This window comes from Lactuca sativa, chromosome 2 (genome assembly GCF_002870075.4).
Source record: "Lactuca sativa cultivar Salinas chromosome 2, Lsat_Salinas_v11, whole genome shotgun sequence".
NCBI lineage: Eukaryota > Viridiplantae > Streptophyta > Magnoliopsida > Asterales > Asteraceae > Lactuca > Lactuca sativa.
The window spans coordinates 92,886,822-92,958,910 of NC_056624.2; positions in this window are offsets into that span (position 1 = coordinate 92,886,822).

Here is a 72,089-nt window from a genome sequence, read left to right on the forward strand (position 1 = left end):
CGAGAATCAACTGGGTGTGTGTCAGGTAGTATCCCGGTCAGGGACTGCAGGTAGATTTCAATAAATGCTCATCAGTTTGAAAGTCAGTTCTTCGAGGAGAATATGAGTCGTCGTTTTGGAGGGGACTTCTGGTGGAAAGTTGCGTTGGGAATCTCAAGTGTATACATGCAAGGTCGGTATTCTGGGAGTCTGCGAAGTAAGTGGATAATGTTTGGGTTTGTGGTGCGAGTCGCGAGTTCCAGGCGTAAGGTGTAATGTCATCATCGATGGTGTAATCGAAAATTGTTGGGATTAGGATGTCTCTGTCTTTATATCCAGGTATAGTGAGGGGTTGCGATGAATCATAAGATTTTGGGCAAAATTCAAGGGTAGGTCCTTGGATTTCAATTTTTGAGTTTAGACCCGAGTTATGTATATATTGGTATTCCAATCTAGGGTATTCCATCCTAAGGATGGCCAGACCCTATGATCGATTGGACCTGACAAGTTTGGTATTCTAACTCGAGGGTTGATTGGGCCAAACATGTGCATGATACGAGGCTGATTGGATCAGGTATGAGGGTCTATGCTTGGCCCAATCAACCCTCGAGGGTTGATTGGACCTGACAAGTTTGGTATTCTACCTCGTATCATGCACATGTTTGGCCCAATCAACCCTCGAGTTAGAATACCAAACTTGTCAGGTCCAATCGATCATAGGGTCTGGCCATCCTCGGGATGGAATACCCTAGATTGGAATACCAATATATACATAACTCGGGTCGATTGGACCTGTTGTAGGCATGCCTGGTATTCTAGCCCGAGGCTGATTGGGTCAGGTATGAGGGTCTGTGCTTATTAGCTGGTTGTTATATGTATGTTGGATCGGGAGCTAAAGGAAGCATTGTAACGTCTGGTTCCTAGTACGCATTTAATCATAATTTATTCAATTTTATAGAAAAATTTGATGAGTTGGGAGCCCCAAACTCGTCGAGTAGGAACCAGATTTGACGCAGGATTTTAAGTCACCTACTCGACGAGTTGAGAGCCTCGACTCGACGAGTAGAGCTGCCAGGAAGAAACCCTAATTTTAGGGTTTTGCACCCTATGTAAGCATCCTAATCCCCACTTGTTGGCCTCATTTCCAGCCTCCAAGTCCCAAACCCTAAATCATTTGTGAGCTTGTGAGCCTTTTTTGAGTGAACTTTGTGTGTTTTGAAGTTTGTGGAAGAAGAAGGAGCTTGAGGATTCAAGGAAAAGATAGTAGATCCATAGACTTCCTTTCATCATCATCATTTTCTGGTAATCAAGTCTCTAACTTGCTTAGTAGTTTCTTATATCTCCTTATTTCCACTTTATTGGGTTTTTGTTCCAAGAAGCTTGATCTTTGGGATATGGACGTCCTAAGTAAGCATATCTTAAGATCTGGGGTTATAGAGGGTTGTTATGGCATAAAGGTGCAAACGTTATGGCCATTGGAGCCCCCATGCAAGCTCTAAGATGTCATTTTGGCCTTTTAAACCCCAAAAATCCAAGCATGGAGGTAAAGGCAGAAACTTTAAATACTCAAGGGATGTCTAGGGACTAGATCTCTGTTTGGAGTATGGATGACTTATGGACCAAGATCTAAGTCCTTAGGATTTAGGGTTTGCGTGAAACGCGTCAAATAAGTGTAGTTGTGACAACCCGAAATTTCCATTCTGTACAAACCATTTGAAGCCAATAGAAGTAGAACAGTTACAGTGAAATTCCAAACTTCGAGTATAAGTTTGGCAGTTTTTCAGGATTTACATTTAATGAGATATCAGGAGAGTGGATGCACTAGGGTTTTGTGCAACACTGTTATTCCAATACTATAGGATAGTAGAGTTCATTCCGGGAATAAAAATATTTTCTGCCAAAATATCTCAGGACTATAAATAGTATTCTGAACCAAATTATGTCATTAGTTACATTTTCAACTAGAGAAAAGCCATTTTCTCTCTCACGGATCTTCGGGTTTTTATCCCAAATCATGAGTACACTTCTCTAGTTGTCTTATAATGCTTATAATGTGCTTAATAACTTAGATTACATAGCAAATCTGTGAGATTCGGGAGTTTACCGCCCAAGAACGTTCTTGGAGAGTAAACTCCTATATGTGGCTTAAATGCTACCTAGTCTTTTCCCCATGTTAGGTAACTACCTTAGGCTTGTATGCTAGTGTGTATATGACTAGAAAACATAAAAATCGGATTGAGACCCCAAGATTTGGGAGTTTACCGCCAAAGAACACGCGGAGAGTAAACTCTATTTTAAGGGCCAAAAGTGTCCCAATGCCCCTCAAAGCCTTAGAACTCAACATAGGGACTACCATTACATGTTTAGACCACTAAAACAATTAAGAATCAAGGGTGAAAGAGAGTTCACGGCCAAGGAGGTTCTTGGGCCGTGAACTCCATTTTTATGTGCCAAAATGCCTTAAAAACCCTCCTTAAGCTAAGAGACTAATTTGGGCATGTACCTAAATGATTTTAGGACTAGCTAACAGACTTAGAGCACCAAGAGTAAGGTGTTCACGGCCCAAAAGGTTCTAGGGCCGTGAACTCCATGAAATGGTGCCAAATGGTGCCATAAACTCTTCTAAAGCCAAGTACAAAAGCCTAGTTTAGTTCCTAGTTAATTTAGAGACTTGAAAACACCATAAACACCCTCCCAAGGGAGTTTAAGGCCGTAAACTCCAAGGGACTATGGTCCCAGGGCCGTAAACTCCTAAAAGGAGTTATATTATGCCCTAAAATCTTCCATAGACCAAGCCATTAAGTAGAAATGCTTATTAGGGCCTTATAGAGCATCAAACATCAAATGGACACATAAGTATGAGTTCACGGCCGTAAACTCATGAGTTCACGGCCGTAAACTCATGAGTTCATGGCCGTAAACTCATTTGGTAGTGTTTTTAGGGTCGTGAACTCCCTTATGGAGTTTTCCTTGAGCCCTACACACAATAGCTTCCCCTACAAACACTTAGATGCAATCCTAGAGGCTAATAACACTTGATAAAGGTGTTTAGCATGTCCTAGGGTGTCTTGACTTGTTTATTAGTTGTTTATAGACTAATTTGTTACATATATGTGAAATTATATGTTAACTAGGATCATAAGTGTGTTCAAGACTTCACTTGACACCTAGCGGTCCTACCTCTCCAGTTCATCCGTATCACCCGCAACAGGTGAGTTCATACCCCATAATCAATGTTTTAACTATTTTTAAATGTTTTATGGGGGGGATACAAGTAGAATCATGCTACTTATTATATCAATCACATGTGATTTATAAGCAACATTCAAATGATTTACTACTCATTAGCCGTTTTATCAAACAGTTTCCTTCAAATGATTTTCATAAACACTTTAAATGTTTAAAACTCCTTATTACACTATACATTTTACTCTGTATATTACATTTCAAACTTATTTACAATTGTGTTTCAAACAAATGTTTCTTTATACTAAACCGTTTTATCAAACCCATGCCTTCAAAACCCTTTTATAGATCGACATCAAGTTGATCTTTTCTTAGAAAATATTTATGTTCAAAGGTTTTTACAAAACTTATTTTATGCTTTTATTATAAATTGCATGCCTCTATATGTATGGTTATATAAGAAATGTTTAAAAGACTTAGGAAGGCTATCCACCCTATTTCATTTTCGCGCTTGAGATGTGGTCTGGTGGGATATCGGGTACCGTCCGAAGGTCGTTTAAATATTAGTTATATATCATGTGTACATATATAGTCATAAAAGGTCTTTCCAGTTCATCCAATGCCTTTGGATAGCAAGGGTATACATCCATGTTCATACGTACCAGTTATATTACTAGTAAGCTACCATATGGGTAGTTTAGGAAGATACTAGAACTATAACTAGAACACGATATCACACAATGAGTCAGTTCATTCATGAGTCAATACTTGCTAGATAGAGAGAACATACATTACAGCTAGAACATTACAGTACATTATTATAAAATTACATAATTACGTTTAAATAGAGATCCTGTTATAATCATGCCTATATATGTATAATTATATAAGAAATGTTTAAAGGACTTAGGAAGGCTATCCAACCTATTTCCTTTTCGCGCTTGAGATGTGGTCTGGTGGGATATCGGGTACCGTCCGAAGGTCGTTTAAACATTAGTTATATATCATGTATACATATATGGACATAATAGTTCCTTTCAGTCAGTTCAGTGCCTTTGGGTAGCAAAGGCATACGTTCATATACTTTTATATGATTATGCTTACATAAGTACAATTACATGATCACACTTACATGAGTACACTTACATATACATAGAACAGATGTCACTAGGTGCTATAGCATGGAACCAGTTGAGGATCTAACTATACCGATGAATCACAACGCAATTGTGATCGTTTCATCGAGTATACATGATCATGGTAATGTGGATGCTCATGGATTGCATACATGCAGGGGTCGTGGGTAGGTCCCAAAATCCCTTTGATAGGGGAGCGTATAGTCTGGGATCTAGACATCACATTATACCTTATCCCTCAAATAAGGCAGTTCAGTACCGATGTAGTTATTTATATCAAATACTACAGTACTTAGAAGAATTACCCTAGACTTTAGGTAATTGGTATGGTTGTAGTTCAACGCTACACCATAGTACTATTTCTTTTTACCATTACATTCACTTCGTGAACATTAACACGACACACGGTAATGTAGAAACTATCTTTTTGATTAATGGTATTCAGACTTGGGAAAATACACACTCTTACAAGAGACACACACAGACACTAGATGCCTTGGTAGAAGGCTACATAGTGATCAGTTAAGTCTTGGTAGAAGACTCCTTGTTATAATAGTAGGAATCATAGGGATTTCTAGGGTTTTTCAAACGTTTATAGTTGTTTTACAAACATTTTCATACTTACAGTTCATCTACATTTTTCCATACTTACAATTCATTTACAAAAAATTTCTTACATACAAATTAAGACACTAAAATACTTATGATCTCACCAACTTCAAAGTTGATACTCGCTTTCAAAATTACTTGTATCCTCGGGTCTTCATAGACAGGTACCGATGCAAGGATTAGGGAAGATGGGGCTCGTTGAAGACTCATCTTTCATTTTGATTTATGCTTTAGTGTTTATCAAAATTTGACAGAACACACTTGTATAATAATTATATTATTAATGCAATGGATGATGTTGTTGCTTGTTTACTACTTTTCATTGTTGTGATACTATACATGACGTCCTCCGCCCCAGAACGTTTCTGCCATTCTTGGTTTTGGGGCGTGACAGATTGGTATCAGAGCATTGTTTATAGTGAATTAAGTATATCAACCCATAAAGGATATACTAACTATAAATACACAAGGGATTAAAAATACTCTGACCAAGAGTTTATACTTTAAATAATAAAATATTTAATAAAGTATACGTGCCTGCATTCATACTAAAATCAGTGTCACTAGGACAATACAAAAGAATTACGATTGTTGGACAACACAAGTGGGCTTAGAGACATATGGTCAAAACTGGGAAGATATAGCCTGATCACCTATATTATCCGAAGGTCGACTAGCATGTGCCTAAGTGTAGTTGTGTGGTTGCAACAAAACCAAAATCTTACCAACCCTACCACAACGAGAACAATAGAACATAACATTCAACTTAAAATACTATAGGAGTATTTGGTGTTACTATAAGTACTTTATACTTGAGAACTAAAACGGGATCTTCATTACTAAGTTGGTAGTTGCTAAGTGGATACACTAAGGATATATATAATTAGGATGTTATAGACTTAGAATCTGTGAAATTTTACTTTACCCCGATTATGTGTGAATTTGGAGTTAAGGTTACATATTCGAAGGCCTATCCTGTTTCAATTACATATAACTGGTATGCACTTCACAAATAGCGATGTAACTGATGAAGATTTTCTAAATAATTATCTAGATAATTCGTCTAATAATTATTTTCTTACCCTAATTCTCGCATAGATAACACGGCTGGACTCCATCCCCACGACAACCAATACCTTCCGAATGAGGTCATAGCTGGTTGGTTTGGAGAAGAACCAGAGAATGATCATCCTATCTCTTTGAATGATCACCATGATGAAAACCTTTCAGACGATGCTAATTCCAAACCAGAGGTTGAGAACCTACCCCAGGCAGCTCCCGTTCCAATTCCTAACCCTCGTCCGACTTTTCATGGCCTGACCCCTGAGTGAGTGGAATGCTTGGAAACATGGAGCCAAGGACAAGATCAGCCCATTCCATTTAATGGCGACCGAAGCTTTTACGACCTGGGCAATGGGGGCTCAGCAGATAGAATCTTGCCAATCTTGGTCCGCAGAGTGGCCCGAAATGAAATACAAGGCAGGACAACCCTACATCAGATTTCCGAAGTTGTCGCCGATGCGAGAATGCATACCCTCCGCACCATTTGTCTAGAAGATGCTCGCGAGAGATCTGAGAGAAACCATGAGACCCAGCTGCAAGCACTGGCTGAATCACGAGCCGAAGTCATAGAGCTCCGAGTATGCCAGAGGGTGTACGAAAGACACCTACTTGATGTGGAATGTCAACTGGCTGAACTGAGAGTTCACCAGAGGGATGACCGTCGCTAGTAGTAGACGCTTTACTTTATTTTCCTTATTAAAAGGAATCGTTTTTCTGTCTTTGCCCGATGTGGCATTTTCTATGAAATTACCTTGTATTGTAAGTACTTTAGGTTAGGTCCTTATGCTGTCAAGAACTATCTTCTGTGAATATGATGTAAGACCTTTACAAGGTCATTTCCCCGAATCTTTACGTCATGAATATCAAAGATTTTGACAGTCAACTAACTTCTGTGTCATTTCCTTTATTCAAGTACTCTCATCATCCTTTCATTGGAGTCTATCTGAAACTTGCTTTAGTCAAGTCATTGGACTATAGTAATTTAGCTCCGGAGACATTTCGAAGTCTCTTTTAGTGGTTGGATCTTGTTATTCACCAACCCACGATACCTCGGCTTGAACGACAAACGTCTTGAGACCATTCTACAAACTCACTTCCATTTTGTACTAGGACTGCATCATAGGGATGTAGGTCAACCTTTCGAGAACATACTCTTACTCTTTTCTTGAGCAATCGAAGTACATCTAGGGTCAACCAGAATCGCTCATAAAATCCTTATCATTCGTGCTAACAGAATCATGTCGTCATCAAGAAACAATCAGCTTCATACATACATCTCTTTCTTCTAGATCGCTTTTCCAGCGAAGCCGTTATATCAGAACACCAAAGTACTCATGCATGGAGTACCTCATAGTTCTTTTCTTTTTCCAAAGAAACCCCTGAAGTACCACTCGTGCAGTATGTCAAGTTCAATCCAAGGATTCATACGATTGATCTGTCACTGAGGAATGTATGCATAAGAGTGATATATAATCAAGGTTCTATAGGTTTAGAATTGATGATTCCACTTTAACTTCTTTTTCCTGGATGGGATGTGAGCTTAAAGAAGAATCAGTTATTCGACTACCTTTTCAATCTTAATTATATACGACTCGTATACACGAGACTGTGATTGTGAAACCATGTGTGAATTCTAATACGAACTTCAGGATGGAGAACTGCCTAAGTATACGAGTAATCGCATCGTCACGTGAACAAACTTAGAACCCAGTATGACTCCCGTAAACGGATCGCCCTACAGTCTAAACACTTCGGAGATACAAGAACAGTACAGTCAACTTAGCGAACCACACATAAATAGAATTAGAAGACTAGGCTTCTCACCCTAGAGAACCCCGATCATATTCTTCCAGAGATTGACGGATCGCATCGTATGTACCTCCGCTATCGAGTACTCCGTCAAGATTTTTCATTAGAAATCGTTATCTCTGCCTCGCATAGATGAAGCGGTTGAGCTAACACAAGGAACGGGTACTTTTCAGGATTGGAACGGGATCCGAATATCACCAGTTTGAGTGTGAGGGAAGGAAGTCTGAAAGACTACCTTCTGAACTCGATGCGGACAATTTGAGTCCGTAGTGATACCCTTCAGATAGGACCAATACGCCCATAGTTTTCATGAGCTATATGAGTAGGGTACGTCTTTCTTACTTGGATCAGTTCGTCATTTCTCCATGTAATGACGTACTTATCTACCCTTGTAGTAAGAAGGAACCCATGGAAACATTACCTTCAAAGGAACTTTTCGCGAAGTTCTCTAGGCACGAGTTTTGAAATTGAAGAGTCGAATTTCTATGACACACTGTTGGTAATGTGGGAAATTTTGAGTACTTTTTCAATTTGTAAAAACCGTTGAGCATTTGTCGGCACCGGAGACGCCGACAGTCATTCGCCAAATTCTAGGTCTTACCGACCTACTGTCATAGTTCATTCAGAACTCCTCGCAAATTACAGAAACCCGTACGACTTTGACCCAGCAAGGGGTGGCCTTTGACTGGGAAGTTAAGCAAGAAAAGGAACCTTTGGAATTCCAAGTGAGTGACCAAGTTCTTTAGGAGAATTCACTCTGGGAATGGCTTAATATGCTTCGTATCACGTGGAAAGCTAAATCCAATATAGTTAGGACCTCCGAGATTCTTATCAGAATCGGTCCTGTGCCTTGCACAAACTAGACCTACTCCGCGAACTCAGTAAGACAGTAACATACATTTACTCTTCGCATCTCGATCATGAAACCATACCTTTCCGTTAAGACTCTTGTAAGTCCACTCGTCGAGATCCTCGCCTTCGTATTAGAACCGTCGTGACCCTCGACCGAGAGGTCAAGCGGACAAAGCAACGCCGTAACCCATTAGTGAAGGTTCGTTGGGATACCAACCGAGAACCCGATTTCACTTAGGAGCCCTAGAACTCATCGATTAGGAAGTTTCCACCTCATGAATCGATCATTCATACCTACTTCCTTACCTAAATTCTAATTTCGGGACGAAATTCCCTTCAACGGGGGGATGATGTGACAACCCGAAATTTCCATTCTGTACAAACCATTTGAAGCCAATAGAAGTAGAACAGTTACAGTGAAGTTCCAGACTTCGAGTATAAGTTTGGCAGTTTTTCAGGATTTACATTTAAGGAGATATCAGGAGAGTGGATGCACTAGGGTTTTGTGCAACACTTTTATTCCAATACCACAAGATAGTAGAGTTCATTCCGGGAATAAAAATATTTTCTGCCAAAATATCTCAGGACTATAAATAGTATTCTGAACCAAATTATGTCATTAGTTACATTTCCAACTAGAGAAAAGCCATTTTCTCTCTCACGGATCTTCGGGTTTTTATCCCAAATCGTGAGTACACTTCTCTAGTTGTCTTATAATGCTTATAATGTGCTTAATAACTTAGATTACATAGCAAATCTGTGAGATTCGGGAGTTTACCGCCCAAGAACGTTCTTGGAGAGTAAACTCCTATATGTGGCTTAAATGCTACCTAGTCTTTTCCCCATGTTAGGTAACTACCTTAGGCTTGTATGCTAGTGTGTATATGACTAGAAAACATAAAAATCGGATTGAGACCCCAAGATTTGGGAGTTTATCGCCAAAGAACACGCGGAGAGTAAACTCCATTTTAAGGGCCAAAAGTGTCCCAATGCCCTCAAAGCCTTAGAACTCAACATAGGGACTACCATTACATGTTTAGACCACTAAAACAATTAAGAATCAAGGGTGAAAGAGAGTTCACGGCCAAGGAGGTTCTTGGGCCGTGAACTCCATTTTTATGTGCCAAAATGCCTTAAAAACCCTCCTTAAGCTAAGAGACTAATTTGGGCATGTACCTAAATGATTTTAGGACTAGCTAACACACTTAGAGCACCAAGAGTAAGGTGTTCACAGCCCAAAAGGTTCTAGGGCCGTGAACTCCATGAAATGGTGCCAAATGGTGCCATAAACTCTTCTAAAGCCAAGTACAAAAGCCTAGTTTAGTTCCTAGTTAATTTAGAGACTTGAAAACACCATAAACACCCTCCCAAGGGAGTTTACGGCCATAAAATTCAAGGGAATATGGTCCCAGGGCTGTAAACTCCTAAAAAGGAGTTATATTATGCCCTAAACTCTTCCATAGACCAAGCCATTAAGTAGAAATGCATATTAGGGCCTTATAGAGCATCAAACATCAAATGGACACATAAGTATGAGTTCACGGCCGTAAACTCATGATTTCATGGCCGTAAACTCATTTGGTAGTGTTGTTAGGGTCGTGAACTCCCTTATGGAGTTTTCCTTGAGCCCTACACACAATAGCTTCCCCTACAAACACTTAGATGCAATCCTAGAGGCTAATAACACTTGATAAAGGTGTTTAGCATGTCCTAGGGTGTCTTGACTTGTTTATTAGTTGTTTATAGACTAATTTGTTACATATATGTGAAATTATATGTTAACTAGGATCATAAGTGTGTTCAAGACTTCACTTGACACCTAGCGGTCCTACCTCTCCAGTTCATCCGTATCACCCACAACAGGTGAGTTCATACCCCTTAATCAATGTTTTATCTATTTTTAAATGTTTTATGGGGGATACAAGTAGAATCATGCTACTTATTATATCAATCACATGTGATTTATAAGCAACATTCAAATGATTTACTACTCATTAACCGTTTTATCAAACAGTTTCCTTCAAATGATTTTCATAAACACTTTATATGTTTAAAACTCCTTATTACACTGTACATTTTACTCTGTATATTACATTTCAAACTTATTGACAATTGTGTTTCAAACAAATGTTTCTTTATACTAAACCGTTTTATCAAACCCATGCCTTCAAAACCCTTTTATAGATCGACATCAAGTTGATCTTTTCTTAGAAAATATTTATGTTCAAAGGTTTTTACAAAACTTATTTTATGCTTTTATTATAAATTGCATGCCTCTATATGTATGTTTATATAAGAAATGTTTAAAAGACTTAGGAAGGCTATCCACCCTATTTCCTTTTCGCGCTTGAGATGTGGTCTGGTGGGATATCGGGTACCGTCCGAAGGTCGTTTAAATATTAGTTATATATCATGTGTACATATATAGTCATAAAAGGTCTTTCCAGTTCATCCAATGCCCTTGGATAGCAAGGGTATACATCCATGTTCATACGTACCAGTTATATTACTAGTAAGCTACCATATGGGTGGTTTAGGAAGATACTAGAACTATTACTAGAACGCGATATCACACAATGAGTCAGTTCATTCATGAGTCAATACTTGCTAGATAGAGAGAACATACATTACAGCTAGAACATTACAGTACATTACTATAAAATTACATAATTACGTTTAAATAGAGATCCTGTTATAATCATGCCTATATATGTATAATTATATAAGCAATGTTTAAAGGACTTAGGAAGGCTATCCACCCTATTTACTTTTCGCGCTTGAGATGTGGTCTGGTGGGATATCGGGTACCGTCCGAAGGTCGTTTAAACATTAGTTATATACCATGTATACATATATGGACATAATAGTTCCTTTCAGTCAGTTCAGTGCCTTTGGGTAGCAAAGGCATACGTTCATATACTTTTACATGATTACGCTTACATAAGTACAATTACATGATCACACTTACATGAGTACACTTACATATACATAGAACAGACGTCACTAGGTGCTATAGCATGGAACCAGTTCAGGATCTAACTATACCGATGAATCACAACGCAATTGTGATCGTTTTATCGAGTATATATGATCATAGTAATGTGGATGCTCATGTCTTGCATACATGCAGGGGTCGTGGGTAGGTCCCAAAATCCCTTTGATAGGGGAGCGTATAGTCTGGGAACTAGACATCACATTATACCTTATCGCTCAAATAAGGCAGTTCAATACCGATGTAGTTATTTATATCAAATACTACAGTACTTAGAAGAATTACCCTAGACTTTAGGTAATTGGTACGGTTGTAGTTCAACGCTACACCATACTACTATTTCTTTTTCCCATTACATTCACTTCGTGAACATTTACACGACGCACGGTAATGTAGAAACTATCTTTTTGATTAATGGTAGTCAGACTTAGGAAAATACACACTCTTACAAGAGACACACACAGACACTAGATGCCTTGGTAGAAGGCTACATAGAGATCAGTTAAGTCTTGGTAGAAGACTCCCTGTTATAATAGTAGGAATCATAGGGATTTCTAGGGTTTTTCAAACGTTTACAGTTGTTTTACAAACATTTTCATACTTATAGTTCATCTACATTTTTCCATACTTACAATTCATTTACAAACAATTTCTTACATACAAATTAAGACACTAAAATACTTATGATCTCACCAGCTTCAAAGCTGATACTCGCTTTCAAAATTACTTGTATCCTCGGGTCTTCATAGACAGGTACCGATGCAAGGATTAGGGAAGATGGAGCTCGTTGAAGACTCATCTTTCATTTTGATTTATGCTTTAGTGTTTATCAAAATTTGACAGAACACACTTGTATAATAATTATATTATTAATGCAATGGATGATGTTGTTGCTTGTTTACTACTTTTCATTGTTGTGATACTGTACATGACGTCCTCCGCCCCAGAACGTTTCCGCCGTTCTTGGTTTTGGGGTGTGACAGTAGTAGTTGGTAAAGTTTTTAACTTTACCCTTAAAAGGACATTTTCAGTGTATATGAGAAACAACAAGATTAGATCTGAAGAGTATGGGCTTAATCCTTTAAGATGGCCCAAACAAACTGAGGAAATCGGCTAGTCCAGAGAAGGACTCGACGAGTTGTGTCGTCATGTCAAAGGATCATAAAGCTCAACAATAATAAGAAGTTAGAGTTGTTAGATAGTTAGATGATTAGATGCGGAAATGTAATTGCAAAAATTTAAGGAAATATAAATGACAACAAGTTATATATCAAGTAGACACTAAATTGATTCTTAACAAGGTTTGTAATCAAACACTAGTTAGTAGATGCGATCAGTTTAAAGTTATTCAAGTCACAAGGACTTGATCCGAAGGAGAGTTTGAAAGAGATCTTGAATATATGATTATAAGTTCAGAAAGATTTTGAGGATAAGAGAGAATTCTGATGGAGTGTAAGTAGTGAGAGAAGAGATATGTGATAAGAGATGTGTTTTTCATTAGAAGCAAAACACTCTATTTAAAGAGTTCCGAGAACATACAACACAAATAAACAAAGACTTCATTTAAAAGAAGTGTCCATGCAAGGCTGTGACAACCCGAAATTTCCATTCTGAACAAACCATATCAATTCAATAGATGATATAACAGTCACAGTTAATTTTCAGACTTTTCCGTTTAAGTTTGAATACGTCAGGGTTTATACTTCAGGAGATATTAGGAGAGTGGATGCACTAGGGTTTTGTGCAACATTGTTATTCCAACACTCTATTATATAAGAGATCATTTCGGGAATAAAAATATTTTCTGCCAAAAATCTCTCAGGACTATAAATAGAATTCTGAACCAAATTCATTCATTATTCGCATTTCCAACTAGAGAAAAGCCATGTTCTCTCTCACGAATCTTCGGGTTTTTATCCCAAATCATGAGTACCTCTTTCTAAGTAGTGTTAGAAAGCTTTATATGTGTTAATAACATGATTTAGAAGGCTAAATCACTAGATTTAGGAGTTTACTCCCCAAGGTGTTCTTGGGCGGTAAACTCCCGAAACGAAGCCTAGACCGACCCTTGTGTTATGCAAATGCCTTAGACTCATTTATAAGTGTATTAGGGACATGAAAACAAGCTAGAAACACCCAAGTTTGAGAGTTTATGGCCCAAGAGTAACTAAGGCCGTGAACTCCAATTTCAAACTCAAAATGGTGCTTTTAAGGCACCTAAGGCCTTAGACTTTTACCTAGACTTGTTCCAAATAAATCAAGGGCCTTAAACACATAAGAATCACATTTCAAAGTGATTTTACGGCCATGACATGGTTCATGGGCCATAAACTCATTAAAGGGGCACCAAAGTGTGTCAATGGTCTTCATATGCTTGGAATAAAAGTCTAGAACCAATACCACTTGTGCATGAGGCTTGAAAACAACAAAAACAACATTCCAAGGGAGTTTATAACCGTAAAATCCAAGGGAAATGGCCTTGGGGCCGTAAACTCCTCTAAGGAGTGTTTCTAGGCCTTAAACCCTTCCAAGAATTTAACCACCAAATTGGAATAATTCTAGGAATCATTTGGAACTTCAAAACACACAATACACCCATGGTTGGGAGTTTACGGCCGTAAAATCAAGAGTTTACAACCGTAAACTCCATGTGTGATAGTATATGAGTAGTAAACTCATATATGGGGTGCTTTGGAACCCTAAACACAAGTGCCTTGTCCCACAATAGCTTAGATGCAATCCTGAGGGCTTAAAACACTTATATAAAGTGTTTATTATGTCTAGGATGTATTAACATTATCAATTAGTAATTTGAGACTAATTGAGTGCATATATGTATGATTATATGTTCATTAGGATCGTAGTGTGTGTACAAGTCCTCGCTTGACATCTAGCAATCCTATACCGTTCAGTTCATCCCAATCACCAACTACAGGCGAGTTCATACCCCGTAATCAATGTTTTAAATGATTTTAAATGATTTAATGGGGGGGGGGGGAATACAAGTAGAAAACAGTATGTTATTAAATCAATCTTATGTATTTTATAACTGTGTTTTCACTCAGTAGATTTCACAAACGTCAAAAGGTGATACATGAAATGGTTTCCTATCATAAAAACACATTGTATTCAAAAGTATTACTTTGAAATATTTATTTAAAATGACATCAAGTCACTCTTTATTAAAATTTCAAAACTCTTAGATATCTTACAAAACCATTTCTTTTACCTACTTGATCAAAATTATACTTACACACATATGTTCATATAAATGTTTTGAGATTATAGTTTCATCTTTCATCCGGTTTTTCCCACACTCTTGTATAGTAAGGGTGTATAAAACTACTTGAACAACCAATTACCTTTCAATTAATTATCATAGGGATAGTTAGAAGATACAAAGCATTATTCCTCTTACAAGGAATCACACAAGAGTCAGTTCATCCATGAGTCTATACTAGTACATTACCTGATACATGAGTACATCTACATATGCCTACATGATACATGAATACGCTTACATGAACACAGTACCTGAATACCTTTACGTAGATACAATTACCTATGTATACTTACATGAATACTTGAACCTCGGTTCATTAGGATGAATTATTAGTACCTTCAATAAATCGTCCTGCCTATCCCTGGTCAACGGGAGTCAATTACGGGACTAACCATTCCTGGAACCTACTGTTCGCTACAGAGGCTAATTGGAAAATCTTCGGATGTTCATTAGGTTGTTATTACTATTATTAGGGGCCAATTACGGGACTAACCATTCCTGGAACCTACTGTTCGCTACAGAGGTTAATCGAACAATCTTCGGATGTTCAGTAGGTTGTTTATTTCGCTTACCGCGATGTATTGTTAGCACTAGTACCTCCGGCTAACACTTACATTATTACATATTTCCTATTACTTTATTTTGTGATATCTTCACATAAACGAGTAGTTAGACTAAGTACTTGTTAGCACCAGTACCTCCGGCTAACACTTACATGATTATACTTTTTCCTGTTTACTTTATTTTGTGATACTTTCACATAAACGAGGAGTTAGACTAAGTACTTTACTACTAGTCAATAGAAAGGAAAAACTATCATTTTACTTACAGAACATTTGGGTCTTGGTAGAAGACTAGCTTTCATACTTGTAGGAAATAAGGGATTTTCTAGGACATTTCATACTTATATCAACTGTTCTACTTAAAGATTTATACGACATTCTTAACAGCATTCCAAAACAGGACAACAACACCTAAATACTTATGAATTCACCAGCTTTAAATCTGATACTCTTTTTCAAAATAACTTGTATTCTCAGGTCAACAATAGACAGGTACGATGGCCAGGCTTTGAGAAGATGGAGCAGACAAGTCTCGTCTTTTATTTTGATTGTATATTTTTGGTGTCTTACTACAATGAAAGAACACACATGTATTAAAACTTTACTTATAATGCAATGGATGATGTTGTTGCTTGTTTATTATATTACACTGTTGTGATACTATACATGACGTCCTCCACCCCTGAACGTTTCCGCTGTTCATGGTTTTGGGGTGTGACAGATTGGTATCAGAGCATTGTTTATAGTGAATTAAGTATATCAACCCATAAAAGACATACTAACTATAAATACATAGGGATTAAAACACTCTGTCTAAGAGTTTATACTTTTAAATAATAAAATAATTAACAAAGTATACGTGCCTGCATTCATACTAAAATCAGTGTCACAATGACAAGAACAAAAGTATTACGATTGTTGAATATCACAGGTAAGCTCGGGGATGTATGGTCAGTCTTAGGAGTGGCATAGCCTGATCAACTATGCTGTTCCAAAGAGTGATTAACACATGCCCAAGAATGGTTGTGATATGGCAACAAGTCTAAAAACTTACCAACATCACCACAATGAGAACATTATAACAGAACCTAAGCCTAAAATACCATAGGGGTGTTTTGTGTTACTATAATTACTATATACTTGAGAACTAAAATGAAATCTTCATTCCTAAGTTGATAATTGCTAAGTGGATACGCGAAAGTTATATGTAACTAGGATGTTATAGGCTTAGAATCGGTGAAATTTTTGCTTTACCCCTATTCCTTGTGAATTTGGAGTTGAGGTCACTTATTCGAAGGCCTATCCTATGTTGATTACATATAACTGGTATGCACTTTACAAATAGCGATGGAACTAATGAAGATTTCCTATATAATTATCTAGATAGTTTGTCTAATAATTATTTTCTTACCCCAAATTCTCGCGTATATAACATGGCTGGATTCCATCCCCACGACGACCTGTTCCTTCCGAACGCGGTTATTGTTGGATGGTTTGGAGAAGAACCAGTTATTGATCATCAAATCCCTCTGAATGATCACCATGCTGAAGACCTTTCAGACGATGCCATCTCCGAACCCGAGGTTGAGGACCTACCCAGGCAGCTCCCTTTCCGATTCCTAACCCTCGTCCGACTTTTCATGGCCCGACACCTGAGTAGGTGGAATGTTTGGAAACATGGAGCCAAGGACAAGATCAGCCCATGCCATTTAATGGTGACCAAAGCTTCTATGACCTGAGCAATGGGGGCTCAGCAGACAGAAGCATGCCAATCCTGATCCGAAGAGTTGCCCGAAACAAAATTCAGGGCAGGACAGCTCTACAACGTATCGCAGAATTTGATACAAATGAAGGAATGCATATGCTTCACACCAGCCGCCTTGAACATGCTCGTGAGAGGTCTGAGAGAGACCATGAAACCCTGCTGCAAGCACTGGCTGAATCACGAGCCGAAGTCATGGAACTTCGGGTACGCCAGAGAGTGTACAAAAGACACCTACTTGATGTGGAACGCCAACTGGCTGAACTGAGAGATCACCAGAGGGATGATCGTCGCCAGTAGTAGATGCTTTACTTTATATTCCTTGTTAGAAAGGAATCGTGTTCCTGTCTATGCCCGATGTGGCATTTTCTATGAAACTATCTTGTACTGTAAGTACTTTAGTTAGGTCGTTATGTTGTCAAGAACTATCTTCTCTGAATATGATGTAAGACCTTTTTACAAGGTCATTTTCCCGAACTTGTACGTCATGGATATCAAAGATATTGACAGTCGGCTAACTTCTGTGTCGTTCTTTATTCGAATACTCTTATCATACTTTCATTAGAGACTATTTGAAACATGCTCTAGTCAAGTCATTGGACTATAGCAATTTAACTCCGGAGACATCCCCAAGTCTCTGGTAATGGTTGGATCACGTTATTAGCCAACCAGCGATACCTCGGCTAGAACGACAAACATCTTGAGACCATTGCATGAACTTACTTCCGATCTTTGCTAGGACTGCATCATAGGGATGTAGGTCAAACCTTTGTGAACATACTTCAATTCCATACTAGGACTGCATCATAGGGATGTAGGTCGAACCTTAGAGAACATACTTATATTCTTTACATGAGCGATCGAACTACGTTTAGATTCAACCATTTTCGCTCACAAACTCATTTTTCTTTCGGTGTAACAGAATCATGAATCCCAAGAAAAATGATCAGCCCATCAACCCAACACCAACTCTTCAGATTGATGCAACTACCTTTCAAACTGCAGTCTCGGCTGCCGTGTCAGCTTTTCTGACCCACCTGAACGCTAACAACGCAAGTGTTAGCGGGTTTGTTAACGACATTTCCAACCCAAGTAACAAGCCAGCACCTCAGCAAGCAGCAAACTACCACGATACCCTGAGTCCTAAGACCAAGGGTAACAAACGAAAGTCTTGGACTAACTCTAAGGACAAGTCGCTTCGAAGGGCGAACAGGAAACAACCACCAGTAACAACCTCCACAGCTACGACGTTTGCACCTCCTACGACCATTCCTTCTGGTGTCCCAATGGTCCCCACACCAGCTAAACTTTATGCTGGGAGTCTCCTAAAATGCATTAAATGTAGTTTTCACCACCGTGGACCTTGTAGGGAGAAGCAGTGCTCACACTGCAACAGGAAGGGGCATACAACCCGTGTCTGCAGGACGCCAACAGCTCAGGACACTCAAGTGCCAAAACACTCGGGTGAACCAGGTTTGCTATGGTTGTGGCAAAGTAGGTCACAACAAAAGGAACTGCCCAGGGGCAGCAATTGCTGGCACAAAAGAAAGGCTACTACCAACCGCCGCCGCAAGAGAGTCTACTCCGAACCTACGTTAATGTAAATTTAGGCGTTTCGTTGTAACAGACTTATAAACTATCCAAAACTATTGCAACTAGAGTCTTATCTTTTGCGAGATCCCGCCCGTTTAGGGATGCTCGTGCTGCGTATACTTGTCTTTTGTAGTATACCTTGTTCGCAACAACAATCTTGTAGTAAATCTAAAAGTACTGTAACTCCGTTCATGGTTGCACAGTTGTTTTGTCTGTAAATGTTTTATGTTCAAATCTAATGTCTTTAAGTTTATGTATGATTTCGACATTATCATACGACTCGATTCCATTCGATCCTCGCAATACCAGCTTCATAAGTACATATCTTTCTTAGTAAACGTCTTTTAGCGAAGCCGTCGTATCAGAACCCCGAGGTACTCGTGTAGGAAGTACCTTATAGTTCCTTTCCTTTCCGAAGGAATCCCCACAGTATTACGCATGCAGTACGTCAAGTTCAACTCCAGGATTCATACGGTTGACCTATCACTGAAGAACGTATACATGAGAGTGATATATAATCAATGTTCTACAGATTTAGAATTGATGATTTCACTATAACTTCTTTTCCCTCGATGGGATGTGAGGTTAAGGAAGAATCAGTTATTCGACTACCTTTTCAACATTAGTTATATACGACTCGTATACACGAAATTGTGATCATTGAACCATGTATGAATTCTAATATGAACTTCAGGACGGAGACTGCCCAAGACTACGAGTAATTGCATTTGGCCTGTGAACAAACTTAGAAACCAGTACGACTCTTATAACCAGATCGCCTTACAGTCTAAACATCTACGGAAGATACAAGGACAACCCGGACAACACAGCGAACTACTCAATAATAGAATTAGAAGACCAGGTTTCTCACCCTCGAGAGCTTGGGTCTTATTCTTACCAGAAGTCGACGGAGTGCATCATATGTACCTCGACAACCGGAGACTTCATTTAGATTTCCTTTAGAAATCGTTGTCTCTGCCTCGCTAGACGAGTTGATTGGGCAAACACATGGAAAGAGTTACTTTCAAAAATGGACCTGAGATCCGAATATCACCAGTTCGAGTGATAGGGAAGGATGTCCTGAAGACTATCCTCCGAACTCGATGCGGACATTTCAAGTCCGTAGTGATAGCCCTCGGATAGGACCAATACGCCCACAGTATTCATGAGCTAAATGAGTGGAGTACATCTTTCTTAGTGGGATCAGTTTGTCATTTCTCCATGAAATGACTTACTTATCTACCCTCATAGTAAGAAAGAACCCATGGGAACATTACCCTCGGAGATACTTCTCGCAAAGTTCTCTAATCAAGAGTTTTGGAATTTAGAGTCAAATTTCCTGAGGCACACTATTAGTGTTGTGGAAATTCTTGAGTACTCTGCCAAATTATCCGAAACCGTTGGGAATTTGTCGGCACCGTAGTCACCGATGGAAAATTTGCCAAATTCTAGGTCTTGCAGACCTACTATCATAGTCCATTCGGAACTCCCCGCAAATTTCAGAAACCCTTTCGACTTTGACCCAGCAAGGGATGGCCCTTGACTGGGAAGTAAGCGAGAGAAAGAACATTTGGAATTCCAAGTAAGAGACCAAATTCTTTAGGAAACCTCACACTGGGAACGGCTTAATACGCTTCGTAAAGCGTGGAAAGCTAAATCCAATATAGTTAGGACCTCCGAGATTCTTACCAGAATCGGTCCTGCATTTCACAAACTAGACCTACTCTGCGAACTCAATAACGTACATTTTCTCCTTCGCGTCTCGAACTTGAAACAACATCTTTCCGTTAGGACTTTCGTAATTCCTCTCGACGAGATCGAGGTTTACGAGATCCTTGCCTTCGTATTAGAACCATAGTGACCCTCGAGCGAGTGGCCAAGCGGACGAAGCAACGCCGTCGCCCATTAGTGAAGGTTCGTTGGAATACCAACTGAGAAACCAATTTCACTTGGGAGCGCGAGAGCAAATCGATTAGGAAGTTTTCACCTAACGACTCGATCATTTATACCTACTTCCTTATCTAAATTCTAATTTCAGGACGAAATTCCCTTTAACAGGGGGATGATTTGACAACCCAAAATTTCCATTCTGAACAAACCATATCAATTCAATAGATGATATAACAGTCACAGTTAATTTTCAGACTTTTCCGTTTAAGTTTGAATACGTCAGGGTTTATACTTCAGGAGATATTAGGAGAGTGGATGCACTAGGGTTTTGTGCAACACTGTTATTCCAACGCTCTATTATATAAGAGATTATTTCGGGAATAAAAATATTTTCTGCCAAAAATGTCTCAGGACTATAAATAGAATTCTAAACCAAATTCATTCATTATTCGCATTTCCAATTAGAGAAAAGCCATTTTCTCTCTCACGGATCTTCGGGTTTTTATCCCAAATCGTGAGTACCTCTTTCTAAGTAGTCTTAGAAAGCTTTATATGTGTTAATAACATGATTTAGAAGGCTAAATCACTAGATTTAGGAGTTTACTCCCCAAGGTGTTCTTGGGCGGTAAACTCCCGAAACGAAGCCTAGACCGACCCTTGTGTTGTGCTACTTCCTTAGACTCATTTATAAGTGTATTAGGGACATGAAAACAAGCTAGAAACACCCAAGTTTGAGAGTTTACGACCCAAGAGTAACTTAGGCCGTGAACTCCAATTTCAAACTCAAAATGGTGCTTTTAAGGCACCTAAGGCCTTAGACTTTTACCTAGACTTGTTCCCAATAAATCAAGGGCCTTAAACACATAAGAATCACATTTCAAAGTGATTTTACGGCCATGACATGGTTCATGGGCCGTAAACTCATTAAAGGGGTACCAAAGTGTGTCAATGGTCTTCATATGCTTGGAATAAAAGTCTAGAACCAATACCACTTGTGCATGAGGCTTGAAAACAACAAAAACAACATTCCAAGGGAGTTTACAATCGTAAAATCCAAGGGAAATGGCCTTGGGGCCGTAAACTCCTCTAAGGAGTGTTTCTAGGCCTTAAACCCTTCCAAGAATTTAACCACCAAGTTGGAATAATTCTAGGAATCATTTGGAACTTCAAAACACACAATACACTCATGGTTGGGAGTTTACGACCATAAACTCAAGAGTTTACAACCGTAAACTCCATGTGTGATGGTATATGGGGAGTAAACTCATATATGGGGTCCTTTGGAACCCTAAACACAAGTGCCTTGTCCCACAATAGCTTAGATGCAATCCTGAGGGCTTAAAACACTTATATAAAGTGTTCATTATGTCTTGGATGTCTTAACATTATCAATTAGTAATTTGAGACTAATTGAGTGCATATATGTATGATTATATGTTCATTAGGATCGTAGTGTGTGTACAAGTCCTCGCTTGACATCTAGCAATCCTATACCGTTCAGTTCATCCCAATCACCAACTACAGGCGAGTTCATACCCCGTAATCAATGTTTTAAATGATTTTAAATGATTTAATGGGGGGGGGGGAATACAAGTAGAAAACAGTATGTTATTAAATCAATCTTATGTATTTTATAACTGTGTTTTCACTCAGTAGATTTCACAAACGTCAAAAGGTGATACATGAAATGGTTCCCTATCTTAAAAACACGTTGTATTCAAAAGTATTACTTTGAAATATTTATTTAAAATGACATCAAGTCACTCTTTATTAATATTTCAAAACTCTTAGATATCTTACAAAACCATTTCTTTTACCTACTTGATCAAAGTTATACTTACACACATATGTTCATATAAATGTTTTGTGATTATAGTTTCATCTTTCATCCGGTTTTTCCCACACTCTTGTATAGTAAGGGTGTATAAAACTACTTGAACAACCAATTACCTTTCAATTAATTATCATAGGGATAGTTAGAAGATACAAAGCATTATTCCTCTTACAAGGAATCACACAAGAGTCAGTTCATCCATGAGTCTATACTAGTACATTACCTGATACATGAGTACATCTACATATGCCTACATGATACATGAATACGCTTACATGAACACAGTACCTGAATACCTTTACGTAGATACAATTACCTATGTATACTTACATGAATACTTGAACCTCGGTTCATTAGGATGAATTATTAGTACCTTCAATAAATCGTCCTGCCTATCCCTGGTCAACGGGAGTCAATTACGGGACTAACCATTCCTGGAACCTACTGTTCGCTACAGAGGCTAATTGGAAAATCTTCGGATGTTCATTAGGTTGTTATTACTATTATTAGGGGCCAATTACGGGACTAACCATTCCTGGAACCTACTGTTCGCTACAGAGGTTAATCGAACAATCTTCGGATGTTCAGTAGGTTGTTTATTTCGCTTACCGCGATGTATTGTTAGCACTAGTACCTCCGGCTAACACTTACATTATTACATATTTCCTATTACTTTATTTTGTGATATCTTCACATAAACGAGTAGTTAGACTAAGTACTTGTTAGCACCAGTACCTCCGGCTAACACTTACATGATTATACTTTTTCCTGTTTACTTTATTTTGTGATACTTTCACATAAACGAGGAGTTAGACTAAGTACTTTACTACTAGTCAATAGAAAGGAAAAACTATCATTTTACTTACAGAACATTTGGGTCTTGGTAGAAGACTAGCTTTCATACTTGTAGGAAATAAGGGATTTTCTAGGACATTTCATACTTATATCAACTGTTCTACTTAAAGATTTATACGACATTCTTAACAGCATTCCAAAACAGGACAACAACACCTAAATACTTATGAATTCACCAGCTTTAAAGCTGATACTCTTTTTCAAAATAACTTGTATTCTCAGGTCAACAATAGACAGGTACGATGGCCAGGCTTTGAGAAGATGGAGCAGACAAGTCTCGTCTTTTATTTTGATTGTATATTTTTCGTGTCTTACTACAATGAAAGAACACACATGTATTAAAACTTTACTTATAATGCAATGGATGATGTTGTTGCTTGTTTATTATATTACACTGTTGTGATATTGTACATGACGTCCTCCACCCCTGAACGTTTCCGCCGTTCGTGGTTTTGGGGTGTGACAAAGGCACGCTAGACAATACATTGTAAATACATAAGTTAAAAACTAACTCTCTGTTCCAGATGAGGTTGTTGCGGATGGCTTCAACATTTCTCATTGCGATAGAAAAAACATCATTGCGGTAGTGAGGAGGACCTTAGATTGAGGTTTAAGAGCGTCACTTTCTTGATTAAACAATTTCCCCCTAAGTGACCTCTTTAACCTTTTCACTTCCTCAAGTTGAGTGCTAGGGTTTGAAGTTCCTTCACCGCTTGACTCTTGAATTTCTTCAAGATCAACTTGCCTCCCACTGTTTCCTTGGCTTATGAACTCTCTCTCTCTAAAGAAAGCCCTCCTATCTACAAAGACCACATTTTCACTAGGTCTATAGAAGAGGTAACCAAAGGATTGCTGTGGGTAGCCGATGAAAATACACCTCTCGCTTCGAGGTTCGAGCTTATCATAAGTCTCGCGTCTCACGAAAGCCTCGCAACCCCAAAATTTTCTTACTTCACCCAGCCAGGTGTTCCTTCTTGTGATCTTGAATTTTACTTCATCAGTCGTGTGCTTCGACCTCTGCACCGATGTCAGGGTGACTTCCAGTTGTTTGCGGGTTAGCCGGTGCATAGCTGTGCTAGGGACGAAGTACTTAACGTTGTTGTTGACTCTCTTGAACACAACTCCTAGTTCTGGAAAGTTGGTTGCACCTAAGGATTGATCTTGATATCCTTCAGTAAAGACAGGTGCGGGTTCAAGTGCAAGAAGGTTGAATTTTTGAACAAGGGCTGGATGAATATCCGCATCTCTCTTGGCAAAATCACACACTGTGGATCTCAAGTACTCACAAACGTTTTCGTACGCAGTCTTCATTTTGGGATGTTTCTCCGACTTTATCTGAAACACCCTGGCAATTAAGAATACCTCTTCCGGATTCATACAGGGAAAGTCAGCTTGAGTTTTGATATAATCAGAGTCTCTTCGCGTTAGAGTATACCGGATGAAATCTGATTTCATGAATTTTCTGATTTTGTAGTTCTTGTCTCCGGAAGGTCTGTCGTTGGACCATATTTTTTTCAAAGGTTGATCCGTGCTTGTTATGAAACTTGCTTAACCTTTCAAACTCAAGTGGAAGCCTCTGGTCATCTTGGAGACTGTGGTCAAAGGGTTCAAAGTCCGTGAAGAATTTAGCATTTGGAGAGATGGGAATGTCCCATTAACCATCTTCAGGAGGTTCGACATAAGTCAGGAATGGCATGTAGTCTTCGTCCAGAAGCCTTCTTGATGGACTAACCCAATAGTTGATGAGGGTTTCATCCATTGTTGTATCAAATCCATGATCTCTCCGAATTTGTTCAGCAGCCTTTGCTGCTCTCCAGCCTGCTTTACGTTGTTTGGTTATGGGAGAGTCATTGGAATGATCAGATGACATGGTTGGCTCCAGATTTCTGATTAGTGATAGAGTTTCTTGATCAGAAGTTAAAATTGGGGAGGATTGATGAGTTTCAATCCTTAACTAATCAGATGCAAATTGAGATGGACTGTAGTTTGGTATGGGGATTGCTGTATGAGATTGATGGAGCTGCGGATCTGAGTGTTCACTTCCCTCTTTTGAGAAAGAAACTTGTTGCTCCTCAAACCATTCTCTGAGACCATCAATCCTGGAAAAGAAATCATTGAATTGAGTGTTTAGAAGATCAGAGAGTTGTTAATTATTCGAGATCTTGGTGTTGAACAGAAGTTGATGTATGTCTTTGTTGAGCTTTAGGAGTTCTTGACCATGCAAGCTTGCTACCAGGGAGCGTCGAAGGTTGTTGATAGTGGATTGAAGCACTGTAATGCTGGATTCATAAGCATTGTGAGTTTTCTCAACAAGCTTCTTAGATTGAACAACTTGATCTGCAGTCCTTGATTGAAGTTCTGTTTTGATTGTAGAGACTTCTTGAATTAGACGTTCAGCAGTGGCTAGGAATGCTTTGTGGTCTACAGTTCTATTGTTGTCCAGGGCTCTAATATCCATTTCAACGTTGACTGAGATTCTTTCAGCAGACAGTCTTTCCCTTGTCTTTAGACGTTCAACTCGCTCAATAATGGGCAACAGACCAACAACTTCAGTTTGTTGCGGGGTTGTGACTGCGGCTAAAATCTTGTCCACTTTCTCTTGGAGACTTAGAAATTCCTTACGAGTGACAACCATCTTCTTCTTCTTTTTCTTCTCCTTGGGCTTATAAGTGGAGTGTTGAGAACCACTTGAGTCTTCATCATCGAATATCATCATAAAATTATCTGATTGATCTGATTGATCTGGTCCGGAGCTAACGTCGATTGTAGTACCATCATCATTTGATTCACAGATTTCAGCAGTTGGAGGGGGCTTGGAAGGATCTGCACCACCTTGAATATCCTGAGCTTTTTGAATTGTTTCGGCCATGGAGGTCATCCATTCTTGTACTTTGAGAATGGTGGCAACAGTGTTGGCATTGTTTATCGCATCTGCCCAATATTTTGCAACAATTTGTATCTCCTGCTCCTTCTGTTGTTGCTGTTTTATTTGTTGATCCTTGCGGGCCTGGAATGCCTTGCGGAAAGCTTCATACTTTTTGACTTTGGATTCAATGCTTGGTCGATACTGAATCCAGGATTCATCAGAGTCATATTTGTCAAAACCTTGAGGTCGCACCGGGGTGTCCCCCGGGTTCGTGGATCCTTACACATTTGTACTCACCATGCCTAAACCACCTGATTGTAATGTAAGCAGAGTAGGATTTCCTAAGCTTCCTTGGTCTCCTTGACTCGTAGTCAAGTTGTAACACCATGTTTACTGTTGGATAAGGTGTCTAAGTCCATAACTATTTCTGGTCAGTACTTGACCCGACCCGACATGGCCCATCTGGGTTGCATGGCACCATGCAATTGGATAGACCAATCAAAAAACCTAATATTTAATATTTCGGTTTTCGTGGTGGAAATTGGTGAATCGTCATTCACCTACCTTTCAAATATGTTATAGCTTGGATTACGACATACCTCTTCTAAGTTATAATATATTGTGATTGGGTCCTAGCCTTAATATTACATTTGGGTGTTTTATTAAGGACTCTCTTAATATCTAAACTAATCTTGTCCTTTTCTTTCAGATGTATTCAAACAATGCTGCTTCTGGCTCTAATCCCAATGGCTCCTTTACCCTTATGAACTTGTGTGGGAAAGTCACTTTTGATGGATCCAACTTCAATGAGTGGATCAGAAACATCAGGATGATTACCCGCTACGAGGACAAAGAATATGTCCTTGACAAGGAGCTTAAGGAGATTGATGAGACCACTGCAACTCCCCACGAGATCGCTGAATTTCAGGCACATGAAAGGGATGCTACGAAAGTGGCATGCATCATGATGGCCACGATGACAGCGGAACTCCAAAAGTCTTATGAGGATTTCTACCCTTATGAAATGCACCAAGATCTGATGGAAAGATACCATCAAAGTACACGACAAGAGAGGTATGAAATCATCTACTCCATGATAACAGCCATGATGAAGGATGGGGAATCCGTCACGAGCCACATGCAGAAAATGCAAAGGTATGTGGATCGATTGTTGAAGCTTAATGTGAACTTCCCTGAGGAGCTTGCAATAGATATCATTTTTCACTCCTTACCATCGTGCTATGATCAATTCCGCATGACATATCACATGAATAAGGAAGAGGTCACACTCAGCAAACTTCAGGGACTTCTCAAGACCGCAGAAACAGGTCTTAAGGGGAAGTCGGTTGTTAACACTCCTACTCCAAACTCTACTCCGGTTTTGGCAATCGGGAAAAGTCGAGGGAAGAAGAGAAAGAGCTCTTCTAAGGGTACCAAGGCTCGGACCCTTGATGGATCTTCTTCAAGTGGAACCAAGAAAGGTTTCGTCACTCCTTCTTCTGACCCAAAAGAGGTTGAATGCTTCTATTGCCATGAAAAATCACATTGGAAGCGGAACTGCCCAAAATACCAGCAAGATGTGAAGGATGGGAAAGTTAAACCCAACCATGCAGGTATTTACACTATCATTTCTAATAACTCACCCCATTCTAAATCTTGGGTCCTTGATACCGGTTGTGGTATTCATATTTGTTGTGACTTGCAGGGACTAAGAAGAAGTGAGAATATGGAGCAAGGAAGAATAAACTTAATCATGGGGAATAGGAAAGCTTTACCTGTCACCAAGATTGGAGTTTATACTTTATCGCTAAGTAGTGGGTTTAGTTTAGATTTGAATAAGTGTTGTTATTCGCCAGAAATGGCAAGAAATATTATTTCCTTTCATGCATTGTATAAAAAAGGTTTCACCTTTTCATTTGTTAATGAAGTTGGTTCGATTAATGCTTTCTTTAATAATGTTCTTTATTTTAAAGCATTACCTTGTGATGGCGTGTATGAAACAGTATCTGTGGTTGATAACTTAGGAAATAATGTATTGTGTATTGATTCTGTTAATAATAATAACTTGGATAAAGCGTCATTATGGCATTGTCGTCTTGGACATATAAGCAAGAAACGCATAGGCCAACTCCAAAAGGATGGAGTCTTGGAGTCATTTGACCTAAAGTCAGATGATAGTTGCGAATCATATTACTTGGAAAAATGACAAAGTCACCCTTCACAGGCTCGTGTGAGAGGGGTGAAGGTTTGTTGGATCTTGTACACACGGATGTGTGTGGACCATTCAAACATGCCACAAGGGATGCTAATCGTTATTATTTGACTTTTACTGATGATTACAGTAGATATGGATATGTCTACTTGATCAAGCATAAGTCAGAGACTTTTGAAAGGTTTAAGGAATTTAAACAGGAAGTCGAGAATCAATTGGGTGGGAACATTAAGATGCTCCGATCCGATCATGGTGGTGAGTATCTTAGTTCAGAGTTCCTTAACTATCTAAGGGAATGTGGGATAGTCTCACAATTGACACCTCCCAGGACACCACAGTTGAATGGTGTGGCTGAGAGGCGTAATCGAACCTTGTTGGATATGGTTCATTCCATGATGAGTCGAGCTTCGCTACCAATCTCATTTTGGGGGTATGCCTTAGAGACTGTCGCCCATATCCTTAATCTAGTCCCTACAAAGAAAGTTGCCAAAACTCCTCACGAGATGTGGACTGGTAAAGTATCCAAACTAGACCACATCAAGATTTGGGGTTGCGAGGCTTTCGTGAGACACGAGACTCATGATAAGCTCGAACCCCGAAGCGAGAGGTGTATTTTCATCGGCTACCCACAGCAGACCTTTGGTTACCTCTTCTACAGACCTAGTGAAAATGTGGTCTTTGTAGCTAGGAGGGCTTTCTTTAGAGAGAGAGAGAGAGAGAGAGAGAGTTCATAAGCCAAGGAAACAGTGGGAGGCAAGTTGATCTTGAAGAAATTCAAGAGTCAAGCGGTGAAGGAACTTCAAACCCTAGCACTCAACTTGAGGAGGAAACTCCTGTTGAGCCAATTGACAAGTCTGTACCTCTGAGGCGTTCCACAAGGGTTAGGAATGCTCCTGAGCATTACTATGGATCCCATATTACTGCAGAAGGAGATACACTTATCAGTGATGAGACACTGTGTGACAACCCGAAATTTCCATTCTGAACAAACCATACCAAGCCAATAGAAGTAGAGCAGTTACAGTGAAAATTCAGACTTCGAGTATAAGTTTGGTAGTTTTCACGATTTTACACTTAAGGAGATATTAGGAGAGTGGATGCACTAGGGTTTTGTGCAACACTGTTATTCCAAGACTCTAGGACATTAGAGTTCGTTCCAGGAATAAAAATATTTTCTGCCAAAAATATCTCAGGACTATAAATAGAATTCTGAACCAAATTGGTTCATTTGTTGAATTCCATTTAGAGAAAAGTCAAAATTCTCTCTCACGGATCTTTGGGTTTTTATCCCAAATTGTGAGTACTTCGATCTAGTTATGTTATATAGCTTAAATTATGTTTAGAAACATCAATTACATATCAAAACAACTAGACTCGGGAGTTTACCGCCCAAGAACGTTCTTGGGGAGTAAACTCCATTTTAAGGTCCTAAAGGGTTCCAATGACTCTCAAAGCTTTAGAACTCGAAATAGAAGCCTCCATTTCATGCTTTAGACCACAAAACAATTAGGAATCATGGCTAGAAGTGAGTTCACGGCCAAGGAGCTTCTTAGGCCGTGAACTCCATGTTTTAGGTGACAAAATGCTTTGAAACACTTCCTAAGGCTTAGGCTTAAATAAGGACAAGTACCCTATGTTGGGCTGAAAAGAGTTTTGATGTTGCATCTTTTGGGCTCGTTAGATTAGCCTTTTATTCTCCGGTTTGGGCCTGTCCAACCGAGAGCCTTTTATGTATAGTATTTAAGTTAATGCTTGCATGCATATTAGGTTAAGATTCTAGAGATTATCAAAATAACGATTGATTAAGAGTACAACATTTTCCAGTAATCGTTCTTGTAATCTTCCAATCCTTTACAGTTGATGTTCTTAATCGAGCTCTTCTAAGGATTTTATTTAATCATTCGACACGATTGATTCAAGCTGTTTTGTTCTTAATATTGCGTTCTGCTTTGTTTTTAATATTGTGTTCTTGCTGTTTCATATTCATATACTTGTTCCAGATCTAATCGATCTTCATAGATTAAAAGTTGTTTTAATCCCATCAATTGGTATCAGAGCAGGAGGCTGTGTAATCGATATACATCTTTTCTGTGAAAAAGATTTCCATTAGGGTTTTCCGCAATCATTGATATTTATTGAGCCGTCATCTTAATTGACGTATCTTAGTATTTATTGTTTTGCCCTAATCTGCTTTATTACAAGTCTGATCTTTGAACAGGTTATTACGATCATAATGGACGCGACGCAATCAAACCCTATTAATATTTCCAATAGCATCGGTTCGACAACAAAGATTCCAATCTTATACACCCATGACTATGAAGTATGGGCGCATCATTTTGAAGATTACGTGATTGGATCGGAGGACAATGGTTTTCTCATATGGGAAGCCATCATCAATGGACCGTTCTCTCATTCTGCTACATCCAGAATCATTAAGACGCAAAAAGAGTACAACGATTTGCTTAAGGACGTGACGAATATTGCGCAAGATGAAAAAGATAAATTTCAGTGCAATATTAAGGCACTAAGGTTGATCAGATTCGCCCTTCAGTCCGATACATTTAGACTGGTCAGCTCATGCACTACGGCGAAGGAAGTGTGGGACAGACTTCGCGAACTGTATTCCACAGACGAAGATCTTGAACATTCTATCCAAACCTTGCTTCTATCTGAGTTTGGAGAATTCAGGCAAGGGGCCGAAGAAACAGTGACCCAGACGTTTGATCGCTTCAATCATCTTCTCAGCAAGATGATCAAACACGATATTGAAAGGAAGCTCATCGAACAAAAGGTTACTTTCTTGAACGGACTGAGATCTGAATGGAGAGCAGTTGTTTTCACAGTCAAAGCCCATGAACAGTTTAAATCATACTCCTTGGCGAAACTGGTGGGTATTCTAAAGTCACAAGAGAAGATTGTGGTTCAAGAGAAGAACGTTGTGTCTAATCTTGGTTCGTTGGCCCTCTTATCTAAAAGTAAAGTCGTGATGGAGGATGAAGAGCTCAACTTGGAAGAATATGACCTCACAACTGAGGATTATGCCATGATGGTATCCAATCCTAAGAGGTTCATAAAGAAGAGATTCCCCAACAACAAAAACCGAAACTAGCAGGGGAGTTACAATGAACCGAAGGCTGAGGAGCCCAAGAAGGAACCGAAGGCAGATGGCGATTCCGGAGTAAGCTGCTTCTACTGTGGTGGCAAGAACCACTATGCTAAGGACTGTGTTCTTAAGAAGATGGCTGAAAAGGACGATGGAAAGGATGAGGAAGCCGTGCTGCAGAAGAGATTAGATGAGTTGAGAAAGAAAAAGTCTACCGCTAACCCTTCTATTAATGCTCTTATTGTGCAGGGTTCGGTTAATGACGATGAGTTCGGTAGCACCGAAGTTTGGTCTACTGACTCAGAAGACGAAGAAGTGAGGAAGCCTACTCATGGAAAGGCTTATATGGCTAAGGAGGAAAACAATGGTGGAAAATGCTTCATGGTGTCTGGCGTATCTCAGATGAGGGGATACAATACCGATGGAGGAAGCAATGGACCGAAGGTGCAGGAAGATATGTGCTTTACGGCCAAACCACTCAGCCAACAGTTCAATGAGCTTGATGAACTAATAAAGAAGGTACAATCAGCTTTTATTTCATCTAAAGTACCATCATCCTCATATGAGAAAGAACAAAAAAACGTTAACACAAGAATTTCTCATTTAGATAGTAGCTTAACTCAAACTCGAGTCACCAATTCTAACCTGACTGATCAATTAAGCAGGGTGGCGTCGAAGAGTGAGGAGCGGCGTATGTGGATTGAGTTAAAAGAGTCGGAATTAGTTAAAGTTAAAGACGAAAACATTTATTTACAGAGAGACAATTTGAAATTGTTGAAACAACGAAATGTTTTTTGTTTAATAGCTAAACGTTTATATTCCAATATTACTCAACTTCACTTGGACTGTGAGATAGGCCAAAAGATCCATCGTATGATTTTGCCCTTCCTAGAATTTAAGGAGGATGAAATCGATGCCGAAGCTTACAATTGTGAGAGTGTGATATCGTCTGATGATGTCAACCCAACTTATAAAATTGGACTGGACAAAATTGAGTCCTTCATTAAATCCAAAGACCACAAGGTCATGCTCAAAAATCTTTTGGATGAAAATGATAGACTTCAACTGAGAACCGAAACCATACAAAAGTTTGACTCTCTAAATGCCAAAGTAAGCTCAGAAAATAAAATCGATGTTGAAAATGCATCTGAGCTTAACGAGGACGAAAACATGAGTGAAATTTCTATAGAGGATACGGTTGACTGCTCAGAATTTGTTAAAAGCGAAACTGAAAACCACAAAAATCTTATTTCTGAAAATTCTGTGGAATTCGCTAGATTGTCCCAACAAAAGTCCCCGAAATTAGTAGAAAAAGTTGTTGTGTATCAAAAAGTCAGGACCACTCCAAATCAGGTATACAAGGTAACTGGAGTAACCGAACATCAAACAGCTGAACTCATAGCTATTGTTAACGAAGACAATGCTGATGGCTGTGATGAGTATTTCTGGGAAGCTCCTATTGATAATGGAAACGAAACCGTCGGCCTATCTGAAAGAACCTCTTGGATGAGAAAAGGGAGATACATACCTGAACCCTTGAACAAGCCTGATAATTTCAGTGAACCTACAAGTGGTACGAAAGAAATTCCTCAAGAGGATGATCGTTTAGCAAAAGAAGACATTCCTTCAACACCTACAGTTCGAAGCGAAACTTCATCAGATACTCCTTCCACTTCCTCAGGGCAAACTGAATCTTCTTCAGATATTCCCTCTGCTCCCTCGGCTCAAAGAAAAACTCCTGAAGTTCAAAAGGAACCAGCCAAGGTGACATCAAAAACGAAAGCGAACGTTCATCATCAACCTAAGCAGATGAGGGATAAAAAGATAGAAAGGAACCAAAGATACAGGAAAAATCTTTCTGAAAGGAAACAATTCTGGCACTCCCAGAACGCATACTATACACACAAGGACAAGAATCTGAAGTATGAAAACAATCCTGTACGAAAGCCTGAAAGTTCCACTAACCGAAAGCCAAGGTTCGGTTCGCAAGAAGATACCAACCGAAAGTCAAGGTTCGGTTCACAAGAAGATACCAACCGAAAGTCAAGGTTCGGTTCTGAAAAGGATTTCAACCGAAACTGAAGGTTCGGTTCCAAGAACAACTCCAACCGAATGCAGAGGTTCGGCTCTGAAGTCAAAAGAGAACAAGACTCGAAGGTCCGCCCCTCTAATGATCAAAAGCAAAAGGGTCACCTAAAGTCATCCGCCAGGAAGTCCTCCCCATCCAACTTCTCTCGTTCTAATTCTTCTCGTTCTTCTACTTCCACTCATTCATCTCCATCTAGTTCCAAAACTAATCCCGCTTGCCCTCAAAAACCTCATTCTTCAACTGAACAGAAGGGAAAGCAAAAGGTCAATGAATCCAAACCTGAGTTCAAAGCGAACAAACCCAATCTTAACAAAATAAAAGTCTACACCATTAAAAAGAAAGATGAAACAACTCTAATTAAAAGAACATATCTAGTTGACATCTCTCTTACTATTCCCGTTCCCATGAAAATCTCACATGGACCTAAGAAACTTTGGGTTCCTAAATCTGCTTAATTTTTGCAGGTTATAAGTGACGAGCAGTTTGACGAAGAATGGTACATCGACAGTGGCTGCTCGCGTCACATGACAGGGAGGAAAGAGGAGCTCAGGGAATACAGATCTCTTGCAAATGGTGGCAACGTTAAGTTTGGAAATAACTCTTTCGGCACCATAAAGGGATATGGGATGATAACGAATGGTGATTTTACCATAAGGAAGGTGGCCTATGTTGAAGGACTTCAACACAACCTCATCAGTGTATCTCAGCTTGTCGGAGGTACAGGTCTCAAAGTTTCATTCGATGATGAAGGTTCTGAAATCATAGAGAAAAAGACAAAGAAAGTGATTCTAAAGTCAGAGCGAAAGGGTGAAATGTTTCCTCTGAACATGAAACCCATCAAAGGAAACCCAACCATATGTCTGCTATCAAAAGCTCAATCCGACAAAAGCTGGTTGTGGCACAGAAGACTCTCTCATCTCAATTTCAAAGATATCAACCGACTTGTCACCGGAGGTCACGTTAGGGGTCTTCCATTGCTCAAGTTTGACAGAGAGCATTTATGTGCTGCATGCGAAATGGGAAAGCAGAGTCGTCAAAGTCACCCATCTGTAATTAACACAAAAGTTGTTGAACCACTCGAATTGCTTCATATCGATTTGTGTGGTCCTTCATCTATTGAAAGCATCGGTGGTAGCAAGTACATTCTTGTTATCGTTGATGACTTCTCTCGATTTACATGGGTGTTCTTTCTAAAGCTCAAATCTGAAGCGACTCAAAAGCTGAAAGTGTTTATCAAGCAAATTGAAGTCCAACTCAAGAAGGTCGTTCGCAACATCAGGAGCGACAATGGTCTCGAATTCAAGAACAGGGAGTTTGAAGAGTTTCTTGCAGAAAAGGGAATTAGCCATAATTTCTCAGCTCCCTACACACCACAGCAGAACGGGATAGTCGAAAGACGAAACCGATCTCTGTGTGAAGCTGCCCGAACTATGTTAAGTTTTGCTTCCTTACCTCTTTATTTTTGGGCTGACGCTATTTCTGCTGCTTGTTATACACAAAACAGGTCCTATCTCAACAAGCGATTCACGCTCACACCATATGAGATATTAAACAACAGGAAGCCCAATGTGAAATTTTTCCACGTTTTTGGCTCAAGGTGTTTCATCTTTAACTCTAAAGAACACCGCAACAAGTTTGATGTCAAAGCCGACGAGGGAATTTTTCTGGGGTACTCACTCACATCCAAGGCGTACAGGGTCCTAAACAAACGTTCAAGAAGGATTGAAGAGACATACTATGTGACCTTCGACGATAACTACGTCAAGAAGCTACAGGCCATAGATGACACTGCCGGGGAAATATTTCCTCAAACTGGCCAAGTCACAGTCTCAATCGCCAATTTGTACGAAAATTTTCTGGAACTATTTGACGAACCGGAAAAAGCTTCTCTCTCCGAAGCAGGTGCAGCTGACAATAAAATAGATCATATGAAGCAGATTGTCGAAGATGCTGCAAGAAGAATGCATGAAGGAGAATCGCCCACTGATGAATCTCCAACCAACAATGCTTCAGTGAGGGGGAGCCAAGTTCTCATGTCGAGGGGGAGCAAAGCTCTACCACTTCACCCGAAGGTCCTTCACCAACCGAAGGTACCTCTCCAACCGAAGGTGCCCCTCCAAACGAAGGTGCTTCAATGCCTGAAAGTCCAGCACCGCAAGAAACCCCTGAACCTCATGTTTCTCAAGACTCATCAATTGAGGGGGAGCATGATGATATGATGCTTAATTTTGATAGTCAATATGAGCCAGAAGAGATGATCAACGCTGAACTAGATCCAACCTTCAATCCGAATTACCCTCCTCTTACAAAATGGACCAGAGATCATCCTATCTCTCAAGTAGTTGGTGATGTATCTGAAAAGGTTCTGACCCGATCTCAACTGAAGGCAAAACAGACATCTTTATTCTCAAAGGTTGAGTTTTGTATGTTTAACTCATTTGTATCAAAAGTTGAACCGAAGACAGTGAACACTGCCCTCGATCACTCTGATTGGGTTCAAGCAATGCAAGACGAACTGAACGAGTTCGAAAGGAACAAAGTCTGGCGCCTTATTCCAACTCCTCCGGATGCTTCAGTTGTTGGTCTCAAATGGGTTTTTAGAAACAAAATGGACAAGGAAGGTAATGTCATAAGGAACAAGGCTCGTCTGGTTGTCAAGGGATACTGTCAGGAGGAAGGGATAGATTACGAAGAGACGTTCGCTCCAGTAGCTAGGCTAGAATCGGTTAGAATATTTCTGGCCTATGCTGCTCACAAAAACTTTGAGGTCTTCCAAATGGACGTCAAGTGTGCATTTCTCAATGGAGAACTTGAAGAAACTGTGTATGTGGAGCAACCTCCTGGGTTCGTGAACGAAAAGTATCCAAATCATTGCTATATTCTGGATAAAGCTGTGTACGGCCTCAAACAAGCTCCGAGGGCCTGGTATGAAACGCTTACAAAATTTTTAAAGATGTCCAAATTCAAACAAGGTTTGGTTGACCCAACCTTCTTTCGCAAAAAGGAAGGTAACCACCTTATGATAGTTCAAATTTATGTCGATGACATCATCTTTGGCTCTACAAATCCCAGCTTAACAGCTGAATTCAGAAAGTTGATGGAGACTAAGTTTGAAATGAGCTCAATGGGTCCTATTAACTTTTTCCTTGGTTTAAATATAAGACAGGGACCCGAAGGCATCTTTATCAATCAGGAAGCTTACACGAAGACTCTCCTAGCAAAGTTTGGCATGATGGGAGACTCAAAAGTCAAAGTCCCAATGGCATTCGGCACCAAACTTACCCCTTCACTAGATAAACCGGCTGTCGACATCACGCTCTATCGTCAAATGATAGGCTCACTGATGTATCTAACTGCTAGCAGGCCTGATATCATGTTTTCTGTATGTTATTGTGCTCGATTTCAGGCTAACCCACGCGAACCTCACATGCTGGCAGTGAAGAACATCCTATGCTATCTCAAGCGAACCGCCTCCTTAGGTCTATGGTATCCATCCAATTCAGGCTTCTTCGTTCAAGCCTATTCTGATGCTGACCTTGGAGGATGTGGACTCGACCGCAAAAGCACAACTGGTGGCTGTCAATTTCTTGATGGGAAGTTGGTCAGCTGGCAATCCAAGAAACAAACATGTGTGTCGCTGTCTACTGCTGAAGCGGAATACATTGCCGCTGCATCTTGCACATCACAAGTGATTTGGATCCAGAGTCAACTTCGAGACTATGGACTCAATATGAAGAAGATCCCTCTATATTGTGACTCTGAAAGTGCAATTAGGATCTGTCATAACCCGGTGCAACACTCTAAAACCAAACACATAGCACTGAGGTATCACTTCATCAAAGATCATGTGGAAGATGGAAATGTCGAAGTTCACTTCGTAAGAACCACTGATCAACTGGCTGACGTCTTTACCAAAGCTCTTCCAGAAGCATCGTTCAATAAAATATTGCAAGGGCTAGGAATGATGGAATCAGAGTCAGTACCTCACACTACCTCTCAATCTCAAACGTAAGAAGCGAAACCAACCGAACGTTCGGGTTCGGTTCAACCATTTCACTCGCTCATTACTTCAAAGGTAGTTTTTCTGTGTTGTATATTTCTTGTGCAAAATTTGTTTTTCTTTATGTAAAAAGTTTTTTTTTTCATATTGCATATCTAAACTCCTTGGTTTCTTAAAAATTTTCCAAAACCGAAACCTCCAGAAGGTTCGGGTTCGGTTTTTCAAAATTTTCAAGAACCGAAACCAACCGAAGGTTCGGGTTCGGTTTTTCAAAATTTTCCTGAACTGAAACCAACCGAAGGTTCGGGTTCGGTTTTTCAACTTTTTCCAACCGAAACCATCCGAACGTTCGGGTTCGGTTTTTCAATTTTTCTTTCTAATTATATCAAAAATCCAAAAATGTTTTTATTGTGTGCTCATTTGTTTATGGGAATATATTCGATGCCTTACTTAAGTGTCCCTAGAAGCATGCTGCTGTATGTGTCCCAAGCCTCATAAGATTTTGAATAATAGCCTTCATGACCTGGTATACACAAACCTTGTCTTCCCAATAAGGCTAACTCATTTATTCTAATCGTGAGCTACCTCACTCTTTTCTCACATGAGTTCAGAGTCTCCTGCTTGGTCCTTTTGTTCGCAGCAGAGGTACTATGTCTTTTTTCACCATCCCCATTACACTTCTCCATAACATTCGTTTCATCACTGTAACCCTTGAGACTCTCAGAAACTACCACTGAGGTATATGGTTACACAACATCTGTGTTTATGATCTTAGCTTCGTGCCACTACGAGCTGAGTGAAACCCAAAATTCAACACCAATGAATTGACGGTGACCAATTAACTTGATCAAGTTTTCACCAATGAATTGACGAATGTACCTTCATGAAATCTCAATTTCTTTTCTTTTTGCGTGGTTCCAATGAAATTGTTACACACCATGACATTTCTTCCCAAGGGATCCAGTTTTATATTTTTATCTGAGATTTCATATTAATCCAAGCCACTACAAAATCAACTCAAACCTACTTGTTCAACAGACTACACTGGTCTCACAAGTACTTTGTTCACGTTCGTTCTTATATCAAGAATTGAACTGTTGAATCAAAGCGAAACCACCCTTAATTTGCCTTATTAAAAGAAGCCTTTCAACATTTATTAATGAATGTTTGATCGTAATTCAACGGGATTCCACACTAACACTTTAAGGTCTTTCTTGACCTTGAAGGAAGAGATTCGTGCCCGGGATCATCAGTTTCGTGTCATTATTGACATCACAGATTATCCGAAAAAGAGTTGCTTTACTTCTTTATTTTTTTTTACTCTTTGCACGAAAATCCAAGATTTTCAAAAATTCCGTTACTAATTATTTTACAGGCTGGATATTTACTGGATGGTTACAAATGAAGTTGTGGTCAAAAATTAGCCACGTGGATCATTAATTGGAAACAGCCGTTTAAAAGGGGATAAGACAAAAAGTTGCTGACTCGGCGGGAGTTAAATGGATAGAAATTCAAACGACGGTAACAAACATAAAAAGGATGGCGCGTGAATTTGAAACGGCCGCGCTTTTTCTGACACTTGAGGACGCGTGTGCAATGTCGAAGCGTCATATCTCTGAAGTTACAGGCGCGTGTGGAAATGGAAACGATTTCTTTCTCTGAACCGGCGCTTATTGGGCGGCGTGATCCTAGGAATCTGACACTCTCTCTCCTACGTGATCATCGCACGTCCCAACTGTCACCAACCAGTCACTCCAAAAAACCCGTTTCGTATTTCCATAAGAGATTTGAAACGATTTTTCTCTCTCCTATCACCTACTATAAAAACCCATCAACACCATCTTTTACCTCTTTACTGCCCCATAATTTCCAAAGCAAAAATACTTCCAAACTCTCTCCCGGTTATCTTCTTCTCCAAACCTGCAACAATGGCTGAATCCTCTTCCGTCCCTGCTACTTCTCAGATTCTTCCAATCCGTCCTCAGCAATGCCTCGTGATTGATCTCAACCCACTGGCGTATGATTCCTATATGTCGCCGGTCATCGAATGTCTCAAATACTCCCAGCTTGCTCCTGCACTGTCTCGGATTGAAACGGTGCCAATGGTGGCCTTATCTCAGGTCTACGCAACGACTTACTACGACAAGGCCGTCGACAGGGTCTTTTTCGAAGTGGCGGAACACAAGACGTCGATTTCTCGTCCCCGCTTCTGCACCATGCTTGGGTTTGCTGCTGACCCATCGCGTGTTCACCCGGAGACGATTCCGGTTGGTATGCTCTACAACATGTTCTACAACATGGGCTACACGGAAGTTCTTACCTCCGTCGCAAGGTTCAAGAAGTCCTGCCTACCGCCCCAGTGGAATGGGTTATTTACAGTTCTCTTCAAGGGACTGTCAGAAAGGAGCTCAGGATCGGACGGGGCCAGTCGTCTTTTCCTGTCAATTATGTATGGGGTGTACAACGGGATCAATCTGGACTATGGATTTGTCCTTTGGCAACAACTGATTCAGAGCCTCTCTTCCTCTTCCCGACACTCCGAGGTGTCGCTGGCCCGATTCTGGATCTTAATCACCAGATGGGCTATGGACAAGTTTAACGTTCCCACAGCCGACGGTGCACCGATGTCTTCTATTGGTACCTTTCATACCAAGAAGATCATCGTATCCGATGCATTGAAATTCTCCTTCATTGGCTCTATCCCGGAGTCGATGTATGCTGATGTGCCAGCAGATAGCAGATTGATCAGAACGATCAAGGAGTTTCGCCAAACTGGTCCGAGGGAACTGACACCGGACATGCTGCGATCAATTCATGATGCCGACAAACCGGTGGCCAGGGGCAAAAAGGGTGACAAGGGAAAGCAAGTGTCCAAAGCTCCAAAGGGACCTTCTCCAAAGAAGCGTAAACAACAGAAACCTGCTTCATCCCCACAACCGAAAAGGAGGAAGACCCAACCGAAACGAAAGTTCCTCATACCCTCCTCTTCAAGCGAATCCGAAGGTGGGAGTTCGGACTCTGAGGGCTCACAAGGAGACGAATCTCCACAACGAGGCAACACACCCCCTCGGTCCCCAACCCCGGAGATGGAACTTCACCAATCCCCAGTTCCTTCCCCTCCACCCACAATACCTATTTCCATTCCCACCATAAACCCCACTATTCCCCCAAACTCCATTCCTATCCCTCCACCCATATTCACCACATCAACCGAAACACCACCTGTAACCGAAACCCCTCCCGTAACCGAACCTCCACAAACCGAAACCCATACACCACCACCACCTGAAACTAACCCCCCACCCACTCAACCTGAACCAACCAAACCCACAACACCCCCAGCTTCACCACCACCTCAATCTCCAGAAGACGCCTCCGATGGCGATGATCAATACCTTGGTGGTGATCACATGAACTTTGATTCGGTCTACTATAGTCCGTTTCAAGTTCAGAGTGATGAGGAGGATGATGCTCCAGTGACAAAGAAGCATCTCCGCGAGCTTAACGAGAAGGTTGATCAACTTCTCGCCTCCTCTTCCAACCAGCAGTCATCCTTATCTGAAGCTGCCCTTCAGAAGATAGTTGATGCCTTCTCCAGGGCTCAACATGACTCAGTGGCCTCAGCAACTGCTGCGATAGACGCCTCCACCCGAGCCTGTGTGGCTGCGACCGAAAAAGTCGATAAACTATTCTCCGACGCTTCTGACCTGCTGAAGTCTCTGCAGGAAAGCGCCAATGCCACAAAGACAACTCTGGAACCGATTGTTCAGCAATTGGCCAAGTTCGTCTCGACGGAGTTGACTTCGTTCGCTACCCTCCGACAAAATATCAGTGACGACAACTCGGCACTCCGTGCCTCCATCGATGCCCGTCTGGCAAAACTACAAGAGGATCTTGCGGCAGAGAACTCTCTGATGGACGTTCTGGCGAGTAAAACAACTGCCCTAAAGGTCAAGAGCACGCAGCTTTCCAACTCTCAAGAACAATTAGAAGCTCTTCGATCCGAGAGGGAAGTCATAAAGACGTGTGTTTCGGATGTCCACGCCGCTCTATCCAACATCCTGGAAGCACACGACCCCATCCTTAATCATTCGGTGAGGCGCACCCTCGCTGAAAAGCTCTCCCCGGCCATGGACCTCTTAAGCAAAATTGAAGGTCTGCCGAGTTTCGTGTCCATTCCGAAACAAGGGGGAGATGAGAAGAAAGGATCGAAACCACCTCCTTCCTCCAAAGCTACTCACACAATCGAACCACCCCCAACTGGTCATGCCTCGGGTTCGGGTGTGAAGAACAAGGGCAAAAACATAGCAGAGGGAGGAGATGAAGATGAAGATGAAGATGAAGACAAGGAGACCATTGCCGACTTGTTGAAACGGAAAAACAGTCGCAATGCTGAAGGTGATGCCAGTCGTGTGGCGCGTGAGGCTGAAGAAGCCGAACGAAAGCAAAAAGAAGCCCACGATCTCCTTGAGAGTCGAAAGCTGCTCTTCCCTGCCTGGACCAGGGATCGTTTGATAAAAGAGGCCATAGAGACTCCAAGCATACTATGGCTCGAGCCGGTGATATCGTTCGACTGCAACAACACCATCGATTCGCAGTTCGATATGCCACTGACTCGAAAGGCGTTCATCTTCCACGCCTTCTCCAACATCTTTGAAGTCCCGCATCCAAACGATGAGCTTGACAGGGAGCTCATTGACTTCTACCTGGAGGCCGCTCGCCCTCAATACCTTACATGGAGCGCCCAGAAGATTGTCAATGTTCGGGTGATGAAGCCTTTTGCCGTGGGGAGATTCACAAACGTCAAGTTCAAGCTTATCCGAGGATCTGCAAGAACTGCTCACATGATCTCTCTGGCGGATCTGCCCAATCTGAACCCTCATGATTGGATAGTCTTGTACAATATCCTGCTGACAAACGAAGCCGAATATGGTCCCATCTTAGACCATGTCAAAAGGATGCTGGCATGCTATATCATGGAGGTGGCCCTAATGGATCAGGAGGTTGCCACAGTTTTTAAGAAGAAACTGAAAGTCAAGCCTGTGGGATCGGCCAGTGATCTGAATCAAATGCAAATGGGCAAGATAGATTCGAGGCGAAACTCTGTGATGTTCACTAGAGCCGAAGGACAGAAATGTCTCTTCGCTTTAGCTGACAAACATCTTTACACTACAACTTGCTTGGAGCACATCTTATTCATCATCAAACAGTGTAAAGACAATTCGGCTGATGATATCAAGTACTTCAATGATATGATCAATTGGTACATCCGGTTTAGACAGACCATCCTTTCCATAACCAAGTGTCTGTTTAGTACCGTGAAGAAGAAGGTACCAGCTTCAGCCGCCGGCCCAAGTAGGAAGTGAAGGTCTCGCTCCAAATTGACGCAAAGGGGGAGATTGTTGGGCTGAAAAGAGTTTTGATGTTGCGTCTTTTGGGCTCGTTAGATTAGCCTTTTATTCTCCGGTTTGGGCCTGTCCAACCGAGAGCCTTTTATGTATAGTATTTAAGTTAATGCTTGCATGCATATTAGGTTAAGATTCTAGAGATTATCAAAATAGCGATTGATTAAGAGTACAACATTTTCCAGTAACCGTTCTTGTAATCTTCCAATCCTTTACAGTTGATGTTCTTAATCGAGCTCTTCTAAGGATTTTATTTAATCATTCGACACGATTGATTCAAGCTGTTTTGTTCTTAATATTGCGTTCTGCTTTGTTTTTAATATTGTGTTCTTGCTGTTTCATATTCATATACTTGTTCAAGATCTAATCGATCTTCATAGATTAAAAGTTGTTTTAATCCCATCACCCTAAAGTGTTTAAAGCCTAGAAAACATAAGAAATCACTAGTATTGAGGAGTTTACGGCCAAGACAATTTCTTGGGACGTAAACACCTATAAAGGGGTCAAATAACACCCTAACTCCTTCCTTAAGCGAAGAGACCAATTTGGGCATGTACCTAAATGAGTTTTGGACTAGCTAACACACTTAGAACACCAAGAGTAAGGGAGTTTACGGCCCAAAAGGTTCTAGGGCCATGAAATCCATAAAATGGAGCCAAATGGTGCCATAAACTCTTCTAAAGCCAAGTACAAAAGCCTAGTTTAGTTCCTAGTTAATTTAGAGGCTTGAAAACACCATAAACACCCTCCCAAGGGAGTTTATGGCCGTAAACTCCAAGGGTATATGGTCCCTGGGCCGTAAACTCCTTAAAGGAGTTAATATGGCACCCAAACACTTGATTTAGCCTTGAAACAATTCACCACATGAGTTGTATAATTGTTAGAATTCATTTAGGGGCTTTGTTGAGAGTTTACGGCTAGGAGTTTACTCCCCTAGGCCGTAAACTCCAAGACATATGGTCATTTGACCATAAGCTTCCATTAGAGGCATTGCACTCCTTTGTTGCAACCCATTAGCCTCCTAGCACTTGACCAAAAGTGTTTTCCTCGCGTTTAAATGTTTATACTTGTATAATTAGTGTTTTAATCACTAATTATTTATATACATATGTCTTCAAATGTAATTAGGATCATTGTGTGTGTCTAAGTCTTCACTTGACACCAAGCACCTTTCCGATATTTCCGTACGATAACAGTCCGTTCAATTCCAGTCACTTACTGCAGGTGAGTTCATACCCCTTAACTAATGTTTTAAACTATTTTTAAATGTTTTATGGGGGGATACAAGTAGAATCATGCTACTTATTATATCAATCACATGTGATTAATAAGTAGCATTATGCTAGTTATTACATCAATCACATGTGATTAATATACAACATTCAAATGATTTGGCTACCCATTAGCCGTTTTACCAAACAGTTCCTTCAAATGATTTTTATAAACATTTTATATGTTTTAAACTCCTTATTACACTGTACATTTTACTCTGTATATTACATTTCAAACTTATTTACAATTGTGTTTCAAACAAATGTTTATTTATACTAAACTATTTTATCAAACCCATGCCTTCAAAACTGTTTTATAGATTGACATCAAGTCGATCTTTTCTGAAGATAATAATTATGTTCAAATGTTTTACAAAACTTATTTATGTTTTTATATTATAAATTGCATGCCTCTATATGTATAGTTATATAAGAAATGTTTAAGAGACTTAGGAAGGCTATCCACCCTATTTCCTTTTCGCGCTTGAGATGTGGTCTGGTGGGATATCGGGTACTCGTCCGAAGGTCGTTTAAATATTAATTATATATCATGTGTACATATATAGTCATAAAGGCCCTTCTAGTTCATCCCATGCCCTTGGGTAGCAAGGGTATACATCCATGTTCATACGTACCAGTTAAATTACTAGTAAACTACCATATGGGTAGTTTAGGAAGATGCTAGAACTATTACTAGAACGCAATATCATACATTGAGGCAGTTCATTCATGAGTCAATACTTTCTAGATCATTACTGTACATTACTATACTTGCTAGGTAGAGAGCACGTACATGACTACTATAACATTACATTACATTACTATACTTCCTAGATAGAGAGAACACACATTACAGCTAGCACACGGGGAACATTTCAGTACACTACTATACTATTACATGATCACACTTACATAAGTACAATTACATGATTACACTTATATGAGTACTTTTACATAGATATTATAGTATGAGTTCTATTACATATTATATGTATAGACTCTGTTATAAAATCCTCATTCTTATCTTTACCTTGTGATTCAATCACATAATCGACGAGATAGATTGGATTTAATATCCTAGTACCAAAGGATACATTGCGGGATTGACCATTCCTAGAATCTCTGTTAGCTACAGAGGTAAAAGCACATCCACGGATGTCAACGGTTGATACCATTACAGGTATACTTTTGGGGACTAACTATTCCTATACCCAGCTGTTAGCAACAGAGGTAAATGTACATCTACGGATGTCTTTAGTTAACATTGTTAGTTGCCCTTGTTCCAAAGGGTAATACTAATGCAGTTAGGTCTTGGTAGAAGACTACATTCAGAACAGTTAGGTCTTGGTAGAAGACTACATTCAGAACAGTTAGGTCTTGATAGAAGACTACATTGAGAACAGTTAAGTCTTGGTATAAGACTCCTTTTGTTACTAATAAGAATCATAGGGATTTCTAGGGTTTTTCAAACGTTTACAGTTGTTTTACAAACATTTTCAATACTTACAATTCATATAATTAAAAATTCTTACATACAAATTCATATATACAAATACTTACTTACAAATTAAGACACTAAAATACTTATGATCTCACCAGCTTCAAAGCTGATACTCGCTTTCAAAATTACTTGTATCCTCAGGTCATCATAGATAGGTACCGATGCAAGGAGAAAGGAAGATGGAGCTTGTTCAAGACTTATCTTTCATTTTGATTTATGCTTTAGTGTTTATCAAAATTGGACAGAACACATTTGTAGAATAATTATATTATTAATGCAATGGATGATGTTGTTGCTTGTTTACTACTTTACATTGTTGTGATATTATACATGACGTCCTCCACCCCAGAACGTTTCTGCCGTTCTTGGTTTTGGGGTGTGACACACTGATAGGTCTGGATGAACCTAACAGTTACGCGGAAGCCATGGCAGGCCCTGAGTCAGCCAAGTGGAAAGAGGCAATGGACAGCGAAATACAGTCCATATATGACAATCAAGTTTGGAACTTGGTTGAGAATGTACCAGGTCGTAAGACAGTAGGCTGCAAATGGGTCTTTAAGAAGAAGACCGACATGGATGGTAAAGTACACACTTATAAGGCTAGACTGGTTGCAAAGGGCTTCTCTCAAATTCCTGGAGTGGACTATGATGAGACCTTTTCTCCAGTAGCCAAGATTAAGTCTATTCGGGTTCTGTTGGCCATAGCTGCATTTCATGACTATGAAATATGGCAAATGGATGTCAAAACCGCTTTCCTTAATGGGAAGTTGGCTGAAGATGTTTACATGAGTCGGCCAGAGGGTTTTGTCAACAACGAGTACCCTAATAGGGTGTGTAAACTTGAGAAATCCATTTATGGATTGAAGCAAGCACCTCGCAGATGGAATCTTTGCTTTGATGAAAAGGTCAACGAATTTGGCTTTTCTAGGAGTGAAGATGAGTCTTGCGTGTATGTCAAGGCTAGTTGGAGTATAGTTAGCTTTTTGGTGTTGTATGTGGATGACATACTACTCATAGGAAATGACATCTCAACTCTACAGGAAGTTAAGTCCTGGCTTGGGAAGTGTTTCTCTATGAAGGACCTAGGAGAAGCTGCCTATATTCTAGGGATAAGGATCTTGAGAGATCGGAGTAAAAGACTAATTGGACTTAGTCAGAGTACCTACTTGGATAAGGTGCTAAAGAGATTCAGCATGCAGGACTCCAAGAAAGGAGAATTACCCATCCAGAGTAACGCCAGATTGAGTAAGACACAAAGCCCTAGCACTGAGGCTGAGATAGCAAAAATGAGTCGAATACCTTATGCTTCGGCTGTAGGATCGATCATGTATGCTATGACGTGTACTCGACCTGATGTAGCCATTGCCCTGAGCATGGTTAGCAGGTATCAGGCGAACCCTGGCAAGGCACACTGGAATGCGGTAAAGAATATCCTCAAGTACCGACGGAGGACTAAGGACTGGGTCCTTACCCTCGGTGGGAGTAATGACTTGAGAGTTGTAGGGTATAGTGATGCTAGCTTCTAGACTGATAGGGATAATTTCCGCTCTCAGTCGGGATGGGTCTTTACCCTAAATGGAGGAGCAATTTCTTGGAAGAGTTCCAAGCAAGAGACAGTGGCTAATTCAACTTGTGAATCAGAATATATTGCAGCTAGCGAGGCGGCAAAGGAAGCGATATGGCTGAAGAACTTCATTGGAGACATTGGAGTTGTACCAGCTATAAAAGAGCCAATGGAAATTTTCTGTGATAGTGAAAGTGCTGTTGCCTTAGCCAAGGAACCAAGGGATCATGGGAGATCCAGACACATCGACAGAAAATACCATTTTATCAAACATCGAATAGAAGAAGGACTCCTCGTGGCAAAGAGGGTATCATCGGATGAGAACCCAGCAGATCCCCTCACGAAGAGACTGACTCGAGTTAAGCATCTCCAGCATGCTCGGAGCATAGGGCTGAAGGATGATATTAGATTTAGTAGTTAGATAACCTCAAAATTTGTAACGTGTAATTGACATTAGATGATGAATAAAAGGTGTTTTATTTATGAGTAAAGTGTTGCTATCTCTTGTCAATCGTTTACTATATTTCTTTTGCATGTTTTGACTTCCAGAATAATTTTGTTTGGTATAACATATTATTCAAACCTCCACAGTTGGTCATATGTCGGAAGTAGGTATGAATCAAGACTGTCATGATTGGTTGCAGAGGTCTAAGGTGTTGGACAAGGCTACAACAATCATGAGTGCTCATAAGTTCTGAGCATTGGACACAACCCACGCTCACTGGAATCACTTCATGGAATTCTATCTCGAGTGATCGTGAGACGGTAATATCATATAAGTCTTCAAACCTAGAGATATGATTTGTTACTTACAAGTTGGTTATGCATTGATTGTATGAAAACGCATTGGTAACTCGATGTTATAAAACGTGCTTTTGTGTATAATTCAATGAGTGGTAGAACAAACATATGAGTCAAAGTTTATCTGTTCCTTCTTGGATTAGAAGCTGATATCTGGGCCCCTCGATGATTTTGTTTTGACCTATGTACCGTGCCCGGTTAGAACTAAGTTGATGTGTTCAATTAAGTTCTTTGTCAAACAAATCGGAAATCGGGAAACAAACTGCTGGACAATAAGTAAGACATTGTTCCATGTATTTGTCCGGCTGATATCTAGAACAGAGGATTATATGATCACTTATCTTAAATGGCGTATCAACATCTTCTCAGTTCCGAGAGACCTTGAAAGAGCTACGATTGCCGGTCGGTTCCTGAAGTACTGGAGTTATAGTTATTAGACTTATCCAAGTGGGAGACTGTTGGATAAGGTGTCTGAGTCCATAACTATTTCTGGTTAGTACTTGACCCGACCCGGCATGGTCCATTTGGATTGCATGGCACCATGCAATTGGATAGACTAAATGAGAGGAATAACACTTAGAGATTATTAATATATTATAAGTTCTAATATATTAATAATATTATTTGATTAGTTTGATCAAAGAATTAATTTGGAATTAATTAAGTGATCAAAAGATAACTAATTAAATATATGGGTTGATTATGTAAATCATTCATATCTTGTATAGTGGGCTAAGAGGCTCCATGGATTATCAAGTTGGGTTCTACCCATAGTATGCACCATGGATGCTCCATGGGAGTTACAAACCCATGGGTCATGGAAATGAAGAGTCATGACACATTAGGGTTTACATGGTTTAACCCTAGTTGTGTCAACACTATATAAGGATCCCATTCTCCACCAAAATCGGCTACACATAAGAAACTAGAGGGCTAGGCCGATTTCAAGAAGTGTGTATTCTCTCAAAAGTCTTTCCAAGAGCATTTGGTGTTGTGTGAAGCATTTGAGGCATCACACTTGGGGTGCTAGGCTCACAAGGTTTCAAGGAACATAAGCAACAACATGGTAAGTTATTCTATATTTCATTCAAGTTAAAAATTGTTCCCCATGTATGCTAGATAGGAATATAACCTTGGAATTCAACTTTGCATGATAATTAGAAAAACATAGATCCAAGGTTATTAGGGTTGCATGTACAATTAGGAAGTGTTATAATGCTCAAAACCCATCAGTTTGAAAGTACTCGGTTGGGGTCTCAGAAACCAAAGAGTAGGGACGATTCGGTCTTTTATGGGTCCCAGGTTTTATCCGGAAAGTTTTGGACTTGGAGGTGATGATGGGAGCGTAGGCATTCCCGCCACCTTTTTGTGGATATAAAGTTCATTGGAAACGTACTTAGAATGAAGGACTTATGACTCTTTGAAGTTATTGGAGAAAATGGCCCCTAATGGAAACAAATAACAAGGAAGGACCATGCATGCAAAGTGGAAGGCGCGTGGGTACGCTTAACGTATAAAAGAAAATGGTCACAGGTGTTGTTGACGTACGCCCAACATACAGGATGTACGCCCAACGTACGTCCAGTGTCCAGAAACCCTAATTTTAGGTCTAACCTCTATATAAAGAACTTAATGGCTCAAACCCTAGCCTCCTTATTTGTTCCCCAACTTCAGAGATAACCTAGAACGCCTCATCCCCTTATTCTGATGTAGTTTTAACCTTAAGCAGCTCATTTTAATGGTGAAAGATTGGAAGAGGAAAATAAGAAGTTAGCAAGGAAGAACTTGGAAATTTGGAGCTCATAGATCTGAGATAGCATCATCATTTGGGACTCTTTGGAGGTATAAAGTTCATAAATTTACCTACGAATGCTTAGATCTAGTGTAGTTTGGTTTTGGAATCATTTTGGTCCCAAGAATGGACATTTATGGTGAAATCTCGTTTGTGAGCTTAGGGTTGCCACCCTCAGAGCTAAAAGGGTCCCATAAGTAGAAAAGTCTCCATCTTGAATGTCTTAATGGGTTCATGTATGAGATCTAGCCCTTTTCATGGAAGTAGAACATCATTTTTCGAATTTGGGCTTGTTTAGGCCAAGTAAAGTCACCAAGTCAGTGACTTTATGGTTTAAGACATAGAAAAGGACCAGGATCTGTGATTGTAGCTTCTGAAGTGAAGTATTAAGCACTTAATGAGAAATGGACTTAACAGGAGGTTTACGCTGAGCGTACGTGAAGGTACGCCCCACATATGCACCACTTAGTTAGTATGCTTAGCGTACGTGGATGTACGCCCTGCGTACTCTGTCAGTTGGGCCATGGTTTGGGCCATGCCTTGGGTCTTTGGGCCTTAGTAGGCCATTAGAAGCCAGATAATTTAGGCCAAGAATATGTTTGGGCTTACGGTAAGGCCCATTAGAGAGATTGGGCCCAATTGAGCAAATTGGGCCATTAGTGGACCACTAGTTGGCTTGGAAAGCCTACCTATTGTTGGGTTTTGTTTTGAGATTTGGGCCTTAGTTTTGGATCATACTGGGCCAGGGATAAAATGGTCATTTACCTCATGCATGGATTAAGGATTATGGTATGGGACCCAATTGCTAATTGAGTATATTAATCGGTATTGATGGTTTAGGAAGTGGGCAGAGCAGCAGCGGAGGATTTCTCCAGGAAGCTTCTGCATTCGAGGTGAGTCTCCTCACCATACCAACGGGTCTAAGGCACCAAGTCCGACCCATTTTATGATAGTTGGTATACTAGCTGTGTAGAGGTGTGTGGCATTGTTATGCATTGATATGTGGTAGAGATAGCTTTACAACTAATGGTAGATATAGCCTTTGTGGCTAACGGTAGAGATAGCCTTTGGGGCTAGCGATAGAGATTGCCTTTAAGGCTAACGGTAGAGATAGCCTTTGGGGATAACGGTAGAGATAGCCTTTGTGGCTAATGGTAGAGATAACTCGAAAGCTAATTGATATGTGATACATGGTAGAGGTAGCTTTTATAGCTAACGGATATGCGATATGTGGTAGAGGTAGCCTTTGTAGCTAATTGTTATGTATTATGTGTTAGAGATAGCTTTTATAGCTAATTGATGTGTGGTATACGGTAGAGATATCTTTTATAGTTAATATGATATGTGTTGTGTGGATTGTGTGTGGGGTATGCTCTGGGGGACTCACTAAGCTTTGTGCTTACGGTTTGCAGTTTCGGTTTCAGGTATCAACGTTTTGGAAAAAAAGAGCTCGGATTGATCGTAGTGTACACAACTATGATTTCTGCAATGAATGATTTTAGGGATGAACTCTGATAAATGTTTTACTAAATGATGATCTGAAATGTTTGAAATAAATGGTATTAATGTTTTAGCTATATTAAAAATGAAATTTTTATCCTTGATTTTTGGGTCCTTACACAAGTGTGGCCTCGGCGCAGTTCTGGCTAGGGCTAAAGAACTGCCCTGTGGTTGGGAAGGTGTATCAAGTGATTAGGTGACGACAAGAACTATGGAGCGCAACAGCTGTGGTTCAAAGAAGTGAAAATGGGAAGCCTTGGAGACCTTAGGGCGTTTAGAGCAAATTAGATCCTCTTGGTATTCAACTGGGGTCGAGTCTCCATTATCAGATGAAACATACACACTTGCTGTGTCTGAGTAGCTGGAGAGGGTTGAAGCGAGTCGGTTTGCAGGGACCCTAAGGACTACCAGAGTCTTTTAAGACACTGTGGTATCTGTCCGGTCATGCATACGGCTAGGACTTGGGTTGGGCTTTCATGTTTTGTGTGCAAGAGTTGGCCATTAACAGACTCTTCTTCAATATTGACTAGAGGGCTTTGTGAATGAGCAAGAGCTTCATCCGAGGACACAATAGTTTTGCGTTTCTTGGAAGTTTCACCTTTCTTGGATTTGCTGTGGGGGGCTTTTTTTGATGACACCAGTTTCTGATGAAGTATTGAATCGAATAATGAAAGTAAAATCAGAGTTACGAGAATTAAGGACACCGAGAGTAAATAACATCTTGTTTCAGCTCAATTATGCTTCATAGTTACAAAAAGAGAATTAGACAAGACAAATGCCTCAAAACTCTTTTCTAACTCTAAGTAACATTTCCTATTTATAGGAAAATAGTAAAGCATACAAAAAATACTAAGGCAAGCTTCCGGCTTCGACTAAAAAGGATGTCTTAGTAAATACATAACGAAAACACCCATAACACAGACTTCGACATATTACAATATATTTTCGACCTTACAATCTCCCCCATTGTAATAATGTCGAACTTCTCAATTGGTGAGAATATGTGCAGCAAAATGCATCAATCTACGAATCTCTGTATACCAGCTCATGACCTTCTTTAGTTCTGCTTTATCACCCTCATTGTTCTTTTTGTAGTGATTCATACGAACAATGAAGTCCGTATATTGAGCTGTAGTATATCTTTCCACTTCACTTGCTTGGAACAAAAACCTCTTAGCTTTGCCATTCTTATCTTTTACAGCAAAGACTTATCCAAAAGGCTTTATGCATATCTCCCCATCAACATATTTCTTCAGTTCAGCTTGAGTCTTCGTCACTTCCATAGACACTTTTACTTCCTTCCCAAGAGTAGTTGACAATTCAACATCAGTCAAAGCTAAACAATCATAATAATTGTCTATGAAAATTTTGATATGACCAAGTCCTAGTCTCAAAATTTCCTTATCAGTTCCTTGAAGTTGCGAAGCATCAATATCTTTCAAAATTAGAGCAACTTCAATAAGATCATTCAAGTTCATGAGAGGGAAATCTACAACTGAGAAATCACAAGCAACATTGTTTGCTCTAACAACATGATAACGAAAGTTTTGTATCATGTTCTCATACATTACGTCTTTTGTAATAATCAACACCCTTTTTATCTTGATAAGAGACCAAATTTCATCTTGTTCCTTTCCAACAACAACATGAAACCTAAGTTTCATATGAAGAAAATCATCTTCGTTCTTGAACTTCTCTATCACCTTATGCTAAGTTGTTATGAACATCATTTCGTTAACTGAAAAATCAAGTTAACTCATATCTGAATTTTCGATAGAATAACTCTTTCTCGGTTTCTTCTCGAATGCATACATTTGATTGTATGTCACTCTGGCTTTGATGTTTTCATAACTATGCAACTTATTAGGATCTCTCTTATCCATGTGTGGTGGATCATTCTCACGAAGCCTCATAATGCTTTGAATATGTCTCTGTTTCTCCATTTCAGCTTCTATCTCAGCCTTCTTCTCTTCTTTTGATTTTTCAATCATAATTACTATCCATTTATCTTTTTCAGCTTCAGAAATCTTAGGCTTTGAAGAAATTGAACTCCTCCTTTAGTTGTTGAACCAATCACAATTCCTTTCATTGTGGGTCTTGTTGTGGTTTTGATGGCTTGTGTTTTATTGACTTTCGAAACTATTGGAGTGACAATTTGAGTTGATACAATCATTATTGAAACTTGAGTAGGTATCACGTTTTCAACATTTGTAGACTGAACTTTGCCTTCTTTCAAAACCTTTGGAGTTTTACCTACTTGAGATTTTTCTCCCCCTTGCACCCCTGTAACAACAGGTGGGGCACCGGTAGGTAACGTATTTGCAGACTTCGAAATTGGAGCAACCACCTTCTGAATAGCTTGATCTAAACCATGTAACTTCTGAGTTAAAAACTCAGGAGTTAAAAGTGAAGTTGGAGCTGGCTTCGATAATAATTCTATCAGTTCACCAAGTAAAGCACCCATCTTGTCGAAATTTTGAGCATCTTCTTTATCCTTTGCTTCAAACTTAGGAGTTAATGATTGATACCATTCGAAAATTGTTCTGACGGAAACCGGTATAGTGTCAACATCCAACTTGATTATCAAATATTTGGAATTCAGCTCATTCAGCTCTTTGGATATTTCAACCTTCAGCTCCTCAAGTTTTCGATTAACATCTTCGCGTATGGTCTTGACATCTTTAACAAAAAGAACATGACGCTCTTTTGCTACCACACGAAGATCTATACTTAAGAGTTAAGTGAATCAGCCTGATCCTTGACTCTTAACTCGTTATTTTTATCCATAATGTCAAAATGATTCTACTTTAGAAGCTCCATTGCCTTTGACATAACATCAACTTCTATTCCTGAAACCGAATTCTTTGCCCCAATATCAGCTTGTGATTATAGAATATAGTTAAGTTTCTTGTTCAGAATTTTAAATTGCTTACCAGACATCAACATGTGATCTGGTATATCCTCTTCTTCCGAATCAAAGTGGAGATCATCAAACGTTCCTCCAAAACCTCCTCCATCTGTTTCATCATCGGAATTGGTTTTTGGTGTATTGGTGGATTGAGATTGAAAAAGAGTGGTAAATGTGTGGCAACCTAAAAATTCCTATTCTATACAACCATCCACTTCAATAGAAGTCAAAACTGTTTATGCTAACTTTCAAGCTTTTTGGAATAATTTTGAGTGTTTTAAAGATAGTACATCAAGAGATATCATGAGAGAGGATACCGTAGGGTTTTTTATGTAGCAATAAGTGCCCAAAACTTCAAGAGTTTGGAGTTTACAATCCAAAATGGTATTGGGACTATAAACCCTAAAGGCTATATAAGTGAGACTTAGATATTTTTATCACTTTTTCACATTTCCAAGACTAGAGCCATTTCTTTCTCAAGTATCATCCCATTTTTCTTCAAGATCTTCAACTTGTAAGTATTTCTAAGCCTTAATAAGTTGATATCTACCTTAATCTAGTGATCTAACATGATTTCATCCGTGAAATCATTCCAAAAGTGTAGATCTTCAAGTTTCACCAAGAACACACACTAGTGTTCTTGGACTTTTAGCACCTTTTCAAGCTTCTACCTTGTAAGTACATCTATACTAGAGTATTATAAGCCTTCTTACACTTCTAAACATCAAGAAAACACCCAATAAAGCCAAGATCAAAGGTGTTTATGGTGCAATATGTTCTTGGACCGTAAACCCTAAAAATAGTGCCAAAGTGTCCTTATTCTCTTACCAAGCCTTGGAAACTAGCCTAGAACCTTACCTTGATGTGCTAAGTACTTGAAAACATCAAATGACCATAAACCATTTGGGTTTACGACCGTAAACCCAAAGGAAAATGGTCCAAAAATCGTAAACCCCATAAAGGGGTGATATGTTGCCCTAAATCACTTCCTAAGGCTTAAACATGAAGTAGGAATGCTTAGAATGACTTGTAAGACTTCAAATCAGAAAATGGTCAAAGTACCATGAGTTTACGGCTGTAAAATCATGGGTTTATGACCGTAAACTCAAGTGGAGTTGGTTACAAAACCGTAAACACCCTTAGATGCCATTTCACTTCCCTTTGATGAATCACATGTGATTCCAACACTTAATCAAGGTGTTTCCTAGTCCCGGAAGGTTTTTCCTTTCATATAGCTGTTTATAAACACTATATTCATGCCAATATGTGTCCTTATATGTCATTTAGGACTTGTTGTGTCTCGGGACTTCATTCGTGGAACCTCTCATCCTTACACGCATACCCGATTGAATCACCCACATCAGGTGAGTTCATACCCCGTAATGAATCTTTTAACTATTTTAACTGTTTTAAGTGGGGGAATACAAGTTGAACACAATGATAATTGTGTAAATGTTTGTTATAAACATCTTTCCAAATGTTGCTTATGTTATTATAAGTTGTCAAAACATTTCAAAACTCTTTTAAAGTTATATTACCTTATAGTTATACAAAACTCTGTTTTTAAGGTACAAGCATAACTTAGTAGATAAACGAGTCTTTTCAATAACAGTCCAGGTAGAACATTAGTAAACTATAATAGGTATAGTTTAGGAGAATGCTATTCATTACTTCTAGCACAATGAAGCACACAAAGAATCAATACCATAACAAAGCAAACAATGAAGAGAATCAAACAATACCAAAACAGAACATAACAAACAAGTTAAGTTGCTATAGCATGAGAACACCCACAGGATCTATTTATACCAATGAATCACTAACTTATTGTTTTAAACAAAAGGTGATAGTTATATTGGGTATACATGATCATATAACTTTAATGTGAATTACACGGCTTGCAAGAAATTGCGGGGGTCGCGTATGGTTCCCTTAATCTCTTGACAGGGAGAGCATCTAGTAGGGGTTCTAGCCTTCACATTATGACCGAAATAAAACAAATATGTTACACGTTATTAGTACATCTGCATGTCATTATAAACGACATCTGTGACAGTACCACTTGAAAGTTGAACTATTTTCTAGTCAAGATAGTTATAAACTAGAGAGAATATACTTTTACATTCGACAATCGGAACAGTCGAGTCTAGCACATAACAGAAGATGCCTTGGTAGAAGGCTACAATTAAAAGTTAGGACCATAGTGCTAGTCTTATGATTCCTTAATATATACACCACAGGATACATATATACCAATAGGTTCCGACAGCTAATAGGATGTGTGCTCTCCGCTTCATTTCCTGTTCCTTGTTTGGTTGTGAGCTTGGAATAGATTCACCCAATCTATCATCTACCCAATTCTATATGTATGTATGCTTAGTATACATTAAGTCATCATAAGAGTACCAGGTATGGGTCAGCTTATAGGACACAAAGTCAGAGCACGGTTTTCTAGTACAAAACATACTTTCCAAAGTCAGTACTTTTGAGTATTCAGTACTTTCGAGTATTTCAAATAACTTGAATTCTCAGGAGACTATTAGACAGGTGTTCGTGCTGGGAATTTAGAAGATGAAGCATTAGAGCTTCAAGTCTTGTTTTGTTATTTGTTTATGACTTCTATGTTTCTCGTGATACTAAACATGACATCCTCCACCCCCAAACGTTTCCGCCGTTCCGGTTTTGGGGTGTGACAGATTGGTATCAGAGCATTGTTTATAGTGAACTAAGTATATCAACCGATAAAAGATATACAACTATAAATACAACGGGGCTTAAATGCTCTGGATAATGATATATTTTAGAGTATAAATACAAGTTATAAAAATATACCTACTTGCTCATACATGTACATAATAGAACTAGTATCACGAAGAGAACAAAACTAAAGTATTTAAAGGTTGGGCACTGTCGCCAACCTGAACAATTATGTAATCATAGCTAGGATCAATATAGCATGATCAACTATATTCATTCGAGATGTGACCGACATGTGTTTGGGAATGATGTGGTGTTGCAATAGTGTTAAAACTTACCAGAACGCCAAAACAAGTACATTCAGAGTTAGAATACTATAGGATCAATTATTCGAAAGTCTATTTGATCTTCAATTATATACAAACTTGTGTACCTTGTACAATTATAGGAGGATTCCGTAAGGATCACCCCATAAAGTTACCTTAAAGTTGATAGGTTCTTTAGTCACTTTCATTCTCGCACGACAAACCCAGATAGATGTAACCACTTCCTCATAGTGTACAACAGAAGAGTCCAGGAGGAACAAGGACAAGTTCATGAGAAGTTTTCAAGGAAAGATCAGCCGGAGTAACCAAAACGTCTTACACGTCACACTAATAAATATTAATCCTGTTAATTTGTTTATGACTTCTATGTTTTGTGAACACACACATTGTAAACACTTTCTTTCTAAATGAAATGGTTGTTCATTACTTGCTTACCATATGCATATCTCGTGATACTAAACATGACGTCCTCCACCCTCGAACGTTTCCGCCGTTCCGGTTTTGGGGTGTGACAAAATGGCTGTTGTAGAATTTGTTCGAATGTAGGTGAGGTGGTGGCTGTTTGAACTTGAGTGATAAAATGTGGAAGTGAAACATCGACAGTTGAAATAGGTTCAAAAAGAGATGGAAGTGGAATACCTTGAGTAATCAGAGATTGTGATCCTTCAACACTCATATTAACAAGTGCACCTGTATCAGATACGTTTGCAATAGTGTTAGAAATTGGAACCTCCTCAGTGTGTGATTCAGTAAGAACAATTTCGAGTGGACTTGTTGTTGTTGGTGTAATTACAGTAGTGGTTTGTGGTAAGGATAGTTTTGGAGAATTCGATCCCAATGGTGTATCTGGAACAATTTCAATTCCAGATGATTCTGCACAGATAACCAACTTCCTTTTCTTCCTCTTTCCGTAAATATGCTTTGCCACATCCTCAACTCGTCTTTTCTTCGAGGATGGGGGTACCGGGGCTGGTATATCACGAATAATGACTCCTTTACTGTTTATCTGTGCCTTTAGAACAGTTGGTGATAGATCATCAGACGAGGTTCGAAATTTATGAGACATCTTCCTTAGGCGCTTAAGAACTCCTGATTTTGAAGGAATTAATTCCTTCGAAGACTCAGTAACCCCCTTCTTCATAGGCTTCTCAACTTTCTTCTCAACTTTCTCCTGTTCAATAATAACCTTCTTAGGAGACTTAGGCTTAACTTTATTTGGACTTTCGTGAACAACATCTTCATCAGTAGTCTTCTTAGATTTCTTTGACTTTTTGGATGAACCTTGATTACTGCTGTCGAGCAATAGAACAGTTTCAACAGAAGGATTTACATTCTGCAAATAAGACATCAAGACAAAATTTGAGGGATCAACCTTCTTTAGCATACTATCAGGAATTCTTGCAATGTGTGGAAACACCTCTGCATCATCCTCAATTTCCTTTGGAAAGTTATACTTCAAAACTCAACTTTTTGTTCATCAGTAGGAACCTCAATTCCTTCTTTTTCATACACATAACAAAGAATTAAGCTCCAATATCGTGCACGTGAAATTCCTTGTACAACATTTGTATTCTCCATACTCTTTAGAAACCATGACTTATACTTCCATTCGTCCTTTATCTAAACCAACACTCCGACCAGTCAAACATCAAAGAAAAATACTAAAAAGAAAGTTCCAAATGCTTGGAAGGATTGATTTCTTAAAGTCACTAATCTTGGTGAGTGGAGGTTGATGACCCATTTCATTGAACATGTGAATGACTTGAGCATGTGTAAGAGTAGAATACGGTGGAGAATTGGGGATTTCAAGAATTTGAAAAAAGAGTTTCTTGGAAAGACGAATCTTCTTATCATTCACCAGGTTGAATGTAATCACATCTAGGGCTTTGCTATAAGTTGCAGTAGATCCTGCTAGGGATAGCCATGATAATGGAACATTGAAAGAATTGAACATCGCAGTAGATAAAACAGAATGTTGCAAAGCGACGATCAACCTTTTTAGTTCCTTAGGGTACATTGAAACATCACCCTCTACTTGATAGTTGGTGCTTTGAATCTTCATGATTGGTTGAGATGCCATTTCGTCAGTAGTGTCGGTTGGAGCGGCAACCATTGATTAGGGTTTTACGAAATTATTTAAGAATAGAGAAATTTTATGGCTTTTTTGTCACACCCCGAAAACCGAAGGCGGAAACATTTCCGGGGTTGACTCCACGTTGAGTATCAAATCCAATGTACATAGTAAGTAAAGTGAAACAAACATTACATTACATATTAAAAGTTTTATAATTTGTTTCAAAAGACACAATTTATACAGTTGTGATACATAATATAGATATAAACAGAACGAACGAGCCTTGCACGCACACGATCCTGAATTAAGCAAGTCTTCGAGTACCTGTACTATCTTTGACCTGAGAACACAAGCAGTTTGAAAATCAGCATAACGCTGGTGAGTTCATAAGTAGTTTTGTTTTGTAAAAATGTTTATGTTTCCTTTCTGTTTCTGAAATGTAACACACGCCAAGAAAATCCCATATTTTCTTAAAAGTTGGTTGTTGTATCATAAAAGTAAAGTATAGTTTGACTATCCAATTCATTGTTCTATTGCTTTTATGTACCAGTGTATTCCCAGGAAAGTCCTATACTTTCCTAAATAGTTAGTTATTGTAAAAGATGTAATGATATACAATTGGTTACACTTTTCTGGTTATATGTATGTTACCCAGGAATGCCCCATGTTTTCCTGTATGTTGGTTTTCAATGTGAAAGATGTATTCTATTAAACCTGGTTATGTACAAAGTTTTCCGCAGAAAGGTCCCATACCTTCCTTAATGTTGGTTATCATTTGTAAAAGATGTAAAAGATGTAAACTGAATCCTGGTTATCTGTAAAATGTAGTATGTGGTTCATTATTACTATAAGTAAATCTCTGTTATCCTAGTTGCGAGTTCCATAACCATACTAAAGACTGAACCTGTGGCAATAAGTAGTCCACAGTCTTGTGGCAATAAGTAGTCCACAATCCTTATGACTTTCGTCACCCTTGAACAATTTTGGTTCGGCTGTAGCTAGCAGCCAGGTGTGGGGTAGTCAGCCCCGTATAGATCTATACACTCAAGTCACGCTCTCTAAATTCCAGAGATTCTAGTTACGGGTGTAGTCCTCCACTCGCGTATCTCTGTGGAGTGTTCACCGAGGACGTGTCTCCAATCATACGGAATAACAAATTTACTAGTAATAATAGGATAATCCTCCATTCGCGTATCTCTGTGGAATGTTACCGAGGACAAGACAGGGTACGAAATATATTATTCATGTGTGGTAAAGTCATGCTTTTAACTGATAAAATGTGGAAACCATTTGTGAAATATATAAAACATAACAGTTTATAAAACCCATTTCACAAATAAATGTTTAAGTGATCTGTATATTCTACTAGTTATCAGTTGTGTAATCAATATTAAAAGCATATGAAATGTGAAACACACACACACATGAAAATAAGTTTTGAGTACAACAAAACTCTTGTACTTTGCTTGTGTTCCCCCCCTGAAAACAGTGAAAAACAGTGAAAAGGGTAGGGTATGAACTCACCGGACTCGGAATGCGTCGGTTTTGGATACTAGACGTTGGTTCGGGGATTGTTTACTCGCGATGTCCCTATGTAAAATGAAATAATGTCCATATATATACAATTACGGATACATTCACTAATCATATGGAACATTACACTCCAACGAGGTTAAACACCTTAAAATGAGCGTTTGGAGTGACCCGGGTGATATCTTTGGACGTGTAATGGCACTAGGGACTTGGGACTTGAATTTACTCTCCATAAGTAAACATTTAAATGAGTTTACAACCACAAAACACACCCACACATGAGTTTACGGCCGTAAACTCATGTTGGTGTGATTTTGATGATTTAAGGGCTTAAATGGACATGGGAATTGCTATAATGGATTATCTAAAATGCCTTGGAACACTTGGAATGAATTTACAACATTTAATTGGGAGTTTACGGCCACTCCATAAGAGTTTACGGCCGTAAACTCACCTATGGCCAAGGAAAATTGATTTGAGCTTCAAAGGACAATCACATGTGATTCTAGTTAATTTTCCAAGCCTTTCTATGAATTTAGAACATCATTTAACACACTTTTTGGTGTTTACGGCTTAGAGGTATGTTCTAAGGCCGTAAACTCTCTTATACCCATGAAAAAGTTAGTTTTTGATGCTTAAAACAATCACATGTGATTCTAGAAATTTATACAAGTCATTTGAGTGTATTTGATGCATCATTAACATGATTTTATGAGTTTACAGCCAAGGGTGTGTTCCTAGGCCGTAAACTCCTATAAATGACATTTTTGATATGTTTCAAACCTTTAAACTATTTTTAGATGCATCTAGATTTTACCACAAGGCCATTGGTTGAGTTTTAAGGCATTTGGACATGTTTTAAGGCATTAAATCCCCTTTTAAGTGGAGTTTATGGCCCAAGAATATGACTTGGCCGTAAACTCACTTTTGTCCCCCAAAAATCATGTTTAAGGTGTTCCAAGCCTAGTTTAGCAAGCCTTAAGGTCATATCTAAGTCCCAACTACGATTTGGAAGGGTTATTTGGCTCAAAAACCCCATGAATATGAGTTTACGGCCCAAGCTTATGCCTTGGCCGTAAACTCCTTCAAATGGCTCAAAATTAATGTTTCAAATGTTATAAGTCCTTTCCATTAAGTCATTAAGCCATATCTAATGTCCAACATTGCTTAGGAGGGGTTTTAGGGCTTAAAAACCCCATTTAATGGAGTTTACGGCCCAAGCTTGCTCCTTGGCTGTAAACTCATGTTATTGGTCCCAAAACTCAATTAATTCATCAATTTGAAGGCTAAAGATGTTGAATAATATGCTAGGAGGTTACCTTAAAGATTTGAAGCCTTAAACTTGAGGTTTGGACCTTAATTCTAGCTTGAGGAGAGAGGTTGTGAGAGTTTAGTGAGAAATTGGCCAAAGGCTTCAAATGAAGTCTTAAAACACTTTATATAGTGTTCGGGAATTGGACACGATGGAATTCTACCCGATACCGACGTTAGACGAGGCTTTTGGTCATACCCGACCAAATTGTCGTGACTCGATACGGTCGATTCTATACTTATTCCGATTACTAAAGTGGGGTGTTAAAATGATTTCTAAATGTATTAAGACACCCATTAAGTCATTTTAGGTTGATATAAACTAATGACTACTAAAATGGCGAAATCTGAAACGAATTTGAAAATGACGTTTGGTTTATCAAATCGGATTACAAGTTGAGGTACAAGAAGTGATATGAAATTTCGGGTTGTTACATTATCCCCCCGTTAGAGGGAATTTCGTCCCGAAATTCAAGTCAAGAAATAAGATAAAATATAAATCATGGATCTAGAAAGAGTTGTGGATACTTCTGTTTCATTGAGTCTTCTCACTCCCACGTGAACTCCGGTCCCCGCTTGGCATTCCAGCGAACCTTCACCAACGGGATGCGACTCTGTTTCGTACGCTTGACTTCTCGATCCATAATTTCGATCGGTTCCTCCACGAAATTGAGGTTTTCATCGATCTCAATCTCGTCTAATGGAATTACTAGGGTTTCATCGGATAGGCACTTCTTGAGGTTTGAAACATGAAAGACGGGATGGATGTTACTAAGTTCGTGAGGTAGATGAAGCTTATAGGCTACCGGACCAACTCTAGCGATGATTTCAAAAGGCCCAATGTAGCTCGGATTAAGTTTCCCACGTTTACCGAAGCGTACAGTGCCTTTCCAGGGCGAGACCTTCAACAGAACACGGTCTCCAACCTGGAACTCTAGTGGTTTCCGACGATTATCAACGTAACTCTTCTGACGATCGCGCGAGGCCTTTAGTCGTTCACGGATTTGGATAATCTTCTCAGTGGTTTCACGGATGATTTCAAGACCGGTAAGTGCACTGTCGGGGACTCGACTCTTGGCTAACTGTGTATCTCCCACTTCAGCCCAGCACAGAGGGGATCTGCACTTTCGACCATATAGGGCTTCGAACGGGGCAGCCCTAATGCTAGTGTGGTAACTGTTGTTGTACGAGAATTCGATCAAAGGTAGATGTGCGTCCCACGACTTTCCAAAGTCAATGACACATGTCCTAAGCATGTGGAGGGTTTGGATTGTTCTCTCGCTTTGTCCATCGGTCTGAAGATGGTATGTCGTGCTCATGTCAAGTTGGGTTCCAAGGGCTTTCTGGAGAGACTGCCAAAATCGGGAAGTAAACCTGCTATCTCGATCAGAGATAATGGATGCAGGTACGCCGTGCAGTCGGACTACTTCATGAATATATCCATGCGAGTCTTTCCATCTTGTATGTTTCTTTGATTGGAACGAAGTGAGCTGACTTTGTCAAACGATCAACAATCACCCAAATGGTATCATACCCATTCGAGCACTTGGGTAGTTTGGTGATGAAATCCATGGTGATCATCTCCCATTTCCATTCAGGTATCTCAGGTTGTTGGAGCAGACCCGAGGGTTTCTGGTGTTCAACTTTTACCTTGGCGCAAGTCAGACACTTGCCCACAAATGAAGCTATCTCAGTCTTCATATTTGGCCACCAATATTGTTTCTTGAGATCTAAGTACATCTTGTCAGAGCCTGGGTGGACAGAGTATCTGGTTCTGTGTGCTTCCTCCATGACTAATTCTCTAAGTCCTCCGGACTTGGGAATCCAGATCCGACTCATGAAACAATGGACTCCGTCACTTCTGATCTCAAGTTTCTTTTCCATTCCTCTCAAAGCTTCAGTTGTCATGTTCTCGGGTTTCAGGGCTTCTAACTGAGCTTCTCGGATTTGTATGGGTAGGTTGGAATGGATGGTTATCGACTGGCTCTTCACCTTGTTGCTTGTACTCTCCTTTCGGCTAAGGGCATCTGCTACCACATTGGCCTTGCCGGGATGGTAACGGATCTCACACTCATAATCACTGAGTAGTTCTACCCATCGCCTTTGTCTCATATTCAAGTATTTTTGGTCGAAGATATGTTGTAGGCTCTTATGGTCGGTGAAGATCGTGCACTTGGTTCCGTAAAGGTAATGCCTCCAAATCTTCAATGCAAAAACTACGGCTCCTAGCTCCAAGTCGTGTGTGGTATAGTTGACCTCGTGTGCTTTCAACTGTCTAGAGGCATAAGCAATTACTTTTCCTCTTTGCATAAGTACACAGCCTAAACCTTGAGTAGACGCATCGCAATAGACCACAAAGTCCTCTGTACCTTCGGGTAGGGACAGGACAGGCGCGCTGCACAAAGCTTTCTTCAACGTCTGAAATGCGGTTTCTTGTTTATCACCCCAACAAAAAGGTACACCTTTCTGGTGTTAGAGTGGTTAGAGGTTTGGCGATTCGGGAAAAGTTTTGGATGAACCTTCGATAATAGCCAGCGAGACCCAAGAATTGTCGGATTTCTGTGGGTGTTTTCGGTGCTGACCAATTCTCTATTGCCTTAATCTTGGAAGGATCGACATGAATACCCTCCTCACTTACCACGTGACCAAGGAAAGTTACCTTCCGTATCCAGAACTCACATTTTGAAAACTTCGCGTATAACTTCTCGGATTGCAGGGTCTCCAACACTAGCCTTAAGTGTTGTTTGTGGTCTTCTTCACTTCGGGAATAGACGAGTATGTCATCGATGAATACTATGACAAACTTATCCAAATAAGGACGACACACCCGGTTCATCAGATCCATGAACACTGCCGGTGCGTTGGTTAAACCAAAGGGCATCACTACGAACTCGTAGTGTCCATATCGAGTCCTGAAAGCTGTTTTGGGCACATCACTTTCATGAACTCGCAACTGATGGTACCCTGACCGAAGGTCTATTTTAGAGAAGTAACTGGCTCCCTGGAGTTGATCGAAAAGGTCATCTATTCGCGGAAGAGGATATCGGTTTTTGACAGTCAACTTGTTTAGCTCGCGATAATCAGTACACATACGAAAGGATCCATCCTTCTTCTTAACAAACAAAACCGGAGCTCCCCATGGTGAGGAACTCGGTCTAATGAGTCCTTTGCTAAGCAACTCGTTAAGTTGACTGGATAACTCCTGCATCTCTGCTGGAGCTAAGCGATATGGAGACTTCGCTACAGGAGTAGCCCTAGGAATTAGGTCAATACGGAACTCGACCTGTCGCTCGGGAGGGATTCCTGGAAGCTCTTCGGGAAACACATCAGGAAAATTGCAGACCTCGGGGATGCTCGCGAGGTTTTTAACTTCTTGATTTTCGTTGATTACATGGGCCAAGAATGCAACACACTCCTTTCGCAGGAGTTTCTGAGCTTTGATGCAGGAAATGATACGAAGGCTGGAACCGAGTTTATCGCCATAGATCACTAGGGTTTGACCCGAAGGAAGGTTGAGACGGATGGATTTTTCGAAGCAAAGGATATCTGCATGATTGGGACTCAACCAATCCATGCCAATGATGACATCAAAGCTCTTAATGGATACGGGCATAAGATCGATAGGAAATGAATGGTCGTTTAAGGTAAGAGTGCAATCTACGAATACCTCACTCGCACTTTCTTTCTCTCCGTTTGCCATCTCGACGGTAAATATTTCGGTTAGAGGTTGGGAATCATGTTTTAGGTTATGTTTGAATGCATGACTAATAAAACTTCTTTCAACACCCGAATCGAAAAGAATATTAGCATACGAGTTGTCGAGAAGAAACGTACCCGAGACAACATTGGGATCGGCGACTGCTTCTTCCCGTCCCATAGCCAGGACCCTTCCGGTGTTGCCAGCAGTAGTCTTCTTGGGGCAATTCCTTTTAAAGTGCCCGGCTTCACCACAGTTATAACAGGCTTGACCAACGCATGTTCTAGAGGATTGATTTGCTGATTGAGTCGGAGCTTTGCAGTATCGAACAGTGTGCCCCTTCTTACCACAATTGGTACAGGATAGTTCTCGACAGGGACCAGGGTTGTGGTGATACTTGCATTTTTCACAAAGAGGGAGGTTACCAACATATCGGCTGGTAGGAGTTGGAGCTGTGGATCCCACAACGGAAGCAACAGCTACGGGGGTAGTAGCAGCATGAACTGCTACTGTTTGTTGTCTTTTGGAGGAGCCTTGGGAAGATTGACCCTTCTTCTTCTTCTAGAATTTCCTTTTCTCACCACTGCTTTTGGTAGACTCAGGGGTAGCAGTGGTGGTTTCCTCAACATCATCACTATGGTGAATTATGGCTTGTGCTAAAGTCTTAGCACTATCATAAGTATTTGGGCGAGCAGCTAAGACATGACCTTTTGTAGGATTGGTTAACCCCCAATTAAACCTCTCGATCTTTTTGCTTTCAGGGGTGACTAGACCAGGGCAAAGAAGGGCAAGATCATCAAATCGGGAAGTGTAGGCAGCAATATCGGAACCTTTCATCTTCAGGTTCTAGAGCTCGTGCTCTAGCTTCTGCATTTCGCCTCGGGGACAATATTCAGCAAGGAGGAGTTCCTTCATAGTCTCCCAGCCCATGGCATTGGCTACAGGGAGAGTTAAGGATTTGACTCGGCCATTCCACCAAGTCAATGCTTTATCAAGGAAGGTACAAGCTGCGAACTTGACCTTATCGGACTCATCACAGGCACAGATTTCGAAGATGGATTCGATTCTCTCGAACCATCGGGATAAGGAAATGACACCACCAGTGCCATTGAAGAAAGAAGGCTTCGCATTCATGAAGTCCTTATAGGAACCCTCCTTACGGCGTTCCTGATTACCATCTTGATTTTGATTACTACCTCCTGAACCACCGGTATTTAGCTGGGACATGGCAGCTGCCACCGCGGCGGTAACAGCTAATTGAAATAACACGGAATCGATTTCAGGAGGAGGTGGCAGAGGGTTGTTGGAGCTGGGTCTCTTCCTAGGAGGCATCTTGATCTAATAAGATCAATAAAGAGAGAGGATGATAAGTCCTCTGAATCGAGAGATATGACAGATATTAATTCGAATTAAGCGGTAAACCAGGAAAGAGTTATTGAAGCAAGTAAACTATCGCTAACGGAATGATCGGGAGTCTATACATGTACGATGATTCGAGAAATACTCCCATAGTATTTCATGGTTTGTTACGATACTGGCTCGATGTTTGTGGTATTAGGGTAAGTTTTAGGCATGCCGTATACCACAATCACTCCCAAGCACATGTTGGCCGTGTCTCGAATGAATATAGTTGGCCAGGCTATATTGACCCTAGACACGACTACATAACTGCCCAGGTTTAACTGCAATACACAACACCCATTTACTTATGTTTTGTTCTACTTATAAATACGAATCTCGACGGTTCGGTATACTTGTATATTTTTGAAAATACTTGTAGTCTGAAGATACTTTTATTTCAGAGCACTTAGGCCCTTTAGTGTTTATAGTTTTATACCATGTAAGGTTTGGTATACTTTATTCACTATAAACAAGGGCTCTGATACCAATCTGTCACACCCCGAAAACCGAAGGCGGAAACATTTCCGGGGTTGACTCCACGTTGAGTATCAAATCCAATGTACATAGTAAGTAAAGTGAAACAAACATTACATTACATATTAAAAGTTTTACAATTTGTTTCAAAAGACACAATTTATACAGTTGTGATACATAATATAGATATAAACAGAACGAACGAGCCTTGCACGCACACGATCCTGAATTAAGCAAGTCTTCGAGTACCTGTACTATCTTTGACCTGAGAACACAAGCAGTTTGAAAATCAGCATAACGCTGGTGAGTTCATAAGTAGTTTTGTTTTGTAAAAATGTTTATGTTTCCTTTCTGTTTCTGAAATGTAACACACGCCAAGAAAATCCCATATTTTCTTAAAAGTTGGTTGTTGTATCATAAAAGTAAAGTATAGTTTGATTATCCAATTCATTGTTCTATTGCTTTTATGTACCAGTGTATTCCCAGGAAAGTCCTATACTTTCCTAAATACTTAGTTATTGTAAAAGATGTAATGATATACAATTGGTTACACTTTTCTGGTTATATGTATGTTACCCAGGAATGCCCCATGCTTTCCTGTATGTTGGTTTTCAATGTGAAAGATGTATTCTATTAAACCTGGTTATGTACAAAATTTTCCCTAGAAAGGTCCCATACCTTCCTGAATGTTGGTTATCATTTGTAAAAGATGTAAAAGATGTAAAAGATATAAAAGATGTAAACTGAATCCTGGTTATCTGTAAAATGTAGTATGTGGTTCATTATTACTATAAGTAAATCTCTGTTATCCTAGTTGCGAGTTCCATAACCATACTAAAGGCTGAACCTGTGGCAATAAGTAGTCCACAGTCTTGTGGCAATAAGTAGTCCACAATCCTTATGACTTTCGTCACCCTTGAACCATTTCGGTTCGGCTGTAGCTAGTAGCCAGGTGTGGGGTAGTCAGCCCCGTATAGATCTATACACTCAAGTCACGCTCTCTAAATTCCAGAGATTCTGGTTACGGGTGTAGTCCTCCACTCGCGTATCTCTGTGGAGTGTTCGCCGAGGACGTGTCTCCAATCATACGGAATAACAAATTTACTAGTAATAATAGGATAATCCTCCATTCGCGTATCTCTGTGGAATGTTACCGAGGACAAGACAGGGTACGAAATATATTGTTCATGTGTGGTAAAGTCATGCTTTTAACTGATAAAATGTGGAAACCATTTGTGAAATATATAAAACATAACAGTTTATAAAACCCATTTCACAAATAAATGTTTAAGTGATCTGTATATTCTACTAGTTATCAGTTGTGTAATCAATATTAAAAGCATATGAAATGTGAAACACACACACATGAAAATAAGTTTTGAGTACAAGAAAACTCTTGTACTTTGCTTGTGTTCCCCCCCTGAAAACAGTGAAAAACAGTGAAAAGGGTATGGGTATGAACTCACCGGACTCGGAATGCGTCGGTTTTGGATACTAGACGTTGGTTCGGGGATTGTTTACTCGCGATGTCCCTATGTAAAATGAAATAATGTCCATATATATACAATTAGGGATACATTCACTAATCATATGGAACATTACACTCCAACGAGGTTAAACACCTTAAAATGAGCGTTTAGAGTGACCCGGGTGATGTCTTTGGACGTGTAATGGCACTAGGGACTTGGGACTTGAATTTACTCTCCATAAGTAAACATTTAAATGAGTTTACAACCACAAAACACACCCACACATGAGTTTACGGCCGTAAACTCATGTTGGTGTGATTTTGATGATTTAAGGGCTTAAATGGACATGGGAATTGCTATAATGGATTATCTAAAATGCCTTGGAACACTTGGAATGAATTTACAACATTTAATTGGGAGTTTACGGCCACTCCATAAGAGTTTACGGCCGTAAACTCACCTATGGCCAAGGAAAATTGATTTGAGCTTCAAAGGACAATCACATGTGATTCTAGTTAATTTTCCAAGCCTTTCTATGAATTTAGAACATCATTTAACACACTTTTTGGTGTTTACGGCCTAGAGGTATGTTCTAAGGCCGTAAACTCTCTTATACCCATGAAAAAGTTAGTTTTTGATGCTTAAAACAATCACATGTGATTCTAGAAATTTATACAAGTCATTTGAGTGTATCTGATGCATCATTAACATGATTTTATGAGTTTACAGCCAAGGGTGTGTTCCTAGGCCGTAAACTCCTATAAATGACATTTTTGATATGTTTCAAACCTTTAAACTATTTTTAGATGCATCTAGATTTTACCACAAGGCCATTGGTTGAGTTTTAAGGCATTTGGACATGTTTTAAGGCATTAAATCCCCTTTTAAGTGGAGTTTACGGCCCAAGAATATGACTTGGCCGTAAACTCACTTTTGTCCCCTAAAAATCATGTTTAAGGTGTTCCAAGCCTAGTTTAGCAAGCCTTAAGGTCATATCTAAGTCCCAACTACGATTTGGAAGGGTTATTTGCCTCAAAAACCCCATGAATATGAGTTTACGGCCCAAGCTTATGCCTTGGCCGTAAACTCCTTCAAATGGCTCAAAATTAATGTTTCAAATGTTATAAGTCCTTTCCATTAAGTCATTAAGCCATATATAATGTCCAACATTGCTTAGGAGGGGTTTTAGGGCTTAAAAACCCCATTTAATGGAGTTTACGGCCCAAGCTTGCTCCTTGGCCGTAAACTCATGTTCTTGGTCCCAAAACTCAATTAATTCATCAATTTTAAGGCTAAAGATGTTGAATAATATGCTAGGGAGGTTACCTTAAAGATTTGAAGCCTTAAACTTGAGGTTTGGACCTTAATTCTAGCTTGAGGAGAGAGGTTGTGAGAGTTTAGTGAGAAATTGGCCAAAGGCTTCAAATGAAGTCTTAAAACACTTTATATAGTGTTCGGGAATTGGACACGACGGAATTCTACCCGATACCGACGTTAGACGAGGCTTTTGGTCATACCCGACCAAATTGTCGTGACTCGATACGGTCGATTCTATACTTATTCCGATTACTAAAGTGGGGTGTTAAAATGATTTCTAAATGTATTAAGACACCCATTAAGTCATTTTAGGTCGATATAAACTAATGACTACTAAAATGGCGAAATCTGAAACGAATTTGAAAATGACGTTTGGTTGATCAAATCGGATTACAAGTTGAGGTACAAGAAGTGATATGAAATTTCGGGTTGTTACATTTTTGATCGTCTGATAATTTCAACGTGTAATCATAAAAGAAGATAATAACTTCCTTTTATATGCATCCCCAATCGAATTCCAAACAGTTTCTTTAACAAGTAAGCCACGTCTATCCTTGAAACTCGCACCACTAGCCGTTATGAGTACCATGTCAGATAAAGTACCTTGAAAGTCGGACCAAGTTACCAAACCGTCACATCAAACTGTTCGTGAGTACCAAGTGGATAAGATCGAAAACCTTCGGTATGGAGGTTAGTCTCTTTCCTTTTTTGGATTATAAACGAAGTCATATGCCAGACTGTCCAAATCATCAGCCTGAGTTGTTAATACTCAAAACCTCAAGGATTTCGTGAGTACAATGTGCCAATAGAATAAGATAAGAAGAAAAATAATGAAAATATGGGATCCGTGATGTCGAAAAATAAAATCTTGACACAAAAGTAGTTAAACCCTGGGAAAAGGTTGCTTCATTAATTATCAATAGAGATAATCAACAACTTGTGTATTTTCCCGTGAATTACAATTGAATACTTGTAGAGAAGTATCGAATGGATTCTTTTATATGGCTTTGTGGGTGGCAGAAAATTTTCGTTACATATCAACCTAAACATAAGGTGAGTAATTGTAACATAAATTACTTGTTTGGCCGGTATAGTCAATGACAAGTATGCTTTGGAAATTTTTTTTGAAGTGACATAAAATTCAAATGAAACTTACCTAGAAAGCATATTCAAGAAAAAAATGTTGACTGGATCCTGTTAGGTAACAAACATCGTGGGATTCGAACATTTGATCAGGATCACTCAAAAGAATTGAATATGATTTGGAGTTTCGAAAGTCGGTACAGAAACAATTGTTTCGTTAGATCTGGAACATAGTCCCCGTCAATTCCTTAAATGAGTTTGATATTGTGGGTTTCACTTTCATCACG